Source organism: Heterodontus francisci, chromosome 36, assembly GCF_036365525.1.
Source record: "Heterodontus francisci isolate sHetFra1 chromosome 36, sHetFra1.hap1, whole genome shotgun sequence".
NCBI classification, from domain to species: domain Eukaryota; kingdom Metazoa; phylum Chordata; class Chondrichthyes; order Heterodontiformes; family Heterodontidae; genus Heterodontus; species Heterodontus francisci.
In genome coordinates this window covers 39,039,167-39,111,255 of record NC_090406.1, presented here as the reverse complement: position 1 = coordinate 39,111,255, position 72,089 = coordinate 39,039,167, and positions in this window count along the sequence as shown.

Genomic DNA, 72,089 nt, shown 5'->3' with positions numbered 1-72,089 from the left:
TAATCAAGGGATTTCGATCATAAATGGGGGGGTCATTGGGAGGAGGAAGACGGGATTGATTGGGAGGAAGAGGTTGATCAGGTGGACTGTTGATCCCTTGGGGGAAGGCCAGAGGCCTCATGATGGGCTCAGAGGCCTCGGGGGAAGGTTGCTGGGAGGGGTCCAATTACGGAGGCTTCACAGGTAAGCCCCTTGATCCAAGCGATAGGTGTGAAGGCACTAACCTCTTGAATCCACCAAATCCTGACATTGATAAAGCTGCCGGGCTCCGTGAAGGTTGGGAAATCTGACCAACAGCAGTAAAATTTGAAAACCTGAATGACATGAGGCTCACAGCCTCATTGTAGTTAAATTTCCAACCCACCTCCTACACCCAAACTGGCCCCTTTTTAGATTAAAATCCCACCCAGAGCAACAGAAAAAAGGGACAAATAGAAAAAGTAAGAAAAAATGCATTTAAAATGTTTTTTTTAATATCTCCAACAACCATTAAAATCTGAAGGTGAGACTTCACATTTGTAAAAGTTAATTTTTAGTGCCAGAGAAGTTGTTTAACAGTAATTCAGACTTCTCACACCATTAAAAAGGGTACTTAGGCTGAAATGAGTCAGCACAAATTTCTTGTGGCGAGTTTAGTTCAGATCTACCACGCAAGTACAGGAGCTTAACACCATCGAACCCATTTCGATGCCGAATTAGACAGTGAGACACTGTTTTCGAGAGGTTAACAGCGGAGTGGCGCATCTTAGACAATCACTTCCTTTTTCTTTTGCCCTTGCCAGAATTTGCCATGCAATTTGTGGATAAATGGTGAGCTCTCTAAGCCTCACCATAATTTTGACAGTAAATTATGGACATTGATGTCAACTTCTTGCGGAACACATCCCCTCTCCAGTCGTTGTGTTGCTAACCTCATTACAGCTTATCTTCTCCTTCACAATGCGCTCACATTTTACATTGAAGACAGATGATGAACGAAAACAATACCAGCACATAATTAGCTGGTGACATTATTATTCACATTTCTACTGTACTCTATGGCTTAATGTTGATTGTGATAGTATTAATAATGTTTGACTCTTTCACTCTCAGCATTTGCTGTGGTAAAATTAAGGGTGAGTAAATGTCTCTGAATTGAGAAGATTGTTTTAGGCATTTTCAGTATTGCAGTGTCAATGTATTTGGCTGCTGTTAGTGAGGTCCACGAGGTGATACTCTTCATGCTTGTTTCTTCAATAGCAACAACTTGCATTTATATAGCACCTTAATGTAGTAAAACATTTCAAGGTGCTTCACAAGAGTATAATCAGATAAAATTTGACACTGAGCCACATAAGGGGATATTAAGAGACGGGTGACTGAAAGCTTGTCAAAATGGCAGGTTTTAAAACTTAAAATCTTAAAAGAGGAGAGAGGTGGAGCGATGGAGAGGTTTCGTGAGGAAATTCCAGAGCTTAGGGCCTAGACAGCTGAAGGTACGGCTACCAACCGCGGAGTGATGAAAATCGGGGATGTGCAATACGCCGAATGGAGGAGCGCTGAAACCTCAAGGGGTTACAGGGCTGGAGTTGTTTACTAAGATAGGGAGGCATTTGAAAACAAATTGAGACATTACTGGACTGGGTGCCAGTGTAGGTCAGCGAGCGCATTGTTTATCAGTGTGTTTGTAATTAAGTGAAATATTGTAGCTGTTATCAATTTTATGTAGATGGAACACAATAAAGTATTAACGTAGTGAGGGCCTCTCTAGTAGTCAATGCTGGACTCGGTCACATGATCTAACCATGATCCCTTCTCCCTTCATTTCTAAATTTGGGTGGTTTGCAGGACACAGTTGCTTTTTAATTGACTGCTGACCATTCAAAATATGGGTGAAGCTTCACAATTCTTGTCCAGTTACACATTTGCAGAATTACCAAAACTTGTGACCATTACCAACGATGGGGCTAAAAATTTGATTGGGCCCCTTAACGGTGAGGGGATGGCGATGTGCGATTATTCTGTGCCCGATGGCAGTGATGCAGGCAGCATGCAAATGTTGTGCTGCCTGCTCACTTCCATGATAGTAGCATGCAGCTCAGTGCTAAACACGCGACTGACTGGCTGCATGCTCGCAGGGGACCCGAGTTTGTGCAACACTATAACCACTTAAAGCCAGCCTGCATTTCTTAAAGCCAGCCTGCACCTCTTAAAGGGCAGGTGCATGCTGGCACAAGCAAGTGTTGGAGGTGGCTGGGAAACAATTTAGCAGCAGGAAAAACTCAGAGTAGTAACACAGCAGGCCAGAGAGAGTGCTCTTAAGCACTCTGATGCAGCAGGTTGAAAGGAGGAGAGAAGTAACCTATCTGCAGGGGGCCGAAAGGCCCTCCAGACACACAGTGCAAAGGCAATGGGAGCAGATAACCACGGAAGCCCCTGACAGCAATCTGGCTCTGAGGGTCCGGATGCAGGGTCAGAAGACGTTCAATGAACTCACTGGTGTGGTCAAGGTCAGTAAATGGGATAGATTTCGAACAGATCTAGCAATACAAAACTGGGCATCCATGAGGATCTGCAGGCCATCAGCAGCAGCAGAATTGTACTCAACCACAATCTGTATCCTCATGGCCTGGCATATTCCCCACTTTACTGTTACCATCAAGCCAGGACACCAACACTGGTTGAATGAAGAGTGCAGGAGGGCATGCCAGGAGCAGCACCAGGCATACCTCAAAATGAGGTGTCAACCTGGTAAAACTACAACACAGGACTACTTGTATGCCAAACTGCGTTACCAGCATGTGATAGTCAGAGTTAAGCGATCCCATAACCAATGGATCAGATCTAAGCTCTTCAGTCCTGCCACATCCAGCCGTGAATGGTGGTGGACAATTAAACAACAAACTGGAGGAGGTGGCTCCACAAATATCCCATCCTCAATGATGGGGGAGCCCAGCACATTAATGCTGATCCATCCTGGCCTCCTCCTGAAGTCCCCAGCATCACAGATGCCAGACTTCAGCCAATTTGATTCACTCCGCGTGATATCAAGAAACGACTGAAGGCACTGAATGCTGCAAAGGCTATGGGCCCTGACAATATTCCAGCAACAGTACTGAAGACCTGTGCTCCAGAACTTGCTGCGCCCCTAGCCAAGCTGTTCCAGTACAACTACAACACTGGCATCTACCCGGCAATGTCAAAATTGCCCAAGTATGTCCTGCACACAAAATGCAGGACAAGACCAACCTGGTCAATTGCTGCTCCATCAGTCTACTCTCAATTATCAGTAAAGTGATGGAAGGTGTCATCAAGCGGCACTTGCTTAGCAATGGGCGACACAGTGGCGCAGTGGCTAGCACCGCAGCCTCACAGCTCCAGGGACCCGGGTTCGATTCTAGGTACTGCCTGTGTGGAGTTTGCAAGTTCTCCCTGTGACCACGTGGGTTTTCGCCGGGTGCTCCGGTTTCCTCCCACAGCCAAAGACTTGCAGGTGATAGGTAAATTGGCCATTGTAAATTGCCCCTAGTGTAGGTAGGTGGTAGGGAAATATGGGATTACTGTAGGATTAGTATAAATGCGTGGTTGTTGGTTGGCACAGACTCAGTGGGCCGAAGGGCCTGTTTCAGTGCTGTATCTCTATATAAAATAAAAATAAATAAATAGACCTGCTCAGCTACATTCAGTTTGGGTTCCGCCAGGGCCATTGAGCTCCTGACCTCATTACAGCCTTGGTTCAAACATGGACAAAAGAGGTGAACTCAAGAGGTGAGGTGAGAGTGACTGCCCTTGACATCAAGGCAGCATTTGACCGAATATGGCATCAAGCAGCCCTAGCAAAACTAAAGTCAATGGGAATCAGGGGGAAAACTCTCTGCCGGTTGGAGTCATACCTGGTGCAAAGGAAGTTGGTTGTGGTTGTTGGAGGTCAACCATCTCAGCTCCAGGACATCACTGCAGAGTTCCTCAGGGTTGTGTCCTAGGCCCAACCATCTTCAGTTGGTTCATCAATGACCTTCCTTCAATCATAAGGTCAGAAGGGGGGATGATTGCACAATGTTCAGCATCATTCATGACTCCTCAGACTGAAGCAGTCTGTGTAGAAATGCAGCAAGACCTGTACAATAGCTAGGCTTGGGCTGATAAGTGGCAAGAAACATTCGCACCACACAAGTGCCAGGCAATGACCATATCCAACAACAGAGAATCTAACCATCTCCCCTTGACGTTCAATGTCATTATGATCACTGAATCCCCCACTATCAACATTCTAGGGGTTACCATTGACCTGAAACTGAACTGGAGTTGCCATATAAATACCGTAGCTACAAGAGCAGGTCAGAGGCTGGGAATCCTGCAGTGAGTAACTCACCTCCTGACTCCCCAAAGCCTGTCCACCATCTACAAGGCACAAGTCAGGAGTGTGATGGAATACTCTCCACTTGCCTGGATGGGTGCAGCTCCAACAACACTCAAGAAGTTTGACACCATCCAGGACAAAGCAGCCCGCTTGATTGGTACCCCATCCATAAACATTCACTCCCTCCACCACCAACGCACAGTGGCAGCAGTGTGTACCGTCTACAAGATGCAAAGCACCAAGGCTCCTTAGACAGCACCTTCCAACCCGCAACCTCTACCAACTAGAAGGACAAGGGCAGCAAATACATGGGAACACCACCACCTGCAAGTTCCCCTCCAAGTCACACACCATCCTGACTTGGAACTATATCACTATTCCTTCACTGTCGCTGGGTCAAAATCCTGGAACTCCCTTCCTAACAGCACTGTGGGTCTACCTACCTCACATGGACTGCAGCGGTTCAAGAAGGTGGTTCACCACCAGCTTCTCAAGGTCAATTCGGGATGGGCAATAAATGTTGGACCAGCCAGCGACGCCCACATGCCATGAATAAATAAAAAAAAAATGCATCTTCAAATGTCATATCCCAGTAACTGCACAGCCAGCCTCACTCACTGCTTAATGCACCACACCCCCATCAATAACCCATCAACAATCTCTAGCACTCAGGACTCATGCCTAATATTCATATGCTTCATCTCACCCTCACACACTTACTGCAACTCCTTCAACAACTTCCACTAACTCTGCAGCAGCAAATAGATAGTCAAATACACCTCACTTGAATGTTGGATGGTGATGCCTTTAAATAGCACTGGTTGGGGTTCCCTCATGCAGCTAAACGCTTGTGTGTGTTTACGAGAGAGTGTTAACAGGATCAGTGATGTTGAAAATGGCAAGTTGTGTGTCAAATTAATGTTAGACACTGACTAACAGGTCACTATCTGCCTACTCAGTATACTTCCAGGGCATGCATGGGAAACCTGCGCTATTGCCCTTCAAAACATCGCGATGGGTGGAGGCCATATTGAAAGTCGTCGAGGACAGACCTCCCCTGCCATTTTCTTCCTGAATCGGATCTCATAGTGTCATAATTACAGGCACTATTGAGTCCAATTTTGCAGTCATTGACTTTGAGCTCTTGTTTAATGGAGCAGTTCACCACAACAGAATATTCCTTCTCTCTGTCTTCTATCCATGCACACATTGAAACTATAAACAATTAAAAAATAGGGAGTATTGACGCCACTGGTTTTGAAAGCATTATTTAACATAGTGGGGTTTATTTTCTGAATGTACCTCCTGGCGCGTAGCCTCACAGATGAGCTGCCAGCCATGGCTCAAGGGTAACACTCTTACCTCTGCATTAAAAAGTTATGGGTTTCAAGCCACAATCCAGAGACTTGAGCACAAAATCCAACCTGATACTTCAATACAATAGTGAGGTTCTTTTGGATGCGATGTGAAACTGAGGCCCTGTCTGCCTTCTGAGGTGGATGTAAAAGTTCCCACAGCAGTATTTTGAAGAACAGGGATGTTCTTCCTGGTGTCCTGAATAATACTGATCCCTCACCCAACATCACTGAAACAGATTATCATTGGCAAACTGCCTGCTATGTTTCCTAAATTACAACAATGACTACACTTTACAAAGGATTTCATTGGCTGTAAAGCACTTTGTGTCATCCTGAGGTTGTGAAAGGCGCTACATAAATGCAAGTCTTTCTTTTCTCACTTAGCATGAGATTGTCGATGCACTCCCTGCAATTTTCTGGTCGTTGATTTTAATGTTGTGAAGATCATGGATCGATCACCTGCAATTTTCCAATAGGTACTAGTTGTGGGCGGTGTTCTGCACCTGGACAACATTTCAATTTGGTCTATTGTGTACTGTGGGAGCCAGGAGCTTCCTTACTGCGATCATAATTATAAACTGCAAAACATTCCTAAATCATAAATATTGGTGGCAAATAAGAAAATGCATATATTCAACTCGTTCTGTTGCTCTTTTTCTGAATTCCTTTTGCATTCTATTTTATTTTGCTATGTTACTTTTTTCCAACATAATTTAATTTTAACTTAATCACAGAATCGTTACAGTGCAGAAGGAGGCCATTCAGCCCATCATGTCCGCACCAGCTCTCCGAATGAGCAATTCTTCTGGTAATTTTTCTTCTAACTTTACTTTTCTTTCATGATTTCTTCCTACTTTCTTAGGATTTTTACCTTTCATTTTGAAGTTGGGAGGAACGTTTGATGAAATAGACCCTGGTTGGCTTACATCCATCTCTTAAGGGCTGTTTTCAGTCAGTCAAAAGCCAGAAGAGCAATCAGTGACATGGGCAGGTTTGCACACATCAAAACAGGAAGAGATCTTATTGCTTATCCAGGAGTAAACTCATGCTAGTGCATTAAGCGTTAATGATACACACTGGTAAGAGTGTTATTCTGACTCTGAGTCTGTCTTTTGACTGGTGGGGAATGCATGGTGGAGTCTGACAGTCAGTGTGCTTGATGTAATTCATTTGTCTTGATGTCTGCACTGAAAGATTAACAATTGTGTTTTTTTTAATATATTGACAGTCAAGGTGATGGGCCCAGGCCCGCTGTCTCAGGGAAGAGGAGATAAATTGAGTGTAATGACTAGATGATGCCATACACAGGATTAAAAGCCTGAAGAAGGAAGGAAAGCCTGAAGGAGCAGAAGTGTTGCACATTTAGAGATCCTGGGAAAGAATGATGCTGACATTTACTCGGGCCCAGGACGAAAACAGGGTGGGAGGAGAGCTTCCAGACTGGAAAGTTGGAAGTATGGGCTTCCTGAATGTCCTACAAAGATTAACTGCAGGATGTCTTTTAAATTTTTCAGCAGGATTCCTGCCCAATACGCAGCCAGGCGGGAAAGCAGCCTGGGAGCAGATGTCAGGTAGGTCTGACATTGTGAGTGTGAGCTTGAACATCTCAGGGTGAGGGTCGGCAGGGGTCGCACATCACATGGGGATGGGGGAGCGAATTGAACTTCACAATTGGAGTGGTGTCCATCGATCACGGGGGGTCCAATCGCATGCAGGTAGGTGTGTTGGACGTGGAGGAAACACTCCTGCTCCTCCTGGCCTAAAATCAATGCTGGAAAGACACTTAACTCATGGATTCGATCCTTTCCCCCTTCTTTTACCTGTCAGGAATCCCGAGGCACAAGGAAATCTGGTCTACGTAAGTTCAAAATAAAAATCCTGTTAAAATCGAGCAAGGCAGCCTTAAAGGAATTCAGTGACCGACTGCCTCCTGAGAGAGGATTGGTCGATCAATCTCCAATCCATCTCTATTAAAACCAGAAGGGGATGAGTTGGGGAGATTAGAGTTTTTAAAAGTGTCTATCTTCCAACCTGCACCCAATGCACCAGTCCATGGGGGTTATGAGTCCCCCCAATTAGTTAGCCCAGGAGATTGTGATGAAGTTTGCTTTGAACAAAATTAAGTGTAGGGAGAAGGAATGACATGTAGGATGATACATTTAGAGCTTAGAAGAATCAAGAGAGGAAAGTTCAGAGTTGCACCCGGGATAGTAATATCAATAAAAGAGCCAAAGGAAAGAAAGGTTTGCCCGTTAGAGGTTAGAAACTTGAAATGACAGGTGACAAGCCTATTAGATGACAAGCTTTTTATACATCCTCTCCAAGAGCCGGAAAGCAGTGCTGGATAAAATCCTGCAGATATGGATGCAGTGCTCAAGTCTTAGTCAGGCTTGGGCTTTATACACATTTAATAAATAGTCGTTTGGTAGTACAGAACTTAAGAATTGCTGAAAATAGAGACATGTTGTCGAAGCTTTTCATTAGGACAATCTGCAAGAATAAACATTGTAAGGGAAAACAACAACTTATACTGCATGAGAAGAGAGTGCTGATTGGTTGGCAAGTGAACTCTGATTGGCGGAGGCGTTGCCATGGAAAATGCACCAATTTACGATGACTGACAGTTAACTGACCAGCTTTGTTTGAAGAGCTTTGTTTGCAGTGTGGCGCATTTGCGCATACTGGAAGCTACATATATCACTACACAGGGCCCTGTTCTTTGCAGACAGAAAGAACATAACGTAGCAGACGTAATGTACAACAACGCTCCACTATGGTTGATCAACGTGTACGCCCCGGTACAACGCAGCGAGTGGCTGACCGTCTTCCAGCAGCTCCCATTGCTGCTGGCGACGTCCAGGCCAGTCATCCTAGGCGGTGACTTCAACTGCATCATCGATGCAGCTGGACGATCTGGCAGAGATGACAGTAAACTGGACGCTACGTCCAGATTCCTAATAGAAACAGTTAAAGATGCCAAACTGCACGACATCTTCAGCAAACCTGCAGACGGAGCGCAGCGCCGATACACATGGTCAAGATCGGACAGGTCTGCCTGTTCCAGGATTGACTTCCTGTTTGTGTCCCGTGCTGTCATGGTCGGATCCACCGACGTCAAGCCAGTGTTCTTCTCCGACCACTGCCTCTTACTGGCCAACTGTCACTTACAGGATGACCAGCGGGTTGGCAGGGGGACGTGGAAGCTCAATGCTACACTGCTGACCCCAGAGAACGTTGAGGAACTCAAAAGGGATTACAAAGGTTGGAGGACTGTGAAACCCCTCTTTGAGTCTCCAGTTCACTGGTGGGAAGTGATCAAGGAGAACATCAAGAGGTACTTGATCCACAAAGGGGTTCAGAGGGCAAGAGAGAGACAGAGGGAAATGTCCCAACTCCAGAAAAGTATGCAAAATCTGCTCCGGCTGCAGTCGATGGGGGTCGAGGTCAAGGACGACCTCCAAGAGGTGAAGAGCCAGCAGGCTTCGCTCTTTGCCACAGAGGCCTCCAAGATCATATTCCAGTTCAGAGTCCGCTCCATTGAACAGGATGAGATGTGCTTGCGTTACTTCTTCCAAAAGGTACACACAGAGAGTTCTGTTATCAGCAGCCTGAAGGAATAGGATGGCTCAGTGATGTCTTCGCAATCTGACATGCTAAGGATCAGCAAATACTTTTATGCTGGGCTGTATGACGCGAAGCCCACAGACAGCAGAGCCTCCCAGTCCTTCCTGTCATCTATCACAGAGGTCTTAGATGACAGCATGAGCGAGAGACTGGACAAGCTGCTAACTCTGGACGAGCTGACAACGGCCGTCGAGTCCTTCGAACGAGTAAAACTCCCGGAAGCGATGGCTTACCGGTTGAGTTGTATTCGGCCCTGTGGGACTGGGTTGGCCCGGACCTGCTGGAAGTATACGAGAGTATGCTCCTGGCCGGCAGCATGTCAGAATCCATGAGGAAAAGTATCATCACCCTCATCTACAAGCGGAAGGGGGCGAGGGCAGAAATCAGAAATTGGTGGCCCATCTCACTGCTTCTGTCCAAAGTCATAGCCAGTCGAGTCAAGTCTGCTCTGGAGTCGGTGATCTATCCTGATCAGACCTGCACTGTAACTGGCAGGAAGATCTCTGATAGCCTCGCGCTACTCAGGGATACGATTGCCTATGTACGGGACAGGAGGGTAGATACCTGCCTCATCAGCCTGGACCGGGAGAAGACTTTTGACAGGATATCGAACACCTACATGATGGACGTGCTTTCCAAAATGGGGTTTGGTGAGGGAATCTGCAATTGGATCAAACTGCTCTACACAAACATCAGTAGCGCAGTCTCAATCAATGGGTAGGAATCGGAAAGTTTCCCGATCCAATCTGGAGTCAGACAGGGCTGCCCTCTCTCCCCGGTCTTGTTTGTTTGCTATATTGAACCCTTTGCTGAGTCTATTAGGAAAGATGTGAGCATAAGAGGGGTGACTATCCCAGGCAGTGGAGGCATTCAGGTTAAAACCTCCCTGTACATGGATGTCGTTGCCGTCTTCTGCTCAGATCCGCTGTCTGTGCACAGACTGTTGAGCATCTGCGACCAGTTCGAACTGGACTCGGGAGCCAAAGTTAACCACGGCAAGAGCGAGGCCATGTTCTTTGGGAACTGGGCTGACCGATCCTTTGTCCCCTTCACCGTCAAGGTCAGACTACCTGAAGGTGCTGGGGATATGATTCGGAAGGGCCGGGGCGTGCACCAAAACCTGGGAGGAGCGAGTAGCCAAGGTACAACACAAGCTGAGAATGTGGGGGCAGCTATCTCTCTCCATTGTGGGTAAGAACCTGGTCATCAGGTGCGAGGTGCTCACGTTGTTGCTGTATGTGGTGCAGGTCTGTCCCATACCCCACTCCTGCGCTATGGCGGTCACCCGAGCCATTTTCCGTTTCATTTGGGGATCCAAAATGGACCAGGTCCGGAGGGACACGATGTTCAAACCTCTGGATAAGGGCGGTAAAAACGTATCCAATGTGGCCCTCATCCTGATGACTACTGTCGTGTGCGGCTGCATCAAGCTGTGTGTAGACCTCCAGTACGCAAACTCCAAGTGTCACTACATGCTGAGGTTCTATCTGTCCCCGGTATTGCGAAGGATGGGCCTGGTCACATTGCCGCGGAACGCTCCAACCAGTTGGACCGTGCCATACCACCTTTAGAATTTAGAATTTAGAACATTACAGCGCAGTACAGGCCCTTCGGCCCTCGATGTTGCGCCGCCCTGTGAAACCATCTGACCTACACTATTCCATTTTCATCCATGTGTCTATCCAATGTCCACTTAAATGCCCTTAAAGTTGGCGAATCTACTACTGCTGCAGGCAGGGCGTTCCACGCCCTTACTACTCTCTGAGTAAAGAAACTACCTCTCACATCTGTCCGATATCTATCACCCCTCAACTTGAAGCTATGTCCCCTCGTGTTTGCCATCACCATCCGAGGAAAAAGACGCTCACTATCCACCCTATCTAACCCTCTGATTATCTTATATGTCTCTATTAAGTCACCTCTCCTCCTCCTTCTCTCCAACGAAAACAACCTCAAGTCCCTCAGCCTTTCCTCGTAAGACCTTCCCTCCATACCAGGCAACATCCTAGTAAATCTCCTCTGCACCCTTTCCATAGCTTCCACATCCTTCCTATAATGCGGTGACCAGAACTGCACGCAATACTCCAGGTGCGGTCTCACCAGAGTTTTGTACAGCTGCAGCATGACCTCGTGGCTCCGAAACTCGATCCCCCTACTAATAAAAGCTAACACACCATATGCCTTCTTAACAGCCCTATTAACCTGGTTAGCAACCTTCAGGGATTTATGCACCTGGACACCAAGATCTCTCTGTTCATCTACAGTACCAAGAATCCTCCCATTAGCCCAGTACTCTGCATTCCTGTTACTCCTTCCAAAGTGAATCACCTCACACTTTTCCGCATTAAACTCCATTTGCCATCTCTCAGCCCAGCTCTGCAGCCTATCTATGTCTCTCTGTACCCGACAATATCCTTCGGCACTATCCACAACTCCACCGACCTTAGTGTCATCTGCAAATTTACTAACCCACCCTTCTACACCCTCTTCCAGGTCATTTATAAAAATGACAAACAGCAGTGGCCCCAAAAAGATCCTTGCGGTACACCACTAGTAACTAAACTCCAGGATGAACATTTGCCATCAACCACCACCCTCTGTCTTCTTTCAGCTAGCCAATTTCTGATCCAAAGCTCTAAATCACCTTCAACCCCATACTTGCGTATTTTCTGCAATAGCCTACCGTGGGGAACCTTATCAAATGCCTTACTGAAATCCATATACACCACATCCACTGCTTTACCCTCATCCACCTGTTTGGTCACCTTCTCGAAAAACTCAATAAGGTTTGTGAGGCACGACCTACCCGTCACAAAACCGTGCTGACTATCTCTAATGTACTTATTCTTTTCAAGATGATTATAAATCCTGTCTCTTATAACCTTTTCCAACATTTTACCCACAACCGAAGTAAGGCTCACAGGTCTATAATTACCAGGGCTGTCTCTACTCCCCTTCTTGAACAAGGGGACAACATTTGCAATCCTCCAGTCTTCCGGCACTATTCCTGTCGACAATGACGACATAAAGATCAAGGACAAAGGCTCTGCAATCTCCTCCCTAGCTTCCCAGAGAATCCTAGGATAAATCCCATCTGACCCAGGGGACTTATCTATTTTCACACTTTCCAAAATGGCTAACACCTCCTCCTTGTGAACCTCAATCCCATCTAGCCTCGTAGCCTGAATCTCAGTATCCTTCGTGGAGCAGTTTCTGCGGGAAAACACCTTTGATCACCGATCTATCAGGCAGTGGTCTGCACGGAATGTCCTCAAGGCCCTACAGGAAAAGGAGACGGTGGATCCTGTCGGATGGTTCCCCGAGCAGACTACCAAAGTCATTTGGCAGATTGCCTCATCACCAGAACTTTCAAACAAGCACCAAGATCTAGCTTGGTTGGTGGTGAGAAGAGCCCTCCCCGTCAGATCCTTCCTGCATGCCCGAAGTCTCACCCCCTCCGCACAATGCCCCTGTGGTGGCTGTGGTGGGGAAGAGACGGTTGCCCACCTCCTTCTGGAATGTGTCTTTGCAAAGCAGGTGTGGAAAGAGCTGTAGTGGTTTTTGTCGAGGTTCATCCCAAGCAGCTCTGTAACACAGGAGTCTGTGCTCTATGGGCTGTTCCCAGGGACGCACACTGAAACAAACATCAACTGCTGCTGGAGGACTATCAATTTGGTGAAAGACGCCCTTTGGTCTGCCCGAAACTTGCTGGTCTTCTAGCGCAAAGAGTTGTCCACGACCGAGTGTTGCAGACTGGCACATTCCAAGGTCTAGGACTACGTGCTGAGGGACACACTAAAGCTTGGGGCAGCCGCAGCAAAGGCTCAATGGGGAAAGACCACAGTGTAAGGTCCCCCCACCAAGCTGAACTGAGGGGCTGGATCCATGGGAAACCCCTCGAACTGTATCGGGAAAATTTTTGTCTGCTGTAAAATGTAAAAATGTATCTGGCATGACAATAAAATGGAAGGGTTGTGAGGCAACTCATGATTGTATTGAAAGAAACGGACCTCCTTTGCACTGTTTGTAATTTTTGACTTGGTGCTGTTTGAAACTGTTTGGTAATGTATTTTTTACAGATTTTTATGAATAAAGTATATTTTAGAAATTAAAAAAAGAACATGTACACACATTGCGACTGTTTCGGCTGAACAATTTAAGTGACAGCCATTCGCTGGTTCATTTCTCAGGGCAATGCCTTGACCAATCAAAGACAAGCTGCCTGGTTTAAATTTCAAACAAAGCTTGGCAGGTACTGTCAGTCATCCGTAATCTGATACATTCTCCATAGCAATGCCTCTACCAATCAGAGTTCACTTGCCAACCAATCTACACTTTCTTCTCATGCAGTATAAGTTGTTGTTTTCCCTTACATTGGTTATTCTTGCGTATTGTCCTGATGAGTGCAAGATGAAACGCTTCGACAACTTGTCTATATTTTCAGCAATTCACACATTTAATAGTTGGTGAAGAGAAAAGAAGTAATTGATGTGGAAGAAAATTGAGCTTCTTGTAGGTAGCTGTAGTTCTGGAGGAGACGTGGAACTTTTACTTGCAGTCGGAAAAGATACGGGGGGGGGGAGGTAATTTCGAGTTTCGATGATAATGTACAGGGGCAATATTGGATCAGCTGCCTGCTATACATCATTTTCAAAGATCCTTTCCATTGAAAAGTTAAACCATCAGCAAAAGTTAAAGTTACCCCCCTTCACCATTGAGGTCAAGAATATCAACTGATGAAGAAAGACAAGAGGTGGAGCACTTTGTGAATGGTGAATGGAGGAGCTGTTAATAGTGAGAGCAGGAGCTCTAAACAACAGGGGGTGAGGCTGTTAATGGTGAGCAGAGGAGTTACTAATGGTGTTTGGAGGGCGTTATTTCGGCTTGTAAGAGATAAGAAAAGGGTATAGTCTGGAGTTTTCTCACCTGAGGTGCCTGTGTTTTGTGTGATACCACAGTCCATGGATGAAAATAGTCGATGGAAATCCCTCGCCAACAGCAATGCACTGAGTTTGTGTTCTGTTGCATTTTTTGGAACCATGGTTGGTAGAAATAGTTTCCTTTAATGCCACTTACCACAGTTTTAGTTTGCAGGTAGTCAAATGTTAATTAGGCCCAATTGAAATAGACATTTGGAGCTGACAGATGGCAGTGAGTACTCTGGATAACATAAAAAGGTAATAATTTACAAGTATGTGTTTTTTTAGTCATTTTCTAACCAGGTTTCTTCAGTTTTTCTCTGTTCGCACTTTGCTTCTGATGAATACAGAGTAAAATTTCCAAACTTAGAGGTGTGACAGACAGTGAGGATGATGCCATTTGACTGCAACATGACATACATAGGCTGGTAGAATGGGCACACGTGTGGTAGATGGGATTTAATACAGAGAAGTGTGAGGTGGATGGACTTTGGCAGAAGGGATAGGGAGAGGCAATATAGACTAAATGGCACAGTTATAAACAGTATATGGGGACAGAGGAACCTGGGGTTCATGTGGCTAGATCTTTGAAGGTGGCAGGACATATTGAGAGATTAATTAGCAAAGCATTTTTAAAAAATTCTTTCATGGGATGTCAGTGTCACTGGCAAGGCCAGCATTTGTTGTCCATTCCTAATTGCCCTTAAACTGAGTGGTTTGCGAGACCATTTCAGAGGGCAATTAAGAGTCAACCATATTGCTGTTGGTCTGGAGTCACATGTAGGCCAGACCAGGTAAGGATGGGAGATTTCTTTCCCTAAAGGACATTAGTGAACCAGATGGGTTTTTATGACAATTGATGATAGTTTCATGGTTGCAATTACTGAGACTAACTTTCAATTCCAGATTTTTATTAATTAACTGAATTTAAATTCCACCAGCTGCTGTGGTGGGATTTGAACCCATGCCCCCAGGACATTCGCCCAGGCCTCTGGATTACTAGTCCAGTGACATTACCACTACGAATTGGGATCATGGACTTCATAAATAGAGGCATTGAGTACAAAAGCAGGGAAGTTTTGCTGAACCTTTATAAAGCTCTTGTTGGGCCACAACTAGAGTATTGTGTCTAGTTCTGGTCACTACACTTTAGGAAGGATGTGAAGGTCCTTGAGAGGATGCAGGGGAGATTTTCCAGAATGATTCCAGGAATGAGGGATTTTAGCTGCAAGGTTAAGTTGGAGAAGCTGAGTTTGTTCTCTTTGGTACAAAGGAGATTAAGGGCAGATTTGATAGAGGTGTGCAAGATTATGACAGATTTAGATAAGGAAGACAAAGAAAACCTCTTCCCAATAGCTGATGGTACAAGAACTAGGGGACACAGATTTAAGGTTTTGGGCAAGAGATGCAGAAGGAATGTGAGGAAGAACTTTTAATGCAACGAGTGGTAATGAGCTGCAGTTCGCTGCCTATGAGGATAGTGGAAGCAGAAATGATGAATGATTGGATGGGCACTTGAGGAAAATAGACTTGCAGGGTGACAGGGATAGAGTGGGGGAATGGGATTGATTGGATTGATTTACAGAGAGCTAGCATGGCCTCGATGGGCCGAATGACCTCCTTCTGTGCTGCAATGACTCTTTGACTGTATGATTTTTTGTGCCAAGTGATATAAATTACTATTGCCCCCCCAGTCTGACACCAATGGGTTTCTTAATTGAAATCCTTCTATATAACATAGCTGGAAGAAAAGAAAGGTTTTTGAGGGATGCCAAGCAGGTCAAGCTAACCAAGATTTTCTCTGTGCCCTCCCATTGGTACCATACAACCTCACCTGCAGAGAAAGGTGAACATACCCTCACTTTGACAGACCATTGATGCTGGCAGGGGTTCCTTTTCCCAAAAGAAGCTGGGATGAAAAATTCAATAACTGTAACATTGGTTGTTTTCTTTGAAGCACCCAGCCACAGTATGTCACATCTTCACTGGCATTCCTGCTCTTTCTGGACACACCAAAACAAAATTAATTACAAGGTGGCACATTTCAAAATGACAATAGCAGAGATTCAAAACCAGTCATTTCCTTCAGGTAGCTTCTGACCTGGAGTCTGGAGTTTGCAAGAATCTACCAGCCTGCAAACTTTGTCACCAAATGCAATTTCCCTCAATTGTCAGTTTCTTTGATATTAAAGGTCAGGCCAAGTTAAACACAGCTACACCTATGCAGAAGAATGCATTGTACATTGCATAGTATAATGTTCCTGTGGTTACATATCTTGATGCTGCGACAATTGGAGCTTCTAAAACTAAGCTCAATAGATTATTTTTAGGTAAAGGTACCAAGGGTTAAGGAGCAAAGGCAGATAAATGGAGTTGAGATACAGATCAGCCATGATCTAATTGAATGGTGAAGCAGGTTCAAAGGGTTGCCTTCTCCTGTTCCTATGTTCCTAAATCAGCATGAGCCACATAATGGGAGATTTGCTAGTAAACTTATAAAATACTAATATCGTGCATTATAATAAATTGTTCTTGTTGATGTTGAATGCATTTATACTTCACAAAGTAACACAGTCACTGTCTCAATGAGAATGCTGGCTGGCACTGGATAGATCAAGTGACTGAACTAGGATGAGATATCCAAAAGAATGAGCAGGAATCAGACTAAATACACTTAAGTAGATTATGCATGGAGATAAATTCAATTAAGTGGGTTATATTTATCGGCTATGATGGAAACTAGAACCAAAAGCTCCTTTCCACTGGAGCACGACGCAGTACATAATCCAAAATTCCTTTTGCATTTGGAGTGGGAATTATATGATGGATGGTAATTAGCTGAACCCGTTCACATGGTGAGTGTTTCTCTTACAGTACAAACCTGGGTTATTAAAAGTGGACATAATGACTACAGTTCATCGAGTGTTAAGCAGCCTCCTCTCAGAGAACAGGCTGTCAGATAATTTAATTACCTCTGTTGTCCCACATTTTAAACTAGACTCGAGTGCTCTTGACCTTAGCAGATAAATTATGCCACATTCTTGCATTGATGGCTAGCCATAACAATATCTTGCAGCACTTCAGGAGGGAAGTGACAGTTGTATGCAATTCCCTCAGTCCATAGAGCATGAGAGGTTGCACTGCAGAACAGCGAAGGGACAATTCCTCCCTGATCGTTGGCAGGTGGGCATGCGAGGATTTGCAGAAGTGGTTCGTGGTATCATGGCAGGTGTGGTCAGGCCACCCTGGCTTTCCTCCTTTCATGCAGTGCCGCAGAAATTTGGTGCACTGTGCTTGGGGTGCTCCTGAGATGCCATTCTACATCACAGTAAGTCGGGGGTCCACACATCCAATAGCGGGTAGATTGCATACATCCAACGGTGGGCAGTGTGCTTCAACGAGCACTTGTGGTGAAGCATCCCATGTTCTAATAAGCCTCTGTGTGATTAAAAATTCTTCCACAATTCCCTTCAAATGCAAATTAGGTGGATTTCTTTCAGAAAATAAAATTTTCCAATACAATATATGAGTAACTTGAGGCATGAAATATTAATATGCTTGGGAGGAACAGGTAACTTTGGACCTATGGTTCCCAAAGCTTTCCACCACTCGGGGTTTTCTCTTTCCTGTCTAAGTCTATTCTACCATAATTGAAAGATGGTGATTTCCGTCATTAGTCAATTTTAGTCCATTATCATTGTATTATGCAACTACCAGGATGGTAGAAGACTTCTACCAGGATGGTAGAAGACAAGACTGAGGCTTGTGGCCTCATTATCACAGCCTTGGTTAATTCAACCTGTGTCTAAGCTGTATGCTAAGAACAAAGGAACATAAGTTATAGGAGCAGTAGTAGGCCATACATCCCCTGAAGTCTGCTCCATCATTCAATATGATCATGGCAGAACTTCTAACTCAACTGCACTTTCCTGCCCCATCCCCACATCTCTTGACTCCTTGTGAGGTATCTTACAGGGAGAGAGTGTGTACTCCACATTAGACTAACCGAAACCTAACCTGAAAAGACTTCTCAGTAAAACTAAAACAAAATACTGCGAATGCTGGAAATCTGAAGTAAAAATAGAAAGTGCTGGAAATACTCAGCAGGTCAGGCAGCATCTGTGGAGACAGAAACAGAGTTAACATTTCAGTTTGATGACCTTTCATCAGAAGTGGAAAATGCTACAGATGTAACTGGTTTTAAGCAAGTGCAAAGGCAGGGAAAGGGAGGAGAGAGGAAAGAACAAATGGGAAGGTCTGTGATAGGGCAGAAGGCAGGAGTGATTAAATGACAAAAAAGATGATGAGTCAAGTCAACAGGAGATGAACAAGTAAAGAAACAAAATGGGTCGAGAGGAAGTGTAAATAGAAAGAGCAGAATCATTTACAAGCATGTGCTGTCTAAAAAATGGGAGCAGTGGTTATGATCTGAAATCGTTGAAATCAATGTTGAGTCCAGAAGGCTATAAAGTGCGTAATTGAAAAATGAGGTGTTGTTCTTTGAGTTTCCACTGAGCTCCAGTGTAGGAGGCCAAGGACAGAGAGGTCAGAGTGGGAATGGGATGGAGAAATAAAATGATAAGTGATCAGAAGCTCAGGGTCATACTTAAGGACTGAATAGATGTGTTCAACAAAGCGTCAACCAATCTGTGTTTGGTCTCCCTAGTGCAGAGGAGACAGCAGTGAACAGTGAGTACATTATGCTAAATTGAAAGAAATGCAAGTAAATTGCTGTTTCAACTTGACTCTCAGTAGCTTGATTGGAAGCTCGTATGCATGGCAATGGGATTCTGGATATATTAGACATTCAGTCAACCAAAAACAAAGTACCTCAGATGAACCTCAACCCCAACCCCATTAACCTGCCACCCGCACCTCCACCCCCTGCACTTTTCCACTTCCCACACCAGTTATCCAGCTATGCGGAGAGAGAATTCAAATGTTATATCAACTAAAATTGAATTGGAGGCAGTGTTGTGCTGTGAACAATTGAATTCAGTCTGGCCTCTTGTGCATCCTCCCCTCTATTTTAACTATTCAGCTTCAGCTGCATAGGCCCCATGCTTTGGAATTCCGCCCCTTAAAGCCGACTGCCTCTACACCTCCCTCTCTGAGGGTCAAACCCACCCCTTTGACCAAGCGTTTTTGTTTGCCTCTCCTTAATATCTGCTTCTTGGGCTCAGCATGTACATTTTGATTTTGCCTCTACAAAGTGCTTTGGGATCTTTTGCTACATTAAAGGCACTGTATATACATATGGCAGCTGCTGTTGTTAAGTACTTGGCTGTAAGATTTTAACATGGTAGAAACTAATATAGGTCAAAGCTTTTACTTCTATTGATAAAGACTGAAGGGTTTAATTTACTTTGTGCATTGGAGTTAGCATATAGGCCCAAGTGTGTGTCTGGAGTGGCAATTCAATCTGTTAGCAAACACATAATAGTTACAATCTCTATTTGTTTTATTGGCTTTGGCTAAATGTAAGTTTACTGTTGCACTTCTATTGCCTTTCAGGCTGTATAAGAAAGACCTTAAAGAAGACTACTTTTCACAACCCCAGTATATCCCAAAGCACTTTACAACTGATTACATACTTTTGAAATGTAGTCACTTATAGGACATGCGGAAACCAATTTGCACTCAATAAGGTCCCACAAACAGCAATGGGATGAAGACTAGATAATCTGTTTTAGTGTTGATTGAGGGATAAATATTGTCCAGGACACTGGGGAGAACTCCCCTGCTCTAATTTGAAATGGCACCATTGGATCTTTTACGCCAAGCTGAGAGGGCAGATGGGAGGCTCACTTTAATGCCTATTTGAAAGTCAACAGCTCAGCATGTCCTCACTACTGCATAGGAGTGTCAGTTTAGATTGTGTGCTCAGGTCTTTGGAGTGGGACCTGAACCTTCTGGGACAGAGGCAAGCATGCTACACTGAGCTACGGCAGACACCAGAAGAACTGTTTGTTGGATTCTACTGCTGCTGCATCATGGAGGCATTACTTTTTGGTGTGACACTGTTGCCCATATTATCAGGATTAATTGGGCTGATTTTCCTAGACTCCTTCTATCCTGCCCAAACAGCGCCTGTTCTTGATGCGTTGGGCCATTATCATGGCGCAATTTAACCTAGCCTAGGCCTGCCTCTGCTTGTGCTGGATAATGGGAAAGAAAAAAGGACCATAGCTGCAGGTCTGGGAGGCCTACAACTATATTGTTGGTCACCAGCTGTGGGGCCGTCTGTCTGTTGGAGAACATTAGGCAGAAGGCTCCAGGGAGTAATGTTGAATTTACATATTTCAGCCCTTTTCAGCTCACTGTCCATCTGATTTGAGAGGGATTTCATCGCAAGCCTACTGCTAACTTCTTTGTTAACCAGCTGCCTGTACATTGGACACTCCCAGACCCATGGTCATTCTGGTTGGGAGGGCCTGCATGTCCCTGTGAGGCCTCAGAAAATCTGTTTGATGGTATAGGGACTGACAAGCCTTCTTCGCCCATGATCAGACTCGTCAAACACATTCGTACCTTCAGAAATTTATGTACCTGGGTAGCCACCTGTCTCAAGTGATGTAGCTAACACTGAGTGCTGAGGTGAATGTGAGGCATCGGCTGTACCGGGTTCCTCTTCTCCTGGATTTGTAGCCTTACTGTTATGAGCTCATGGGCATTTTAATTCATATCGTTGCTATGACAGCAGAGCACAAACATCACTGATGACAGTGAACATCATGGTCACAGAGAATGTACGTGATTATCATCACACAAACTAGAATTATTGTCATTACCACAGCCTTTAGTAGCTGCAGATTTCCAAGGGCATCGATAGTAAAATAGGGCTTCCGACAGCTTACTCTCTTCGTAAGTGCTCCAGTTTGCATGCTGCACAGCTGGATTGGGGGACTAAACTTTATATATAGTGCCTACTAAGGGGAGGGTGGTCTAACACATTATTCAGCACCATGTTTGTAACGTGGAGTACTAGTTTGCTGTACGTATGTGGCGTCTGCATTGCCACCACATGTATTTCTTTCTCTCCCTCCTGTGTCTAGGCTGCTGACTTGTTAAACTCTCAGCTCCAGTTCCTGGAAGCTGGGACTAACCAAACTAACCAACTCCGGTTAGTTTAACTAATATTTGGTTCATAAAACATTGATACATAACAAACGAATGGCCTCACCTACTCTATAAAGATGTATCGATTCATAGTGGTAACAATGGTATTGATTGTTTAAAACAACCTTCACTTTTGGTAGACATGTCAATGGCCTGCACAACATAAAAATAGTTACTCGACAATTCAAGATGGCGTGGCTGTGCGTGACACCATCAAAGGCTCCCAACATCCATGACACAAATGCTTCATAAAAGTGGCAGAGATTTGAGCAAGTCTGGAAAAACTATACACTTGCGACGGAGCTCGGCCAGAAGATGGAATGAGTGCAAGTAGTGACACTTCTCACAGTGATCAGGGAAGCAGTGTGTGAAGTCTACTCCGTGTAGTCAACTTGGGCCAAAGTTGGAGACATACAAGCTGGCAATGGTGTTGATCAAGTTCCCTCAGTACTGCCAACCACCCAAGAACATTCACTGTGAGCAATACAAGTTCAACAGTAGAATACAAGAAATTGTTGAAACATACAACTTGCATCATACAGCACCGTGAAAACTCACCACAGGGTGCGATTTCCACTCTATAATCCTAGAAGCGATACTCCAAAACCTACATGGGTATGGGATTACAGATACAAAAGTGCAAGAGAGAAGTGTGAGGTAATGCATTTGGGGAGAGCAAACAAGGCAATGGAATACATAATAAATGGTAGGATGCTGGGAGGTGTAGAGGAGCAGTGCATGCCCATAGATCCTTGTAGGTAGCAGGATGGGTAGATAAGGTTGTTAAGAAGCCATACAAGATACTTTCCTTCAGTGGCCGAGGCATAGACTATGAAAGTATGCAGATTATGCTATAACTGTATGAAACACTAGTTGGGCCACAGCTGGAGTACTCCATACAGTTCTGGTCACTGTGTTACAGGAAGGATGTGATCACACTAGAGAGGATACAGAGGAGATTTAGAGATGATGATGCCAGTAGTGGAGAATTTTAGCTGTGAGGAAAGATTTGATAGGCTGGGGTTGTTTATTTTGGAACAAAGGAGACTGAGGGGAAATTTAATTGAGGTGGATAAAATTATGAGAAGCTTGATAGACTGAATAGGAAGGACCTATTTCCCTTAGAAAGATGTCAATAATCAGGGGGCATAGATTTAAAGTAATCAGTAGAAGGATTAAAGAGGAGTTAAGCAGAAATCTTTTCAACCAAAGGGTGACGGGGGTCTGGAACTCACTGCCTGAAAGGATGGTAGAGGCAGAAGCCCTCACCGCATTTAAAAAATACTTGGATATCCACTTGAAGTGCTGCAACCTACAAGGCTGTGGATCAAGAGTTGGGAAGTTGGATGAGGCTGGATAGCTCTTTTTTGGCCAGCATAGACATGATTGGTCGAATGGCCTACTTCTGTGCCATATATTTTCTATGTTTCTTTCTTTGAGAGACCTTCCTAACTGTTGAAGTTAAATCATGCACCTGAAAACATAATGGTGCAATTCAATGTTAGGGGATTTTGAGTGGACAGATCGTAAGTGCCATACAGAAAGCCAAAAAGTCCTCAAGGCATGACAGTGACAAGTTTTGGGATAATGCTACAGGCTCCTCAAAGACTTGTCAGTTCTGGAACCATGAGAAGAGACATGAATTCCACAGAAGAGAGCTGTGCCCTGCCTTTAGAAAAATGTGCAGTAAATATGGCAAAACAACCATTTGAGAGCAGAGTCTCCTGCACATCAAAATACAGCTAAAACAATACATGATGAACCAAGGACAGAAGAATTTTTCATTATCAAATGGATGGCTCATAGGTTGCTAAACTTAAACATGTGTCAGGCAACCAGTCAGATTGCAAATAGACTCTGGTGCACAATGCTCTGCGATTCTGCTTCACCTATCTCAAAAGGCTAACTGAGATTTTGAGCTATTAAAGGTTGAACCACTTAAGATCAAGATTGTAGCTTACGGTGGGTGTTTCAAGGCTCCCTGTTCCAGGCCCAGTACGAATCATGTCCAACATGGTGATTTTAGGTGTAAGATAGGCTCATCAACAACACCCTTTGTTGGGCATTAAAGGCCTGCCTGAGCATCAACATCATTAAGTATACAAATCATGATCAAATTAATTGAACGCCTTTTACTTGTGTACGAGTATACATGTTCGACAGCTATAAACCACTGACCATGGAATGCTTAATATGGAAACATCCTCAAGTCTTCTGGGATGGTGCAGGACATGTTGATGGAGGGTACCAAATCAGCCTCAACAATGTAGCAGATCCAGTCCAACATGCCTCACATTGAGTACCAGTGGTTTCAAAGGATAATCAGTAGAAAACCTGGATGATCTGGTCAGACAGGACATCATTGGTCCTGTATCAATGCCAACCTCATGGATTGGCTTGATGGTATTCTTATCCAAGGAAGAATGGTACACTATGCATCTGCTTAGATTACAATAACACAAACAAAGCCATCTTAACTGCTCTCTGAAATGGCCTAGCAAGCCATTCAGTTGTATGAAACCACTACAGAAAAGTCACAAAAGAATAAACCCAGATGGACCACCCAGCCGCGACCTAGGCACCAGAAATAACAAAGGCACACCCTGCCCAATCGACCCTGCAAAAGTTCTCCTCACTAACATCTGAGGGCTTGTGCCAGTCAAGCAACAGCCTAATATAGTCATATTCACCAAATCATATCTTGCAGACAATGTCCCAGACTCCTCCATCACCATCCCTGGGTATGTCCTATCCCACCTGCAGGACAGGTCCACCAGAGGTAGCGGCACAGTGGTATACAAAGAGTGGGAGTGGCCCTGGGAGTCCTCAATATTGATTCAGGACCCAATGAAGTGTCACGATATCAGGTCAAACACGGGCAAGGAAACCTCCTGCATATTACTACCTACCGCCCCCCTCATCTGATGAATCAGTTCTCTATGTTGAACACCATGTGGAAGAAGCACTGAGGGTAGCAAGGGCACAGAATGTACTCTGGGTGGGGGGACTTTAAAGCCCATCACCAAGACTGGCTTGGTAGCACCAGTACTGGCTGACTCCTAAAGGACATAGCTGCTAGACTAGGTCTGCAACAGGTGGTGAGGGAACCAATCTGACCTCATCCTCACCAGTCCACCTGTCGCAGATGCATCTGTCCATGACAGCATTGATAGAAGTGACCACTGCACAGTCCGGTTGAGAAAAATTCTCCTCTTCACACTGAGGATACCCTTGTGTTGTGTGGCATGACTGCTTTGCTAAATGGGATAGATTCAGAACAGATCTAGCAGTTCAAAACTGGACATCCATGAGGTGCTGTGGGCCATCAGTAGCAGCAGAACTGTATTCAACCACAATCTGTAATCTCATAGTTCAACATATTCCTGAATCTACCATTACCACCAAGTCAGGTGATCAAGTCTGGTTCAATGAGGAGTGCAGGAAGAATATGCCAGGAGCAGCACCAGGTATACCTACAAATGAGGTGCTAACCTGGTAAAGCTACAACACAGGACTGCAAGCATGCTAAACAGCAGAAGCAGCATATGATAGGCAGAACAACAGATCAGATCAAAGCTCCGCAGTCCTGCCACGTCCAATTGTGAATGGTGGTGGACAATTAAACAACTAACCAGAGGAGGAGGTTCCACAACCATCCCCATTCTCAATGATGGTGGAGCCCAGCACATCAGTGCAAAAGACATTCACAACCATCTTCAGCCAGAAGTGCCAAGTGGTCCCCACTATCACAGACACCAGTCTTCAGCCACTTCCATTCACTCCATATAATATCAAGAAATGGCTGAAGGCACTATATACAGCAAAGGCTATGGACCCTGAGCAGGGCTAGGGACCAACATGTTGCGCCACAGTCATTTGACAAAATTATTGACTCGGCCATGGACATGGGGCAATTAATCTGTATATAAAGTGTTAGCCAACCCAATACCATCAAAACGCAGTCTGATTTAAATTGCATTTCTCCCTATTTAGTGAGATACCTGGCATTGATTTTGCTTGCACAAGTAGTCAATGTCTGCCCGCATACTTGATGTAGCGATGCAGAGAATTCGGACAAATGTCCATCTGTCAGGAGTGATCTTCATCTCTTTGTCTCCCTTCTCTTCCTCCCTCCCTGTCTCTCCCCTCTCTCCCCGCTCCCTGTCTCTCTCACCTACCTGTTTCTCTCTCTCTCCCTGCCATTGTCCATCTCTTTCCCTGTGTCCCTCCCTCTAACCCCTTGCTCTCCTCCTCTTTGTGCCCATCTCTCTCCCTGTGTCCCTCTCTCTACTCAACTCTCTCTCCCTCATCTCTGTCCATCTCTCTCTCTCTGTCCCTGTCTCTCTCCCCTTCTCTCCCTCTACTCTCTGGGCCGGTGCTTGTTTAAAGGGCTGCCTGACTTTCAGCGTGCTCCCTCCGCTCCAAGCATGCCTCTGACTGTGAGCTGGCCCATTTCCTGCTCTGCCCTCGGCCTGTCTATCCCTCTCTCCCACAGCAGCCATTCCCACTCACTCCCTAAACCATGCGAGAACAGCAGGGGCAGCCGATCCCAGTGCACCTGCGCTGCGAACTGCCAATCAGCGCTCATCCCACCCAGGCAGCCTGCTGTCAGACATTGACCAATCACAGACAGGCATCTGCTGCCCGTCAGACACAGGTTCTGCCTCTGCCTGACATACACTTTTAATAGGAAAGCTGTCAATCAATGCTGAGCCACAGGCAGCCCACTGTCAGTCAGAGGATTGGCAGGCCGGATTGAAACCACAGACCTCAAATTTTTTTTACCACAGACGGTGGTGTCCACATATGGACACGTTGCCAACTGCTGGTCCTGACAACATCCTGGCTATAGTACTGAAGACTTGTGCTTCAGAACTAGCTGCACCCCTAGCCAAGCTGTTTCAGGACAGCTACAACACTGGCATTTACCCAACAATGTGGAAAATTGCCTATGTATGTCCTATCCATAAAAAAGCAGGATAAATCCAATCTAGCCAAATATCGCCCCATCAGTCTACTCTTAATCATCAGCAAAGTGATGCAAGGTGTCATTGACAGTGCTATCAAGTGGCACTTATTCACCAATAACCAGCTCACTGATGCTTAGTTTGGGTTCCACCATAGTACTCGGCTCCGGACCTCATTACAGCCTTCGCCCAAACAAGGACAAAAGAGCTGAACTCCAGAGATGAGGTGAGATTGATAGCCTTTGACATCAAGACGGCATTTTACAGAGTGTAGTATCAAGGAGCCTTAGCAAAATTGAAGTCAGTGGGAATCGGGGGAACACTCTCCACTGGTTGGAGTCACATCTAGCACAAAGGAAGATGATTGTAGTCATTGGAGGCCAAACATCTCAGCTCCAAGACATCGCTGCAGGAGTTCCTCGGGATAGTGTCCTAGGCCCGACCATCTTCAGCTGCCTCATCAATGACCTTACCTCCATCATAAGGTCAGAAGTGGGGATGTTTGCTGATGATTGTAGAGTGTTCAGTACCATTCACAACTCCTCAGATACTCAAACAGTTTGTGCCCGCAGGCAGTAAGACCTGGACGACATTCAGGCTTGGGCTTATAAGTTGGCAAGTAACATTCGCGCCACATAAGTGTCAAGAAATGACCATATCAAACAAGAGAGAATCTAGTCATATTCCCTTGACATTCAATGGCATTATCATCACTGAATCCCCCGCCGTCAACATCTTGGGGGTTATTATTGACTGGACTGGACTTAACTGGACCAGCCATATAAATACTGTGGCTACAAGAGCAGGTCAAACGCTGGGAATTCTGCAGAGAGTAACTCACCTCCTCACTCTCCAAAACCTGTCTACCATCTACAAGGCACAATTCAGGAGTGTGATGGAATACTTTCCACTTTCCTGGATGAGTGCAGCTCCAACAATGCTCAAATAGCTCATCGCCATCCAGGACGAAGCAATCCGCTTGATTGGCACCCCATCCACCACCTTAAAAATTCACTCCCTCTATCAACGAGTGGCAGTAGTGTGTACAATCTACAAGTTGCACTGCAGCAACTCACCAAGTCTCCTTCAACAGCACCTTCCAAACCTACGATCTCTGCCACCTAGAAGGACAAGGGCAGCGGATGCATGGGAACACCATCACCTACAAGTTCCCCTGCTAGTCACTCACCATCCTGACTTGGAACCATATCGCCATTGCTTCACTGTCACTGGGTCAAAATCCTGGAACTCCCTCCCTAACAGCACTGTTGGTGTACCTACACCACATGGACTACAGTGGTTGAAGGAGGTAGCTCACCACCACCTTCTGAAGGACAATTAGAGATGGGCAACAGATGCTGGCCTTGCCAGCTATGCTCACATCTCATGAACGAATAAAAAAAAAATCAAGCCAGAGTATTATCACTGCTGACTTTATAAGATATAGCTTAATACGTACCTTCTGCTAAAGTCTTCACAATTCTCGACTTTCGCAATGGGTATTGGCACATGAGTCTGAATGAACAACCATCATATCGAATCACATTCCAGACACATTTGGTTGAAACTATTGGAAGTATATGCCATTTGGAACCAGCATGAGCTGGTGTAAGGACTGCAAGGGATAGAGGTCATTGCAGATGATTTTGTAACTGTGGTTTAGAGGAGATATTTAAAGAAGCAAATTGAAACCACGACAAACACTTGGAAGTTTTCTTCATCAATGTAATGAACATGGTGTTGTGTTAAATATGGACAAACTGAAACCTCGTAGACAAGAATTATCTTTTATTAGATACAATGCTATGAGAAAGGGATCTTGCCTTGATCGCGACATAGTTTAAGCAATTTTGGAGATGCCATCCCAGATTGATGTAGCAGGCAATGATACTGCTAAGCTGTGTGCATGTGCAGTGGATGTGTCTTCGGGGCCACGGGGACGGCCTTTCCTGTCCAGGGTCCCCTCTTTGGGGCATGGAGCCGCCAGCTCTGATGACCACAGCCCCCCGGAATGCCGCTGGAGGCTGCCTCTATGCGGCCAAGGACCGCTCCGCTGCTGGCAAAATTCCAGTGGCGTGGGAAAATGGCTCTTAATTGGGCCTTTAATTACTCAAATTGGCCACCTGCCATGGGTGAGTATGCAGCCAAGCCACTGCCTCAGCCTGTGATTCTAACTGATTTTGCACAATAACAAAATTTTAAAGGGGAAATTGGTAGCAGGAATCCAGTGACAGCTTAGACTTGCTCAATAGCCAAGTAGGTTTCCCCTTCATCTATCAGCTATTATGAAACCGCTTTGAGATTTCATACAGAAGGCACAGAATGGTTCTGCAGCAAATCACAAGAATTGCATTGCAGCAACTCAATAGTGGTCACCAACATGCCACCCTACAATGTGCCCCATCTGGACTTGGAGCAACAATGATTTAGAATGGATAAGCAGTCACCTATGCATCAAGAGCATTAACACCAGATCGAGAAAAACTTCTAGAGATCATGTTTGCCTGTGATAAATTTGAAGCCATCTTCTTTGGGACGTGGTGACTGTTGAAATGTATCACTGTCCATTGGAATCAATAGTGCTCTAACCACTAAACAATTTGCCAAGATGACTTCCACTGATGCTGGTGAGACTCCAAACATACAGTCTGTGATTTCCATATAAGAAAGGGGAAAAGATGGTCCTAGCTGATGCACTTAGCAGAGCATACCAGCCAGAAGATACTGCCTGTGATTAGACATGTGAGCTGGAAGAAAATTGATCATCGCGAATCGCTTCCAGTTGGAGACTCATGCTGGCAACAACTCAATCATGCTGCAGTGAATGATCCAGTTCAGAAGCAACCACAAGTAATCATTTAGCAAGGTTGGTCTGGGATCACGTCAGAATGCCACCCCAGCTTTGACTTTCGAGATGAACTAATGGTCCAAGGTGAGTTGATATTCAAGGGACAGTGACTTATGGTACATAAGGAACTAATGTAAATCACAGATTCAACATGCAGAGAGTTGTACCCCAGAACTTGCGATGACCTTTATTGGCTCAGGATGCCAACAGAAATTAAACAATACATTGTGAAGTGTGATTTCTGCTTGGCTCATCACAGTTCTTCTTGTAAGGGACCACTACTACAGCACAAGATTGTGACTAGGCTTTGGTTGAAGATTTGTGTTGACCTTCGTGAGCTACATGGCTTGTTGTGTGTGACTTTTCCAGTAACTTTATTGAAATAGCCAGCCTCACTTCATATATGACATACAGTGTTCTGAGAGAGCTCAAATGTTTGCGAGATTTGGATTACCAGATATCCTAGTCTCAGATAATGGTAGACAATTTGCACATGCAGAATTTGCAGTGCTTGCCAAGACATGGGATTTAAACACATGGCGTCATCACCTCACTACCTGCTATCCAATGACAAAGCTGAGAATGCTGTCAAGACCATCAAACAACTCTTCATGAAATGCAAGTAGTTCAGTCACTCAGAGTTCTAGCTCTATTAGATTGGCAAAACACACTTAGTAAAGATGTAGGTACAAGCCCTGCACTGGGATTTATGGGTCATAGGTGCAAGACACTGTTTTCGATAGCAGGAACACTCCAACAACCTCGGTACTCGACTGAGGAAGACACTCGTGCACTTTTTGGCATACAGCAATATCAGCAGCATTACTGCAATGCATGTTAAACCACTTCAAGCATTACACCCATGTGATACAGTGCAGATAAAGTTCTATTGCCAGAATATGTGCAGTGCTGGTACATACAGAAATGTATTGGGTTCTAGATGCTACAATATGCAAGTCAGAGATTCTTCATACTGCAGGAATTGCCATCAGTTGATGTAAGTTGATGAGCCACTTGTAAACAACACTCCTAAAATTGAAGACATTTCTAAAATGCAGGTCCCGTGCAGTTCATCTGAATCGTCTCCACATCAAGCAACAAAAGCTACAGAAACTGGTATTCAGACACCAATCAGCAGTTGCAGCTCTGGAAGACAGTGCAAGCCTCCAGCTCGACTGAAGGACGATGTTTTGTCGCAATGCCTGTATGTTTTGTTTTGGTTAAATTTCAGAGTTCCTCTATGTGAACTCTGAAATGGGGTAGGCAGTATATATTCTGTAAGGGGAAAGATGTGATGTAGAGTGCTCACTTGCTGCATGTGCATAGTGCTTGCGTCTCCATCTCACACATGGCTGTCCCTCTCTCATCTAGGTTAGGCTGCTGAACTGTGGAGCTCACAGCTCTGGCTCCTGCAACTCCTGCTAGGTTAACTTGTATTTGACCAATAAAACATTGGTAATTAACAAATGCATGGCCTCATCTGCTCTATAAAAAAGTATTGGCACAAGTATTGCAGGTTTTCTCTGATTGTCTGTTGACTTGTGCATTAGCCAGCATTCCAGCTCAGAGTAAACCTATTCAAAACTGCAAGCGCACTAAATAAGGGAGGAAAGTTGATTTCCGCTGAGTGCACAGTCAGTGCAATACAGACAAATTAAACTCATGACTGTTGGTGCTGCATCTCATGGCCCTTTTCACCACTTCCCATTTCAGTTCAGCATTATCTAAAAGAAGCTCATTTATATAATTCCTGGCTTTGTGCCCATGTGTTTCTTTGTGGGCAGAAGCCTAAGGCAAAACGCCTGGGTTTGTCCCATAGCCTCCTGTCGGGGAACATTTGCGGCTTTCTGTGTTTTGACTCTGCAATAGGCCTGAAATCGTCACCTTGGAAATGGCAGTGTCATCAATGGTGAGCATGAGGCTGTGTGTTAGGGGGAGAGTAGGTTTTGGTTAATCTACTGGTCCACTTCTTAATTGATCTTGATTGCTGACCTATGATTGACACCACTTTTTGACAGATTGCTTCTGGCTTGTTGCTCTTGACTAATGGCGATGACCCTGGTCATTGACTTTTCATGTGAGAGAATTACAAAGAGAGATTGACACACACACAAACAGAATTAAATCATGGATAGAATCATCGAATGATACAGCAGACGAGGCACATCATTACTTTTTGGTAGAGCTATGTGATTAATCCCACTCCCCTGCTCTCTCCCCATAGCTCGATAACTTTTTTCCTTTCAAGTATTTATCCAATTCTCTTTTGAGAGTTACTGTTGAATCTGCTTGCACCTTCCTTTCTGGCATTGCAGATCCACACAACTTGCTGTGTAAAAAAAAAGTTTCATAATGTTGCCTCCGATTCTTTTTGCCAATCACTTTAAATATGGGCCTCCTCTAGTTCATGATGCTTCTGCCATTGGAAACAGTTTCTCCTTATTTACTTCATCAAAACCATTCATGATTTTGGACACCTTGATCACATCGTCTCTTAATGTTCTATGTTTTAAGGAGAACAAGTCCAGTTTCTATTTCCACATAACTGAAGTCCCTCATCCCTGGTACCATTCTAGTAAATTTCTTCTCTACCCTCCCCAAGGCCTTGACATCCTTCCTAAAATGTGGTGCCCATAATGAACAATACTCTAGTTGAGGCCTAACCAGTATTTTATAAAGGTTTAGCATAGCTTCCTTGGTTTTGTACTGTGTTCCTCTATTTATAAAGCCAAGGATCCCAAAAGCATTTTCACAGCCTCCTCAGCTTGTCCTGCTACCTTCAAAGATTTGTGTACATACGCGCAAGGTCTCTCTGTTCCTGCATGACCTTTAAAATTGTATCATTCATTTCATTTTGCCTCTCCTCATTCTTCCCACCAAAATGCATCACTTCATATTTCTGAATGTTAAACTTCATCTGCCACGTGTCTGCCCATTTCACTGGTCAGTTTATGTCCTCTTGAGGTCAGTTACTCATTGTTTATTACGTTTCTGAGTTTCACATCATCTGCAAACTTTGGAACTGTGCCTTGTCTACCCAAGTACAGGTCATTAATATGTCAAAAAGACCAGTGGAATACCAACCCCTGGGAAATATCACTGTATACCTCCCTTTAGTCTGAAAACAACTGTTCACCACTGTTCTCTGCTTTCTATCCCTTAGTCAATTTTGTATCCATGCAGCCACCACCCCTTTAATCCCATGGGTTTTAATTTTGCTAACAAGTCCATTATGTGATGCACAGCATCAGTCACACTACCCTCATCATTGTAGTGTATTCAGAATTGCATTCTGCATTTTGTCCACTTAAGGCTACCATACACACACATAGCAGCAGAGGGAGGCTGTAAGAGAATAAAAGGAATCCATGTTTTAAAAGCATGTGCAGCAATTCTATAACTCTTACTAGGTTTGGCAGAATCTTACTGTTCTTCCCAAGAACATCACAATGGCAACAAAGATGGTGAAAATAGGAAACATTGCTTTCAGGCACGAAGCTTTTGGAAGATGCTTGCCTACTTTCTGCAGAGAACATTTTAAGTTGGGGATTTAGGGAACACATTGAGACTGTGTTAGACACACACAGGAGACACTCTAGCTTGGGATTAACTTGCACAGTGTACACACAAACGCTGATCTCACCAAAATAATCATCCAATCAAAACAAAATCTTGGATCATTACAGCAAAGTTTTTCTTTAAAATGAACATGATCCCGGATCATTGATCACGCATTATCACTGCGTTTTTGATCATTATGGCATTGTCTATGCCCAATCTACCACCTTTTGATGTGCACTCAGTGCTATCATCTGTATCCCCACGTTGGCAAAACTGGCTGTGACATTTCAAAAGCGCGATGGAAGGTTTCACAATCACAGATGACAAAAGAAAAAAGGCCTTCTTCACTATGGAGGCGAAGAATAAGAAGACATCTTTGAGACACTTATGCCTGGGCAAAATGACTACGACACAGCAAAAAATGCGCTAACAATCTACTTCACACCCAAGAAAAGTACCATATACGAAACAATTATCCCGATGCACTAAGCAAGAAGCAAACGAGACAACTGACTAATATTGCATGCGATTGAGGCAACTAGCAGCCAAATGTGACTTAGGGGATGTTGAACATATTGAACGGGAAATCAAATCACAAATAATCAAAGGTTGTCTCTAGCCAACTACATCGAAAAGCACTCGAGAAAGGCAGAAAGCGATTGGTGCTGTTGAAGTTAGCAAGATCACTATCACCCTCAGAGTCCAGAGTTACTGAAGTTGAGGCTGCTAACAGTAACTACCACATCCCAATTTCAATTCCTGTGAACACTGTTCATCACTCATGTGCCAGGAAACCACCTGCAAAGCAACAACAGCCGTCTCATCAACAGAATTGCGACTTGTCCAGAGAATGGCGGGGATTTTATGCTGGCGATGGGGGTCTTGACATCTGGAAAAGGCGACGCTGAGAACCCTGCGCTTTCTGTGGAAGGCCCACTGAATCTAGTGCCAATCAGGGACTTAAATGGACAGCAGCAGGCCTTCCATGGGATCAAGGACTCCATTGCTGGAAGTCCCACCCTCAGGGAGCTGCCAGCCAATCAGAGGCTGGCAGCTCTTCCACTGAGAAGCACCATTGCGTAGGTGGTGGCTGTAGTATAAGAGTATGAGTATAAGTGTATAAGAACCTCTGTAGTAGATTCAATAAGGTGGCAGCATACAGAATGCAAACATATAACAATGCCTGCTGCTGGAGGAGCACCTACTGGAGGCCCAGGAGCGGCGCTGGACCCAGGCCACAGGTCGGTCAGGGAGGGAGGGGTCTCGCAGGGTGGGGATCATGGGGGAAGGGGGTGCGTAGGGGGGGGGGGTCTGTAGTAAGGTCAGTGGGGCGGCTCTCAGTGGGCCCCCCTTCCCAATGCTGGGTCCCTCATTCAGATATTAAGTGCCTTTAAACGAGGAGACCCACCTCCCCCCCACCCCTCAGAGCCAGGAAGCAGCCCACATGGTTTATCGTGCTGTGCTTCCCATGTGGTGACAGGGCTACCTGCCGCATGGCTAATTGCGGCGGCAGCGGGATGAGGCTCTTAATTGGGCATTGCGCTGCCTGAGAATGTGGTGGAGGCAGGTTCAATTAAAGCATTCAAAAGGGAATTAGACAGTTATATGAAAAGGAAGAATGTGCAGGGTTACGTGGAGTAAAGGCCTGCTCGGGTCTGCAAATGAAACCTGACCCAAGCCAGGCAGAACCCCATCCGACCCCGAGCCCGACCCGGCCCGGGTCCTTCCATTTTTTCCCCCGCCCGACCCTACCCGACTCGACCATCAGTTAACCTACCTTCCGTTTTACACTTTGTTGCTTATCCGCACAAGCTTACAATAACTGTAACAAAACCATCTTTAAAGTCCAAAAAGTAAATTAACATCAGAGTCATTAACCTGAGGTTGTGACAGTGCGTGTCTGATCCGGCCCGACCTGACCCAAGCCCGAATGCCGGACCCGGAAGTGCGACTCGACCCGACCTGAACCTGACACATGTTGTCGGGTGTGGTCAGGTTCGAGCCGGGTAGCAGGCCTTTAACGTGGAGAAGACAGGGGAATGGAATTGAGGGAGTTGCACTTTCAGAGAGCCAGTAAAGACATGATGGGCTGAATGGCCTCATTCTGTACTGTAGCAATTCTGTGATTAATTTCCCATTTAAGGGCTTCAATTGGTGGCTAAATTATGGCAGAGGTGGGATGGTGGCGGGAACTCCTTCCCCCCCAGTCACCATCCCACCCGATTTTATGCTCCCCCCACCTCCAAACCTGCCACAGGGGAGAGCATAAAATTCCACCCAATGTTTTCACTGTAGCAGTGCTTACCCACACTGGACAGAGTGTCCTGCTACTGGTAAACAGTGTAAAGCCTGTGGAAAACCCAATCACTTTGCTCATGTTTGTCACTCATTAGTGGGGCGGCACAGTGGCGCAGTGGTTAGCACCGCAGCCTCACAGCTCCAGCGACCCGGGTTCAATTCTGGGTACTGCCTGTGTGGAGTTTGTGTCTGCGTGGGTTTTCTCCAGGTGCTCTGGTTTCCTCCCACAAGCCAAAAGACTTGCAGGTTGATAGGTAAATTGGCCATTATAAATTGCCCCTAGTATCGGTAGGTGGTTAGGAAATATAGGGACAGGTGGGGATGTGGTAGGGAACATGGGATTAGTGTAGGATTAGTATAAATGGGTGGTTGATGGTCGGCACAGACTCAGTGGGCCGAAGGGCCTGTTTCAGTGCTGTATCTCTAAACTAAACTAAAAATCAGCTACTAAGACCAATACCACCAAAAGGGTGTCACGTATGCATACCACAGCAAAAAGACGAGAGAATGTAGCCAACGTAGAGGCAGATGACCCTGAATGTACTTTTGTGCTCTCTCTCGGACACAGCAACCAGCACATGTGACACTGACCACCGGCTGCTTGGGCACAGGTGCATCTGTCATTGTTATGTGAGACAAAACATGCAACAAATTTCAGGATTGCCCCATTCTCTGCAAACCAGGGAATATGAAAATTTTCCCTTACAACAGTGACAAACTGCTGCAAGTTCTCAGGACTTTTGAAATGTCAGTCTCATTCAAAGAATGAATGCTGTGTTCAGTTTTCACATAGCAACAGATCTGCACATAATTGCAGTCACATGCGCGATTCCTATGCATTCTCGAACTGTATGGAAAGTTGAAATCATTGCAAACGCTGCAGATCTTATAAACGTGCAAGAAGTCCGGAGTCTGCTAGGATTCATCACGTACTGTAGTCGCTTCATTAATGACCTTGCTACTTTATCTGCCCCCCTACGTGATCTGACAAAAGAAACCACAAAGTGGGAGTGGACTAAATCACTCAAACAGGAGGTACATCAGATCAAACGACAGTTGTCAGCAAGTTGCACAAATACCTATTTTGACCCTGAGAAAACCACCCAACTAGACAAGGTGCAAGCTTGGTTGGCTTAGGTGCAGTTCCTGTGCAGAAAGAGAAGACAGGTAACCCATCAATCATTGCAATGGCAAGCAGATCACTAACGCTCGTAGAGCAACATTATTCAGAAACAGAGAGAGAGGCACTCTCAATTACATGGAGTATCTTACACTTTCATCTCTACTTGAATGCAAGCGAGTTTGAAGTAATTAAAACCAATCATAGACCACTAGTGAGCTTGTTCAACAATCCACATTGCAAGCCATCCACTCGAATACACCGTTGAATACTCAAACTACAAGAGTACTGGTTCCATGTTGAGTATCAGCCAGGCAATCTCAACCTAGCAGAATATCTTCGCAACATCCATTGCCAACAGTCAGTCTTACTAGTCGTGAGGAAAAGGTTGCCGAACCGAAAACTTGGTGATGATCCCGCCTCCGCCGAGCCTGGGGATCCAGATTGGACTTTATGGTCCCCAGGCCCTTAATTGGTCTTGGGCGGGACTGCCACCTCATTGAGGCAGGAAGCAGCTCATAGTCCCAGCAATGCCACTGGAAGAGGTGGCCATTACTGGGACTGCAACCCAGCACAAGGATGAAGATGATGGGGGGCACCGGAAAACTGGTAAGTTTTTGGGGCCCTGCTGGTGGCAAATGGTTGGGCCCCAGCAAGGCAAGGGGGAGTCAGTTAGGGGGGCGGGGGGGTTGTTGGGCGTTGGGGTGGCTGGGGCTTTGGGGGCGGCCCTCCATGGGGCAAAGGGTGCCCAATCAGAAGGGCCCCCCCTCAGGCCTTCAGAAGGCTACCTAGTTTTATCAGGTGACTTTTCAAGGCCTCAGTCGCCTGTCAGCCAACTGTAAAATCCCTGTGGTGGCAGGCAGTGGATGTTAAGTGGCCATTAATTGACAACTTAAGGGCATTGATTGGCCTGGGGCAGGTGGGCCATTTCTTGTCACCGCCCCTCCGCATAAATTGGCAGCGAAGGTGGGAGCGGGATGGGAAGGGCCTTCCCAGCCTCCCATTCCATTTTACGCCCCCCCCCACCAGCCCACTCTTCTGGGGCGTGTAAAATTCCGGCCCCTGTTTTAAAAGCACGTGCAGCAGTTCTGTGTCTCTTACTAACTCAGGCTGAACCTTACTGTTCTTCCCAAGAACATCACAATCACCTCCTCTGTTACTTCATCAAAGATCAATTGAGTTAGTCAAACACAATTTGCCTTTAACAATTCTATGCTGGCTTTCATTTTACTAACCCATACTTTACCAAATGCCGAATTTTGTCCTGGATTATTTTCTCAAAGGGCTTGAATTTGATCTCAGTAGCACCCGTTTGGCAACTGTGGGTGCCACTCAAGGACCAAAATGGCATCTGCTGCACATGTGCATACTTCTCCAATGAATCGTACTGGACACCATCTTGGTGTAAGATTGCAGGCAGCCCCACGGTGCAGGATGCCATTGACTGCACACACATTGCTTTGTGGGCACTGCATGCCAACTCTGCCATGTATTGGAACTGAAAGGGATTCCACTCCCTCAATGTCCAGTTGCTGAGTGACTATAGGCAGAGAATCATGCAGGTCAATAGCCAGTGTCCTGGCAGCAGTCATGATACCTTCATTCTGCGGCAGTCCACTGTGCCAGCTGTATTTCAGCCACCACCTGCTCCCTCGACCTTTTTCCCACTAAACTGTTGACCACTCAATTCCCTTCCTGGTGCCCGTGTTAATTGATATTGTTAAGAGTTTCACTCTCTTCAGGTGCTGTCCCTCTCTCCTTTAAATCTGCTTGCATCACCATGTTCCTCAAAAAAAAAACCTTGATCCCCCACCATCCTTGCAAACCACTGTCCCATCTCCAACCTCCCTTTTGTCTCCAAATTCCTTGAATGTGTTTTCACCTTCCAAATCTATGCCCATCTTTTCCGGAACGCTGTGTTTGAATCTCTCCAATCAGGTTTCTGCCCCTGCCACAGTACCAATATTGTTAATATCAAAGTCAAAAATGACAGCCTATGTGACTGTGACAAAAGAAAACTATTTCTCTTCTTCCTTCTCAACCTGTCTGCAGCTTTTAACATGGTTGACCACATCATCCTCCTCCAACCTCTGCGCTGTCATCCAGCTGTGTGGGACTGCACTTAACTGATTCCATTCTCACCATTTTTTAATCATAACCAGCATATCACGTGCAATGGCTTCTCTTTCCACTCCTGCACTGTTACCTTTGGTGTTCTCCAAGGATCCATCCTTGGCCTCCTCCTATTTCTCATCTACATGATGCCCCTCAGCAACATCACCTGAAAACACAGCATTTTTACATGTACACTGACGATACCCAGATTTACCTCACCACCACCTCTCTTGACCCCTTCACTGCCACTAAATTATCAGATTGCTTGTTGACATCCAGTACTGGAGGAGCAGTAATTTTCTCCAATTAAATATTGGGAAGACCAAAGCCATTCTCTTTGGCCCCACTACAAATTCTGTTCCCTAGCTACTGACTCCATCCCTTTCCCTGGCAACTGTCTGAGCTTAAACCAGACTGTTTGCAACCTTGGTGTCATATCTGACCCTGAGATAAGCTTCCGACCACACATCTGCCCCATCACTAAGACCACCTATTTCCACATCTGTAACATCACCTGACTCCACCCCTGCCTCTGTTTATCTGCTGCTGAAACTCTCAGTCATGCTTTGTTACTTCTGGATTTGACTATTTTGGCTGACTTCCCACTTCCTACCCTCTGTAAACTTTAGGTTATCCAAAACTCTGCTACCTGTGTCCTAACTCGCACTAAGTCATGCTCGCTGACCTACATTGGCTCCTGGTTAAGCAACGATTTGATTTTAAAGTTCTCATCCTTGTTTTCAAGTCCTTCCATTGCTTCGCCTCTCCCTATCTCTGTAATCTCCTCCAGCCCCACAACCCTCCAAGGTATCTGCGCTCCCCTAACTCTGCCCTTTTGAGGATCTCCGATTTTAATTGCTCCACCATTGGTGGCCCTACCTTCAGCTGCCTAGTTCATAAGCTCTGGAATTCCCTCCCTAAAACTTTTTTTTAATTCATTCACTGGATGTGAATGACCTCCTCCTGAAATCCCCAGCAATGCAGATGGCAGACTTCAGCCAATTCGATTCACTCCGCGTGATATCAGGAAACGACTGAAGGCCCTGGATACTGCAAAGGCTATGGGCCCTGACAATATTCAGGCAATAGTACTGAAGACCTGTTCTCCAGAACTTGCTGCACCCCTAGCCAAGCTGTTCCAACTACAACACTGGCATCTACCCGGCAATGCGGAAAATTGCCCAGGTATGTCCTGCACACAAAAAGCAGGGCAAATCCAACCTGGCCAATTACCACCCCATCAGTTTTCTCTCAATCATCAGTAAAGTGATGAAAGGTATCATCAACAGTGGCATCAAGAAGCACTTGCTTTGCAATAACCTGCTCAGTGACGCTCAGTTTGGGTTCTGCCAGGGACACTCAGCTCCTGACCTCATTACAGCCTTGGTCCAAACATGGACAAAAGAGCTGAACTCAAGAGGTGAGGTGAGAGTGACTGCCCTTGACATAAAGGCAGGATTTGACTGAGTATGGCATCAAGGAGCCCTAGCAAAACTGGAGTCAATGGGAATTGGGGGAAAACTCTCCGATGGTTGGAGTCATACCTAATGCAAAGGAAGTTGGTTGTGGTTGTTGGAGGTCAATCATCTCAGCTCCAGGGCATCACTGCAAGAGTTCCTCAGGGTAGTGTCCTAGGTCCAACCATCTTCAGCTGCTTCATCAATGACCTTCCTTCAATCATAAGGTCAGAAGGGGAGGATGTTCGCTGATGATTGCACAATATTCAGCACCATTCGTGACTCCTCAGACACTGAAGCAGTCCGTGTAGAAATGCAGCAAGACCTGGACAATATCCAGGCTTGGGCTGATAAGTGGCAAGTAACATTCGCGCCACACAAGAGCCAGGCAATGACCATCTCCAACAAGAGACAATCAAACATCTCCCCTTGACGTTCAATGGCATTACCATCATGGAAACCCCCACTATCAACATCCTAGGGGCTACCATTGACCAGAAACTGAACTGGACTAGCCATATAAATACCATGGCTACAAGAGCAGGTCAGAGGCTAGGAATCCTGTGGCGAGTAACTCATCTCCTGACTCCCCAAAGCCTGTCCACCATCCACAAGCCGCAAGTCAGGAGTGTGATGGAATACTCTCCACTTGCCTGAATGGGTGCAGCTCCAACAACACTCAAGAAGCTCGACACCATCCAGGACAAGGCAACCCACTTGATTGGCTCCCCATCCACAAACATTCACTCCCTCCACCATCGACGCACATTGGCAGCAGTGGGTACCATCTACAAGATTCACTGCAGCAATGCACATAGGCTCCTTAGACAGCACCTTCCAAACCCTTGACCTCTACCAACTAGAAGGACAAGGGCAGCAAATGCATGGGAACACCACCACCTGCAAGTTCCCCTCCAAGTCACACACCATCCTGACTTGGAAGTATATCGCCGTTCCTTCACTGTCACTGGGTCAAAATCCTGGAACTCCCTTCCTAACAGCACTGTGGGTGTACCTACCTCACATGGACTGCAGCGGTTCAAGAAGGCAGCTCACCACCATCTTCTCAAGGGCAATTTGAGATAGAAAATAAATGCTGACGTAGCCAGTGACGCCCACATCCTATGAATGAATTTTTAAAAAATATGAGCATCGCTAGCAAGGCCAGTATTTATTGCCCATCCCGAATTGCACTTGAGAAGGTGGTGGTGAGCCTCTTCCTTGAACTGCTGCCATCTACGTGATGTAGGTATACCCACAGTGCTGTTGGGGAGGGGGTTCCAGGATTTTGGCCCAACAGCAGTAAAGGAATGGTGATATAGTTCCAACTCAAGATGGTGTGTGACTTAGAAGGGAACTTGCAGGTGGTGGTGTTCCCATGCATCTGCTGTTCTTGTTCTGCAAGGTGGTAAATGTCGTGGGTTTGGAAGGTGCTGTTGAAGGAGGCTTGGCGAGTCCCTACATAGCATCTTGTATATGGTACACACTGCTACCACTGTGCGTTGGTCGGGAGGAAGTGAATGTTGAAGGTGGTGGATGGGATGCCAAACAAGCGGGCTTCTTTGTCATGGATGGTCTGGAGTCTCCTGAGTGTTGTTAGAGCTGCACCCATCCAGGCAAGTGAAGAATATTCCCTCACACTCCTGACTTGTGCCTTGCAGTGGTGGAGTTCGGAGGTGAGTTACTCACTGCAGAATTCTCAACCAACTCTTGTGGTCACAGTATTTATATGGCTGGTCCAGTTAAGTTTCTGTTCAATGGTATTATCCGGGATGTTGATGGTGGGAGATTTAGCATGGTAATGCCGATGAATGTCAACGAGAGATGGTTAGAGTTCCTCTTGTTAGAAATCGTCTTTGCCTGGCACTTGTGTGATGCAAATGTAACTTTCCACTTACCAGCCTAAGCCTGAATGTTGTCCAGGGTTTGCTGCATGGAGACATGGACTGATTCAGGATTGTAGGAGTTATAAATGGAACTGAAGACTTTGTAATCATCTGCAAACATCCTCACTTCTGCCCTTATGATGGAAGGAAGGCCATTGATGAAACAGCTAAAGATGGTTAAACCTAGGACACTACCCTGAGGAACTCTTGCAGTGATATCCTGGTGCTGATATGATTGGTCTCAACAACCACAATCATGTTCCTTTGTGCTAGTGTGACGGAAACCACACCTGCCAAATGGAAACATATTAATTTCAGCCTATGGAACACTATTTGAATGTTTACTGGACATTGAACATAACTTGTTTAAAATGACCACAGAGCAGTGGCTGAAAACATGGCTGTACATTTACATTCTGAGAGACATTTGCCTAGAGAGATAATGGGAGTACTCCCTGATTCAATTAGCCAGATGTGTTTTATCAATAGCGATGAGTAGACATACAATAGACATTGTGAGTCATTGTCTGTGTAAGAGCCAGCACTCCACCCCCCACCCCCCCCCCCCCCCACTGAGTGTGTCTAGTAAGCTTTGAAGAATCAATATTCCTTCGCAGGTGATGCTGTGTCACACAAAGAGCTGGTCACACACATGACTAACCTGCTGGTCAACCTGGGAATTGACTGAAATGTGCCTCACAGAAAGGTTTGGGAAGACTGCAATTTTGAAGCAAGGTCTCTCTCTCTGTCTCTCTCTCTCACACAAAGTTTCAGGGACCCATGGAAGTAACTTAAGTCTCAAGATAGAAGACCCCTTCAACCTTCTAGTACCAGTAAAACAAGTTTGAAAGTGTGCACTGGGCCCCAATGAGAACTGCAAGAATTAATTCCAAACAAAGATTTCACAGCAAGCCTAAAAAACAGTATCTGAATTCCATCTACTACTTCAAACCTTCCCCCTTTAATTTTTTCTCCTCCACTGTATCTATTTGTGTGTGTATTTTAGTTTAGAGATACAACACTGAAACAGGCCCTTCGGCCCACCGAGCCGAAGTGTTGATCATGTATGTATGCTAGCCTGGTTGGGTTGCGTATTTTTTGTAGTTTTAACTGAGGTAGAGTGTTAAGGTTAATAAACTTACACCTTTCTTGTTTAAACCTGAGAAAGCCTGTATGATTGATTCCTTTACAATTACAATTAGAGAGCAGCGAGCAAGGACTCACTGAGGTGAAGCTAAAAACACTGTGTTTTAAAAGTGAAACCTTGTTACAGTCAAACCAGGAAAGGGGAGAGAGGGGAGCCTGAGATCCCTTCCTCACCTGGTTGTAACATAGGTATGACTCTAACCAGTGGAGAGTTTTCCCCCGATTCTCATTGACCTCAATTTTGCTAGGGCTCCTTGATGTTACACTTGGTTAAATACTGTCTTGATGTCAAGGGCAATTACTCTCACCTCACTTCTGGATTTCAGCTCTTTGGTCCATGTTTAGGCCAAGGCTGCAGAGAGGTCTGCAGTTGCGTGGCCCTGGTGGAACCCAAACTGAGCATTGGTGAGCAGGTAATTGTCGAGCAAGTGCTGCTTGATAGCACTGTCGACAATAGGTTCCAGTACATTCCCAATGATTGACAGCAGACTCACTCTGCCTCTCTACTTCTCTCTCCTCCTTTAAGATGCTCCTTAAAACCTACCTCTTTGACCAAGATTTCAGCCATCTGCCCTAATATCGCCTTATGTAGCTCAATGTCAAATGTTGCTTTATCATACTCCTGTAAATTGCCTCAGGACTTGATTTTATTATGTTAAAGGCACTACATAAATACTGCTTGTTGTTATCTTCCTTGTGCCTTGGCTTGTCCTATTTCTCCAATGCAGGGCCATCCTGGTAACTGCATTGGTGCAGAGGTGGTGGCAAGTTGCTGACTTTCAGTGGCAGAGACTGCAGATTGCCTTGGAGGATGACCTTGAGCACCTCTGCGCCTAGAAGACCTGGCTTCAGATTACATCATCTTAACATGGGTGGCAGCAGTCTGGGATGGCTGGCTGACAGGCAACAGCATGGGCACAGGTGGAGTGACAGGAGGGCAAGCATAAATGTTGTCATACAGAGAGAAGGCAGCAGGTTTTTGCTCCTTGGAGCCACTGCCACTCTCCCAGGCCACCCTGTCAGAGGACAGATTGCTGGACACACTGCCAGCCCCTTTGAACACTAGTATCTGCAACCATGATGGCAGAAGTCTGACCTTGCATGGCAGCAGGCTGACCTTGCATGACTTCAGTCTGAGCTTCCACTACAGCACTCAGACTTCTGGTGACTTGTGCTACAATAGAAGCTATGGCATTGGCCATCAGACACTACATCATGCCTGGGTCCACAACAATGCTGATGGAGTTGGCCACCACTTCCATGCTGAAACAGCTGGACTCCAAGTTCTATGCAAAACGCTGTGCCAAGTTGGTGCCAGACTCCTCCATACTCCTTGATATTGAATGTAGGCTTTCTGGCAGGTTTCCCAATGCGGCAAGCAATTGTATATACTCATTAGCCTTCTTCAATAGCCTACCATATCGAAGTCCTTACCTGAGTCCTCTGCAGCAGAACTTGTGTGTGACCTTGCCCTCCAGCAAATCCGCACCTGCGCTATCCTTGCCCTGGTTTAGGCACATTTGTGTCCTGTGTCTCATCACATGCAGATCCCGCCTCTAGTCTATCCTCTGAGATACACGCAGTGTCAGTTTCTGAGCTGATGGCTGCAATGCGAAATCAAGTGACGATGTGTCTTCATCATCACTCTCTTCTTTCTGATCCTTCATTGGCCGGGTTATATTTATTGAGTATCTGAAAGACAACAGGCACAATGGTAAGGTTGTGGTGAGTGGAGGGGAGAAAATGAGAGGTGCATGCTTACACTAGCTCCAGCTTTTAATTCAGAAGAGATTGTGAGATGTGAGGGAAGTGGGATGTGAGAAGGAGGATTAGGTATGAGGATAGTCGTCTTCAATTTCAGACCTGCCGCTGTCCATGGACTCAGCATTGGACATTTCAAAAATGGGCAGCGCTGTCTGCTCATGGGAGAGATAGTTGGGTGCAGCTGTAACAATACTAAAGAAATTCGACATCATCCAGGACAAAGCAACCTGCTTAATCAACAGTGCATCCACCACCTTAAACATCCTCTCTCTCCAGCACTGACACACTGCGACTACAGTACATATTATCTACAAGAGCACTGCAGTGAATTGCCAAGGCTTCTTGGATAGCCCCTCCCCAAACCACTGACCTCCACCACCCAGAAGGACAAGGGCAATTGGTGCATGGGAATATCACCCCCTGCAAGTTCCCTTCTATATCGCCATTCCTCCACTGTGACTGGGCCAAAATGCTGGAAATCCCTCCCTAACAGCACTGTGGGTGTACTTACACCACATAAACTACAGCAGTTCAAGAAAAAGCCTCATCACCACCTCCTTCTCAAGGGCAATTAAGGTTGGGAAATAAATACTGGCCTTGCCAGTGGCACCCACATCTCGAGAATAAATTTTTAAAAATTCATTAGCATTTCGTTAACACAATTGAAAAATGTTTTTTTTCTCCGGTAGATAAATTTCATCCCTTCAGTCTGCATAGTATCAGAGGCTTAAACCACCTAATTACTCCACAATGCTGAACCGTGAATGAAGTACTTTCGAAGTGCAGTCACTGTGGTCAAGTTGGAAATGTAGCAGCCAATTTGCACACAACAAGCTCACACAAACAGCAATGTGGTAATATTGATATTGGGCAGGATATTGGGAATAACTCCCCTACTCTTCTTCAAAATACTGCCATGGGATCTTTTACATCCACCCGAAAAGGCAGACTTGGTTTAATGTCTCATCAGAAAGAGCACACTTCCAACAGTGCAGTACCAGAGTGTCAGCCTTGACTTTTATGCACAAGTCCGAGAGCGAGACCTAAACCCATAACCTTCTGTCACAGAAGTAAGAATGCTACCAACTCAGACACGGCTGACATGCAAAAACACAGCTACCAAGGTTCAGACCCACGCGAGTACACATACAACACCATAACCACTCGGTCACCCTGGTGCTTATTAATAATAATAATAATGTGCCTACATAATTACAGTCACTGCACTTCAATGTAATTAATTCTGGGAAGAGCATTGAGACATTTCAATGTTATGCAGTGCTATAGAATTGCAAGTATTATTTATATTATCACAAAAGTTTAAAAACGAATAGTTGGTCCTGGGAGACGATTAGTTCCCAATAATCTATGGGAAAAATCAAAGAATCATTCCTTTTTACAAATTAATGACTTTAATGAAACCATTCTAGGCCTTCTTCACCAACTTCAGTTAGAACCTTTCTAATATTCCAAATATTTCTCTCGTGTGCTGTCAACTGCATTGAGCAGAGATATGGAGAAAGAGAGGTTAGAGACAACAGGTCTTTTGGGAAGAGCCCTCATTGTCAATACTTCTAAATGACATTTGGTTGTATTGGCAAAACTTAGCCTGCAAAGCAGTGATAAAAATCTTCTGGGATGTTGCCTGCCTGGGGTTTTACCTTTTAACTTTATACTGATTGCCGATTTAATTTCCATTAATTAAATGAGACAATCATTCTCTAAATGTTCATCTGTTTATGTTCGTAAAGAGGTAAAGTCATTTAAAACCATCAGTTAGCAAGTTGCACCTTGGGCTTTACTCTCAGTTGTGCCGCCATTTCAATGTCTTCTTGCTTCTGAGTTAGAAGGTTGTGGGTTCAAACCCCACACCAGGTCTTGAGCACATAATGGTCACTGGGCCAAAATCTGGAACTCCCAGCCTAACAGCACTGTTGGACTACCATCACCACCCTAACAGCAAAGGTTAATGAAAAAGTTTCACCACTTCCTCTTTCTCTAGGACAACTAGAGATAAATAATAAATGTCAGCCTTGCCAGCGACACCTATATCCCGGGGATAAATAAAAAAAATCTCAGTTGATACTTCAATACATATTGAGGGACTGCTGCAATAGATATGCTGCTGTCAGCTATGGCTCAGTTAGTAGCACATCTGAGTCACAAGATTCCAGATTCAAGCCCTACTCCAGGGCTAGAGCACAAAAATCAAGGCTGTCACTTTAGTGCAGGACTGAGGAAGTGCTGCACTGTTGAAGGTGCCGACTTTCCAATGAAATGTTAAACCAAGGCCCCATCTGCCTGCTCAGGTTGATGTAAAAGACCCCTTGACAGTATTTTGAAGAAGACCAGGGTAAGTTATCCCTGGTTTAAAATTAATAAGGAGGAGGTATTGGTTGGGCTATCTGTATTTAAATTTGATAAGGTACCAGGACAAGATGGTGCTGAAGGATGTGAGAGTGGAAATGGTGGAGGGCATTGGCCATAATTTTCCAGTCTTTCTTAGATTCAGGGGTGGTGCCAGAGGACTGGAGAATTGCAAATATTATACCCTTGTTCGAAAAAGGGTGTAGTGATAAGCCCATCAACTACAGGCCAATCAGCTTAACCTCTGTGGTGGGAAAGCTTCTAGAAACGATAATTCAGGACAACATTATTAGTCACTAGGGCAAATGCGAGTTAATTAGGGAAAGCCAGCTCGGATTTGTGTAGGGTTAATCGTGTTTAACTAACTTTCTGGAGTTTTTTGATGAGGAAACAAAGAGGGTTGATGAGGGTAATGCTGTTGATGTGGTGTACTTGGACTTCCAAAAAGCATTTGATAAAAGTGTCGCACAACAGACTTGTGAGCAAAGTTTAGCTTATGGAATAAAAGGGACAGTAGCAACATGGATACGGAATTGGTTGAGTGACAGAAAACAGAAAATTGTGATTAATGGATGTTTTTCGGACTGGAGAAAGGTTTGCAGTGGAGTTCCCCAAGCGTCAGTGTTCGGGCTGTTGCTTTTCCTGATATATATTAATGACCTAGACCTTGGTATAAAGGGCGCAATTTCAAAATTTGCAGATGATATGAAATGTGGAAGCATTGTGAACTGTGAGGATGACATAGACAGGTTGGTGGAATGGCTGGACAAGTGGCAGATGAAATTTAATGCAGAAAAATGTGATGTGATTCATTTTGGTAGGATGAATATGGAGAGTAAATATAAAATAAGGGGTACAATTCTAAAGGGGGTGCAGGAGCAGAGGGACCTGAGTGTGTATGTGCATAAATCATTGAAGGTGGCAGGACAGGTTGACAGAGCAGTTAATAGAGCACACAGCATCCTAGGCTTCATTAATAGGGACGTAGTACAAAAACAAGGAAGTTAATGTTAAACTGGTATAGAACATTGATTCGGCCTTAACTGGAGCATTGTGCCCAATTCTGGGCACCACACTTTCAGAAAAATGTGAAGGCATTAGAGAGAGTGCAGAAAGGATTTACGAGAATGGTTCCAGGGATGGGGAACTTCAGTTACGCAGATAGATTGGAGAAGTTGGGACTGTTTTCCTTGGAGAAGAGAAGGTTACGAGGAGATTTGATGGAGGTGTTCAAAATCATGAGGGGGCTGGACAGAGTAGATAGAGAAAAATTGTTCCCATTGGTGGAAGGATCGAGAACAAGATGGCACAGATTTAAGGTAATTGGCAAAAGAAGCAATGGTGACATGAGTAAAAACATTTTCACGCAGCAAGTGGTTAGGGTCAGGAATGCGCTGCCTGGGAGTGTGGTGGAGGCAGGTTCAATCGAGGCATTCAAGAGGGAATTGGATTGTTATCTGAAAAGGAAGAATATTCAGGGCTATGGGGAGGAGGCAGGGGAGTTAGAGGCCTGCTACTTGACATGAACCTGATGGGACCCGACGACATGTGTCGGGTTCGGATTGGGTCGGGCCCATCTTCAGGGTACGGCGTTCAGGTTCGGGTTGGGTTGGACTGAGTCCAGGTCGAATCGGGTCGGGTCGGGCTGAACACACATGGTAAGTGCTCTGCTGGTAAGTATTGAAAGTAAAAAAACTTACCTGAGCTGGGAGTCCGGGACGAAACTGAGTCTGTGTAGTGAGCGAGTGATGTCACTATGATGTCATCGCGCATGTGCTGCAGCTTCTTGCAGGTTCTGAGTCTGAAGGTAAGAAAAGGGATGGTTGGGTCGGGGTTGAGTCAGGCCGGGTTCGGTCGGGTCGGGCTTGGGGAAAATTTGGAAGGAGCCGGGCCGGGTCAGGCTCGAGTTTGCGGTGGTTTTGTCGGGTTCGGATCGGGTTCTTTTTTCCCGACCTGAGCAGGCCTCTAGGGGGAGTGGCACTAGGTAAATTGCTCTTTCAGAGAGCCACGCAGACACGATGGGCTGAATGGCCTCCTTCTGTGCTGTAACATTTCTGTGATTCTGGTGTCTTGGCCAATGTTTGTCCTTCAAACAACATCACGAAAAGAAAAAACAGCATATCTGGTATCACATTGCTGTTTATGGGAGTTTGTTGTGTGCAAATTGGCTGCTGTGTTTCCTACATTGCAAGTATGACCACATTTCAAAAGTACTTCATTGGCTGTAAAGCGCTTTGGAACGTTCCGTGGTTGTGAAAGCCGCTATATAAATACAAGTCTTTTTTTCTGTCTTTTAAAATGATGCTCTATCTGCTACATTAAGATGATGTAAACAATCCAGTCTTCTTTTCTTTCTTTCTCTTTTGGGCCTCCTTATCTCGAGAGACAATGGATACGCGCCTGGAGGTGGTCAGTGGTTTGTGAAGCAGCGCCTGGAGTGGCTATAAAGGCCAATTCTGGAGTGACAGGCTCTTCCACAGGTGCTGCAGAGAAATTTGTTTGTTGGGGCTGTTGCACAGTTGGCTCTCCCCTTGCGCCTCTGTCTTTTTTCCTGCCAACTACTAAGTCTCTTCGACTCGCCACAATTTAGCCCTGTCTTTATGGCTGCCCGCCAGCTCTGGCGAATGCTGGCAACTGACTCCCACGACTTGTGATCAATGTCACACGATTTCATGTCGCGTTTGCAGACGTCTTTATAACGGAGACATGGACGGCCGGTGGGTCTGATACCAGTGGCGAGCTCGCTGTACAATGTGTCTTTGGGGATCCTGCCATCTTCCATGCGGCTCACATGGCCAAGCCATCTCAAGCGCCGCTGACTCAGTAGTGTGTATAAGCTGGGGGTGTTGGCCGCTTCAAGGACTTCTGTGTTGGAGATATAGTCCTGCCACCTGATGCCAAGTATTCTCCGAAGGCAGCGAAGATGGAATGAATTGAGATGTCGCTCTTGGCTGGCATACGTTGTCCAGGCCTCGCTGCCGTAGAGCAAGGTACTGAGGACACAGGCCTGGTACACTCGGACTTTTGTGTTCCGTGTCAGTGCGCCATTTTCCCACACTCTCTTGGCCAGTCTGGACATAGCAGTGGAAGCCTTACCCATGCGCTTGTTGATTTCTGCATCTAGAGACAGGTTACTGGTGATAGTTGAGCCTAGGTAGGTGAACTCTTGAACCACTTCCAGAGCGTGGTCGCCAATATTGATGGATGGAGCATTTCTGACATCCTGCCCCATGATGTTCGTTTTCTTGAGGCTGATGGTTAGGCCAAATTCATTGCAGGCAGACGCAAACCTGTCGATGAGACTCTGCAGGCATTCTTCAGTGTGAGATGTTAAAGCAGCATCGTCAGCAAAGAGGAGTTCTCTGATGAGGACTTTCCGTACTTTGGACTTCGCTCTTAGACGGGCAAGGTTGAACAACCTGCCCCCTGATCTTGTGTGGAGGAAAATTCCTTCTTCAGAGGATTTGAACGCATGTGAAAGCAGCAGGGAGAAGAAAATCCCAAAAAGTGTGGGTGCGAGAACACAGCCCTGTTTCACACCACTCAGGATAGGAAAGGGCTCTGATGAGGAGCCACCATGTTGAATTGTGCCTTTCATATTGTCATGGAATGAGGTGATGATACTTAGTAGCTTTGGTGGACATCCGATCTTTTCTAGTAGTCTGAAGAGACCACGTCTGCTGACGAGGTCAAAGGCTTTGGTGAGATCAATGAAAGCAATGTAGAGGGGCATCTGTTGTTCACGGCATTTCTCCTGTATCTGACGAAGGGAGAACAGCATGTCAATAGTCGATCTCTCTGCACGAAAGCCACACTGTGCCTCAGGGTAGACGCGCTCGGCCAGCTTCTGGAGCCTGTTCAGAGCGACTCGAGCAAAGACTTTCCCCACTATGCTGAGCAGGGAGATTCCACGGTAGTTGTTGCAGTCACCGCGGTCACCTTTGTTTTTATAGAGGGTGATGATGTTGGCATCGCGCATGTCCTGGGGTACTGCTCCCTCGTCCCAGCACAGACATAGCAGTTCATGTAGTGCTGAGAGTATAGCAGGCTTGGCACTCTTGATTATTTCAGGGGTAATGCTGTCCTTCCCAGGGGCTTTTCCGCTGGCTAGGGAATCAATGGCATCACTGAGTTCCGATTTGGTTGGCTGTATGTCCAGCTCATCCATGACTGGTAGAGGCTGGGCTGCATTGAGGGCAGTCTCAGTGACAGCATTCTCCCTGGAGTACAGTTCTAGGTAGTGCTCAACCCAGCGGTCCATCTGTTTGCGTTGGTCAGTGATTATGTCCCCCGATTTAGATTTGAGGGGGGTGATCTTCTTGATGGTTGGCCCAAGAGCTCTCTTCATGCCATCATACATTCCTCTGATGTTTCCGGTGTCTGAGGCCAGCTGAATATGACTGCATAGGTGTTGCCAGTAGTCGTTTGCGCAACGCCTAGCTGTTCTTTGTGCAGTACTTCTGGCTGCTTTAAGTGCTGCGGATGTTAAATCGCTGGGGGCTTTCTTGTAGTTCAAAAGTGCAATGCGCTTAGCGGCTATGACAGGTTCCAGCTCTTCGTTATGAGATTGAAACCAGTCTGCATTTCTCTTCGCACTTTTGCCGTAGGTGGTCAAAGCTGACTCATAGATGGCGTCTCTGATGTGGGCCCACTTGGTCTCAGCATCCCCTGTGGGAGTGTTTTGAAGGGCTGTTACAAGTGAATTTAGAAATTTTTGTAACAGCTGTGGGTGAGAAATTCTGCTCGTGTTGATGCGCGGGTGGCCCTTCTGCTTGGAATGATGCAACTTCTTTGGTCTGAGTCTAACCTTGCTGCACACCAGGGAGTGGTCGGTGTCGCAGTCCGCACTGTGGAAGCTGCGTGTGATTTGAACACTGTTTAAGGCGGCTCGCCTTGTGACAATGAGGTCTAGCTGGTGCCAACGACGTGATCTTGGGTGCCTCCATGAAACCTGGTGACAGGGTTTAGTGTGAAAGAACGAGTTGGTGATGCAGAGGTTATGATAGGTACACAACTCAAGCAGTCTCTGCCCGTTCTCATTCATCCTTCCAACGCCATAGTGCCCAAGGCAGGAGGGCCATGAGTCATGGTCGGCCCCAACCCTGGCATTAAAGTCCCCCAGCAGGAATAGGTGTTCGGTGTTGGGGATGCTGCTAATGATGTTATGGAGTTGTTCATAGAACTGGTCTTTAGCTTCAGGTGCGGAACAGAGTGTTGGAGCATAGATGCTGAGTAGGTGTACTGGACCAGAGGTGGTGAGCAGTCGGATGGACAGTATGCGTTCCGAGCCATTTGAGGGAGGCTCTATCATGCTGAGCAAGGAGTTTCTGATGGCGAAGCCCACTCCATGCTGTCTTGGTTCTTCAGGATCCCTGCCCTGCCAGAAGAAGGTGTAGTCTTGCTCTGCTAGAGAGCCACTCGCGGGGAGGCGAGTCTCCTGAAGTGCTGCAATGTCCACATTGAATCTACTGAGCTCGTTGTTAATGATGGCGGTCTTCCGAGAATCGTTGATTTGTGTAAGGTCTTCCGACAGGCCAGGACACATAGTTCTGACGTTCCAGCTTGCAAAGCGAAGGGCTGGTACCTTCTTTCCTTTTTTCATGTTGTTTGGTGCGGTGTATCAGTCCACCTTTCGGGCAATGACCCTGAGCTCCAAGCACCCATTGAAGCAGGCAGACTGTGGCGGGACAGAACCTTATTGACCGGGGGCTGCCCGGTTTGAGGCGGGCGGTAGCTGTCCAGTGAGGTGCAATGACCTCTCCCACCGACAAAGGCAACCCGTGGCGCCCAGTTTCTACGCCAATTTATCTGGACTTATAACCCGTAACTGCTGCCTTCCGTGTTGTTTTAGTCGCTGTGAGGCAACTATGGAGTGACCTCTCCATGGCGCATGCCTGGGCAAATTTATGGAGTAAATTTAAACAGTAGCACTGTTTAAAAGAGCCATGAATTTTCCTAGTGTTATAGCTGATGTTCCTTTCTCCAACAACACCTGGAAAAAGAGAACACCACCATCTACAAGCTCCCTTCCAAGCCACACACCATCCTGACCTGGAAATATATCATCGCTCCATCACTGTTGCTGGATCAAAATCCTGGAACTCCCTCCTGTGTACCTACACAGATGGACTGCAGCAGTTCAGGAAGGCAGCTCACCATCACCTTCTCAAGGGCAGTTAGGGATGGGCAACAAATGTTGGCCTTGCCAGCGACGCTCACATCCCATGAAAAGAATTTTTTTTTAAATTTACAGCTATTTATTCATTTATTATATGTGGGATCTTGTTGCAGGATTTGCCTGCATAACCACAGTGAATACACTTCAAAGGTAATCCATTGGTTTGGGTATCCTGAAATAATAAAGTGCTATATAAACACAAGTTCTTTCTTTTTATCCATTTTCCTAAGTAAATTCTACTGGTGATTGAGTGATATAGGGGTTAGCACTTTATCCTTTCAGCTTTGGCTCTTGCATTTGAATCCAGCTCAGGCTAATGCAACAAAAGCCTTCTTTCTCTACTGGCTACAAAAAGATCAACATGAAATGGCTATATGGGTTTTAACTCATTTCCTCGTGTGCTCAGCACAAATCTTGCCATATTATGATGCAAATTGGCACTAGTGTTACCTGTGATGACTGCTGTAGAAAATGAGAGTAGCTGTTGATAGTCAAATCCCCTGTGGAACACAGTGCTTCACATACTGCTGGCAACTGTGGGAACTTAACCTATGTAATATTATAAGTGACGACTGAATAATATAGACCGGAATGTTAGATCGGTATCCTCAAATTAAGTACTATCTTTGGAGGTGAGGGTGAAAGTTTTCAGAAGTCCATTGTTACCTCCCCAAGGAAATTAAATATGTTGGGATAGAATCATAAGATCACATGATAGATTTGAATGAGCAAGACCATTTAGTCCACGCTAGTTCATCCGTCAAGGAATAAACCTCCATCACAGTATCAAAATATTTCTTAAATAATCCCAAAGTTTTCATCTCCACAACCTTACTTGGAAGCCCATTTCATGTGTTGGATACTCTTTTTGTGAACAGCTTCCAGACCTAAATTTCTCCAGCCATGATTTTATTGAGCAGCAGAGCAGACTCAAGGGGTGGAAAGGTCTACTTTTGCTCCTATTTCTTATGTTTTTAATCTCTAGCTTGGCCTTTTCTAGTTTGAACCAAAGGCCCTTCCCCTGTCATGGTTTAATTCCATTTGGAGTAGTGTTCCAGCAAATGATGAGGTAAATTGTTTGTGGTAGGAATTGGCTTGATAAGCAGATGACCCGATCATCTTCCACATTTTCCTGTGTTCTTTGATTATATTTGAATCTGCTGGTTGAATCAACTACCATCTATCATCTGATCCTATTGTCCTGCTCCGATGGTCAGTAGCTTGTGCTGTCTTAATAATCATTAAAGGTTCAGCAGCGTGTTTGCCAAAGAGAACATCTTAAAACTGGTTCAAATCACTTCCATGAGCAACAGTACAATTTGCCAGATTTAATAATTACAACAAATTCTGGATCATTGTCATTGTTGATACAAATAATAATAAGACTAACGCAAGCAGCTGAGTTGACTTATCTGGGGCAGCAACAAGTATACCTGTTCTCTGGCTGCCTCCCACTTATAGAGAGATACAGCACTGAAACAGGCCCTTCAACACACTGAGTCAGTGCCGACCATCAACCGCCCCTTTATATTAATCCTACATTAATCCCATATTCCCTATCACATCCCCACAATTCTCCTAACACCTACCTACACTAGGGGCAATTTACAATGGCCAATTTACCTATCAACCCGCAAGTCTTTGGCTGTGGGAGGAAACCAGAGCACCTGGCGTAAGCCCACACGATCACAGGGAGAACTTGCAAACTCCATATAGGCAGTACCCAGAATCAAACCCAGGTCACTGGATCTGTGAGGCTGCGGTGCTAACCACTGCACCACTCTTGATGAACAAAACCACTGCAGAGATTGACTTATGCATTCTTCACTCTTCTGATATCTCAATTGGATGAAGAGTTGATCTTCAGAGCTGGTTTTAAAATCCATTTTTGTTTGTAGTTTGTCCTGCCTCCAAAATGATGATAACGGAGGAAAAAAAAGGACAATTCAGCTAGATTAGATTTTTTAATAAGTTGAAAAAAAATAGGAAAATGAGAGTGGAAACAGATGGGAGAGGAATGATAAGGTGAGCAGAATCAAAATATTTCATTTATTTTACACAGAATAGTTGTTTATTTTAGGAAGTCAGGGTTAATATTCTAATAATGAATCTGTTCTGATAGGCAAGTAAATTAATTACTGTAATATTAATTGTTTGTTTCAGCGTCACAGTGTATTCAATTAAAACTTTCACTTTATGATGCAATCTGTGGAAGAAACTTTTAGATTTTGCTCTCCTTTTTTGCCCTGTTTTGGATATATATATTCGTACAACTGGCAAAACAATTATAATTCGATAACGAGGTTAACAATCTATTCAATGGCTTCACCTGATGCATTGTGAATGGTTGTGATACCATCAGGAATGGATCTCTCGAGGCAAGGGTTCAATATGTGGGCAATGGTCTGAGTTGGATGGCCACAGTCGCAATTTGAGCTGGTCCTCATGTTCCGTTTGTGGAGCAAGTGGTCACGTCTTCCCTGGCCCATCCTCAAATAGTTGAGAGTTGTCCAGATTTTCAATGGGAGGTTGAAACCTGGGACTTCACCACTTGGGTCATCTACCAGGTTACGGTTGGCAATGTTAGCAGTCAACCAGGAGGTGTGCCATCGAAAGGCGGGGCTATCATCGGTTTGTAGGGTGTGGAGTGTGTTCCAGTAGGGGCTACGAGATTTTAGGTGAGTGTGTGGTGTTTTTTTTTAGGTCCTGTATCAACGGGAGTGCTTGGTTAGCTGTCAGACAGTGGTGTTCTTTGAGGAGAATGTTTTCCCTGCGGGACATCAGGAGGTTCAATGTTTGCTAGCACAGAAATCCACTCAAGTTGTGTTGGTTTCAATGTTCCAGAAGTAATCCTCATGATTTCCCAGAGGTGGATATCCGCCACGTTTGTGTGGCGGCTCCTGAGCCAAGTTGAACAGCAGTAATCTGCTGTTGGGTAGACCAGGGTGAGTGAAGCAATGTGTAGTGTGTTGCCTTCTCGGTAAATCCTGGCCACAAAGTTAAACATTGGTCTATGAGATTGCTCGATATGAGTCAGGCTGAAATTGGTGTTCACAGCTGCAGTGTCACAGTAAACTACTTTAAGCTTGTCCCAGCCCTCTTCTCCACAGCTCCCAATGCTCATACTTTTGTTCTGCAAATGTCAGTTGCTGGAATATATTGAGTTAATCTGATCTATTTACCCTGTTTAACTGATAGACTGGGACAATATTTTTTGTTCAGTTTAATACTAGCTTTCATAGAAAGCACTATAAATGGCAAGTTACCTACAGCTTCTGATATTTAAGGAAGAATTTTAGTACTGGGATGAGTACAGTGGAATCACCACATTTCACCATAGTAGAGGGAGCCTCTAGGGGCATCATGGAAATTTGAAGTAAAAGCAGAAAATGCTGAAAATATACACAGGTCTAAAAAGTTGATGACAAGACAGGTTAACCTTTTCGGTATAGACCCTTCCTCAGAAGTGGAAACTAGAGGATAAGTGAGCTCCTTCTGGAAATGAACAAGACAAAGGAAGCAAAAGGGTGGCACAGTGGTTAGCACCGCAGCCTCACAGCTCCAGGGACCCGGGTTCGATTCCAGGTACTGCCTGTGTGGAGTTTGCAAGTTCTCCCTGTGTCTGCGTGGGTTTTTCTCCGGGTGCTCCGGTTTCCTCCCACAAGCCAAAAGACTTGCAGGTTGATAGGTAAATTGGCCATTATAAATTGTCACGAGTGTAGGTAGGTGGTAGGGAAATATAGGGACAGGTGGGGATGTTTGGTAGGAATATGGGATTAGTGTAGGATAAGTATAAATGGGTGGTTGATGTTCGGCACAGACTCGGTGGGCCGAAGGGCCTGTTTCAGTGCTGTATCTCTAATCTAATCTAAAAAAGAGAGAACAGGCAAAGGGCCAGGAATGCTGACTCCTGCCAGAATCAACCTCTGTGTGTTAGACCCTGGCTCAGTAGTAACATTCTTGCCTCTGAGCCATAAGTTATGGGACAAGCCCTGCTCCAGGATGTGAGCACACATTCGGGGTTAACAATTGAAGAGGGGAAGACGGTGGCTTTTGTGGAACATAAACACTGGCATGGATTAGTTGAATGCAGTGGATTGTTTCTGTGCTGTGAACTTAATGTTCAGCTTACTGTTAAGTATTCACGAGATTCTCAGTAGCTGTTTGTGGATGGCATTAGCAGATTAGCAGGTTATTAGTGACGCATGGAGCACGAACATGTAATTAAAGGAGCTTGATAATAGCTCAAAGAAAAAAGGTAGTTGGAGTTTTAAACTGAATTCAAGAGCAAAAGGAGATGGGTCAAAGAATGACAGATGGATTTGATGTAGATAAATGTAAATGAATGCATACTGGAACAGTAACATTTGCAAAAGAATAAGGGAACGTAATAGAGTACTAGCTTGGTTTAGTTAGTAGCACTCTTTCCTCTGAATCAGATGGTTGTCGGCTCAAGACCCACTCCAGGACTTAAGTACAACATCTATCCCAGTGATCTGCAATCTGTGGCTCAAGAGCTGCATGCGGCTCATTAAGGACTCATGTTGGCTCCTGACCTTAGTTGGTTGAACCATTTTGTCTCATTATCAAATTTGTAAAAACACTAATATTGTTGATAATCAAATTCCCTCTTTCATCAATATTAATATGTGTACGTTTATGAGCTTCAGTAAAAAGCTGTTGCATAGAAATCCATAAATGCGTCTATGTCTGGTTTTTCATTATAATTGGCATTTGACTAACAGCATTGTGGCTTTTGATTAAATTTTTTAAAATGGCTCTATTTATTATTCAGGTTGCTGACCTCTGATCTAGGCTGACATTTTGGTCTGGTACTGGGGGAGTGCTGCACTGCTGTGGTTGGTGTTGTATAGTTAAGACACTAAAGTGAGATCCTGTCTACCTCTTCAGGTGATCTCATGGCCCAGTTGAAAAAGAACAGCCTTTTCCTAATGCCCTGGGCCCAATGGCCTTCCCTCAACCAATAACCACCTTAACAGATTAATCATCTAAAGAGCTGCTTGTGGCATCTTGTGTGCAATTTGGTTGTTGCATCTGTTTTGATAACAGTATTACAAAACAATGCAGTTGGAGGGGAAATGTTTTGATATTTGATGAGGCACTATGTGAATATGCCTTTTTTTCCCCTGTCACTACTTTCACTTACAACCACAACTAATTATAAATTGGCAAGTCTCCATGATGCTTCCCGTGGCTGGGCAAGATGCCACGGGAGGACTTTGAATGTGGGAGAAATGAGGTTTAAATATTAATTCGAACATCCCGCACTGCCAGAAGAGAAGGTGCTTGAAGGGACTGCAGTTAAAGACTGTAGCCCTGGTTCATCAACTTCCTCTAAGTGAGGACGGCTCCTTACTGGGAGCCCTGAATCTCAGAATTGTCCCTTTAATCAAAGGAGCTATTGAATGATGTCTACCAGGTGAAGAATAGCCATTCTGGGACTGCACCACACACCTCCTCACTCAGAAGTTGCTCTGGTAATTTCTTTGCTTAGTGAGCAGGTAACCTTAACTCTAAAGTTGGTCTCAGTCTGCCAACTATTATACAGCTTTTTTGTTTTGCAATAGTTCTCAATTCCAACTTGTTTGTGTTGGCAAATGTACCTCTGCCAGAGCACAGATTTACCTTCATGGCATTACTATGTGTGTGTCGTGGGGTGGGGGAGAGGGGGATGTCGGTGGTGTTGGACGTGAAAGGTTACACAGGGACCAGGCACTTTCTTCATAGTATTGCCTATTGCCTATGCCTGGGTGTATCCCTTGGGATCAATGCAGCCATCATACACTGAGAGGATAGTCTACTATAATAGGTTCTTACAGTGTGCTCACCACCCCTAAACCAAAATGCACACCTATTGAATAGTATAATCTGTGTCCCTGTTCTAGTTGCTAAGTATGGAGAAGGATGGTCTACTGTAAGAATTAATTTGTCAGTGACCAAATCCCAGAACATTTCCCTTATTTTTAATAATGGAGCCATTGTTTGACATGTATGGGTGGATACTGTACTTCGAATTTAAATATCTCATCTCAGACTAGCACAGATTGGTATTATGTCTTCTGAGACCTATTCCAGAATTCTAACAGCTCCACATATAATTTTTGGCAGTTGAGTGTCCTTTTATCCCATCTGTCTGAAGATACTGGTTCATGCTAGGACATGGCCAGGTACTCTGGGACCTCATCCATGCGGCAGTTGACTTTTTGACCAATAGACATCAGAGCTGAGCTCAAACATCTCCTCAGCTAACATCCACATGAGCAGATTTTCCAGTAGGGAGCCACTGAATAGTAGCCCTGATTGAACGTCCTTTTCTCCTCCCCTCTCTAGCCCAAAGGCATTGAAGCCAATTGTAGATCCCTAATTGCTGAGATCCACTAAGTCACCACTCAGAGGAGTGCAGCCAGAGCCAAGTCTGTGGTACCATGGGTGGCTCAGCTGCACAGGAGGGGAAGAAGAAGAATGGAAGAGCAATATCAGTAGAGGATTCAATGCTTAGGGAAACAGACAGGCGTTTCTGTGGCCATAGACATGACTCCAGGATGGTTTGTTGCATCCCTGGTGCCAGGGTCAAGGATGTCACTGTGCGGCTGCGGAACATCCTTATGGGGGAAGGTGAACAGCCAGAGGTCATGGTCTACATCGGTACCAACCACATGGGTAGAAAGAGAGATGAGGTCCTGAAAGCAGATTTTAGAGATTAAAAAGCAGGACTTCAAAGGCATCACTCTCAGGATTACTTCCAGTGCCACATGCTAGTGAGTACAGAAATAGGGGGATAGTGCAAATGAATGTGTGGCTGGAGAAATGGTGCAGGAGGGAGGGCTTTAAATTTCTGAGGCATTGGGACCAGTTCTGGGGAAGATGGGGCCTATACAAGAAGGACGGATTACACCTTAGCAGGACCGGGACCAATATCCTGACAGGGAGATTTGCTAGTGCCTTTGGGGAGGGTTTAAACTAGCTTGACAGGGGGATGGGAACCTGGGAGGTATTTCATATAGGAGAGAAACAAAGCTTGTAATGGTAGGAAGAAAAGTAGTAAGCAAAATTGGAAGGCTGCGGAAACAAATAGGGTCAAAATATGGAAAAATGTTAAAAAGGCAAAATTAAAGGCACTCTATCTGAATGCACGCAGCATTTGCAACATGGTAGATGAATTGATGGCACAAATAGAAGTAAATGGGTAGGATCTAATTGCCGTTACGGAGACGTGACTGCAGGGTGACAAAGGCTGGGAACTGAATATTCAAGGATATTCAACATTTAGGAAGGATAGGGAAAAGGAATAGGAAGCGGGGTAGTGCTGTTAATAAAGGATAAGATCAGTACCCTTAGTGAGAAAGAATCTTAGATCAGAAGTTCAAGATCAGTTTGAGTGGAGCTAAGAAACAGCAAGGGACAGCAAACATTGGTGGGAGTTATTTATAGGCCATCAATCAGTATTGATAATATAGAGCATGGTATAAATCAGGAAATTAGAGGTGCATGTAACAATGGTAATACAGTAATCATGGGGGATTTCAAACAACATATAGACTGGGTAAACCTAATTAACACTAATGCTGTGGAGGACGAATTCCTGGAATGTATACAAGAAGCTTTCCTAGAACAGTATGTTGAGGAACCAACTAGAGAATGGGTTATTTTAGATTTAGTATTGTGCAATGAGAAAAGGGATAATTAATAATGTCGTTGCAAAGTAGTCTTTAGGAAAGAGTGACCATAATGTGATAAAATTTTACATTAAGTTTGAAAGTGAAGTATTTCTAGGCAACTAGGTTCTTAAATCTAAACAAAGGAAACTACTACGGTATGAGGGACAAGTTGGCTGTGGTAGTTTGGGAAACTACATTAAAAGGTATGATGGTAGACAGGCAATGGCTAGCACTTGAAGAATTAATACATGGTTTACAACAAATATACATTCCTTTGAGGCACAAAAACCCAAGAGGAAAAATGATCCTACCGTGGCTAACAAGAGAAGTTAAAGACTGTATTAGATCAAAGGAAGAGGCTTATAAAGTTGGCAAAAAAGTAATAAACCCAAAGATTGGGAGCATTTTATAATTCAGCAAAGGAAGACAAAGAAACTGATAAAGGAAGGGACAATATAATATGAAAGGAAACTAGCGAGAAACATAAAAACTGATTGTCAAATCTTCTCTAGGTATGTGAAAAGGATAAGATTAGTAAAGAAAAATGTGGGCCCATTACAGGCAGAGACAAGAGAATTTATAATGGGGAATGAAGAAATAGCAGAGAAACTAAACAAATACTTTGTGCCTGTTTTCACAGAGGAAGATACAAGAAAACCTCCCAGAAATACTGGATAACCAAGGGACTAGCGAGAATGGGAAACTGAAAGAAATTAGTATTAGTAAAAAGTAGTACTGGAGAAATTAATGGGATTGAAAGTTGGTAAATCACCTGGACCTGATGATTTACATCCCAGAGTGTTGAAAGAGGTGGCTGCAGCGATAGTGGATGCGTTGGTAGTCATCTTCCAAAATTCTATAGATTCTGGAATGGTTCCTGCAGATTGGAAGGTTGCAAATGTAACCCCACTATTTAAGAAAGGAGGGAGAGAGAAAAAAGGGAACTACAGACCTATTAGTCTGATATCAGTGTTAGGGAAAATGCTAGAATCTATTATAAAGTATGTGATAACTGGACATTTAGAAAATAATGGTAGGATTGGGCAGAATTAACATGGATTAATGAAAGGGAAATCATGTTTGACAAACCTGTTGGAATGTTTTGAGGATGTAACCAGCAGAATAGATAAGGGGGATCCAGTGGCTGTGGTGTATTTGGCTTTTCAGAAGGCTTTTGATAAAGTCCCACACAAGAGATCAGTAAATAAAATTAGAGCACATGGGATTGGGGGTGATATACTGGCATGGATTGAGAATTGGTTAATGGACAGAAAACAGGAGGAATAAATGGGTCATTCTCAGGTTTGCAGGCTGTGACTAGTGGGGTACCGCAAGGATCTGTGCCTGGGCCCCAGTTATTCACAATCTATATCAATGGTTTAGATGTAGGGACCAAATGTAATATTTCCAAGTTTTCTGATGACATGAAACTAGGTGAGTTGTGAGGAGGATGCAAAGAGGCTTCAATGGGATTTAGACAGGCTAAGTGAATTTGCAGGAACCTGGCAGATGGAATATAATGTGGAAAAATGTGAAGTTATCCACTTTGGTAGGAAATACAGAAATACAGATTATTTCTTAAATCGTGAGAGATTGGGAAGTGTTTATGTCCAAAGAGAACTGGGCTTGCTTGTTTATAGTCACTGAAAGCAAACAAGCAGGTGCAGCAAGCAATTGGGAAGGCAACTGGTAAGTTGGCCTTTATTGCAAGAGGATTTGAGTACAGGAGTAAAGAAGTCTTGCTGCAATTGTATTGAGCCTTGGTGAGACCGCACCTGGAGTATTGTATACAGTTTTGGTCTCCTTACCTAAGGAAGGATATACTTGCCATAGAGGGGGTGCAATGAAGGTTCACCAGACTAATTCCTGGAATGGCAGGATTGTCCTATGAGGAAAGATTGAGGAGGCTGGCTTTGTATTCTCTAGAGTTTTGAAGAATGAGAGGTGATCTCATTGAAACATACAATATTCTTACAGGGCTCGACAGGGTAGATGCAGGAAGGATATTTCCCCTGGCTGGGTCTAGAACCAGGGGACACGGTATCAGAATAAGGGGTAGGCCATTTAGGACTGAGATGAGGAGAAATTTCTTCACTCAAGAGGATGATGAATCTTTGGAATGCTCTACCCCAGCGGGCGATGGAGGCTCAGTCATTGAGTATGTTCAAGACAGAGATCGATAGATTTCTAAATATTAAAGATATCATGGGAAATGGGGATAGTGCAGGAAAATGGCATTGAGGTAGAAGATCAGCCATGGTCTAGCTGAATGGTGGAGCAGGCTTGAGGGGCCGAATGGCCTATTCCTGCTCCTATTTCCTATGTTCCTATGATCAGAAATTGAATCTGGCCTGAATGGTTCCATTTGTCACTAGAACCATTTGCTAAACCATTGAAAGCCCATCAAGAGCTGAATACTTCGATGCATGTCTTAAGTTTTGTTATCATAATTATACATTCCAGTAACTGATACTATAGGTACCAGAAAAAGGCTGGGTTCAAGTTCAGATTCAGCCCATAGACAACACGGTATAACATCAAGTAACACGATTAAATTAAAGGCCCACATACAGGATCTTAAAGCTTTGTCCATTATATTTTAATTAGTTTTGCATTAGTTGTTAAAATGTCAAAGGTTTGTTGTTAGTATTCAAAGGTAGAGATTTATTTTAACCAAGAATGCAGTTGGTAAATGAAATCTGCAAATTATGACATTAGATTGCATTTTTTCTGAAATTTTCCCAAGGCCACTCCAATAGTGAGAACTGCAGGTAGAGGTTTTTGTGAAGTCTTCCAGATAGTAGGACTGAGGCTGCTGAAGGCTCTGACGCCTCTGTGTGTGTGTGCATGTGTGTGTGTGTGCGTGTGTGTGTATGTGTGCATGCATATAGTGAAGGTAGGGAGGGAATGCAGAGAAGGTTGGAATCAGAGAGTTGGAGCATTTGGAAGGGGACAGATCTTTGAAGGAGATTGCAGAGATCGGGAGAGAAAAGACTAAGGAGGGATATTTAAACTAGGACAACAGTTCCTTCCCTTAAGGAAGAGAAAGTTCAGTCACTGGTCATTGAATAGCAATCAACAGCTGAAACCTTGGCTTGATTTTCCCTCCCCCAGACCAAATGCCCAAAGCCAATTATAAGGCCTCATTGCTACTTTGACGGAGATCAGCCAATTCAGCGTAGACCAGGAATTAAATGTGGGATATTGAGGAATATGGAGCAAAGCAGAGAAATGGAATTGAGGTGCGGATCAACCATGATCTTATTGAATGATGGAATAGGCTTGAGGGACTGAATGGCCTACTTCTGTTCTTATGGCTTGCTAGCACATGATTCACTGATTGAACCACTTGTGATTAACGAGTTTTTCTGAAGTTCAACTGGATATTACAACAGTAAGTTTATATGTTGCCTGTTCATCTCTCAATTGTTAGTTTTAAACCAGCCGCACATGAAGTTCTGATAACTGAAAAGTGAAATGAGTTTTGTCAGACTGAGTTCACAGCAGTAAACGGCTCTCAAGTTAGCCATGTAATGACTGAAGTTGAACTGCCCAGAGATCTCGGCCCAATGGATAGAAAGTTTGAGAAATAGGGAAAAAGTTCCATGGATATAAGAGCATTGTAATTGAGGTATGTTGAAAGAATCACTGCTCCTAACTCCTGTCATAAGATGACACAATACCTTCAGTGACTGTGATGTGGAAACAGACATTCTATTCCCCAGTAATGGTACCTCTCAGGTTGATGAACACGGCTGCACGAATCCGTTCCAAAATAACTACAGATCCATTTATCTCTGCCAAAGGTACGACAGTATTTGAGTCTAAAAATAATGCATCAGCACCCTCATAGACAACAGACAACATTGCTAAGCTGCACCACCCCTCAGCATAACTAGCAATAAGAAATTGTCTACATTGGAATGAAAGTTAAACGCCAGCCTGACAGATGAGGCCTGCTAAAGTAAACAAACTTCATTTGGTTTAAATGCAGGTCACCTACTTTGAAAAGAAGCAAGCAAGGTTTCATGAAATGCGTAGGGTGAGACTGCATGAACAGCAGACAGAAATTCTCCAAAACTGATGTATAAACAGTCATCACATCCCTTTAAGGCACTTCAGCTGACAAGATCAGAATAATGGGTCGGCGCGTGAAATTTGATAAATAAAATTTCTATTAAGTGAAAATGAAAGCATAATGGCTAATAGAAAGATGACAGTGTAATATCTGTGTGAAACAAAAATCCAGAAAAGATTTTTCTTATTAGCAGAATGACTTCTGTGTAAATGGCACCTTTTTTTCAAATATGTATTCAGGGAGCAATACATGATTCAGGCAAGGAATATTTACTGGGAAGCCAGAGAGAAAGAATAACTAGTTTTCATCAAAGATGATAGAACTTTTGAGTTCCAGGCTTATTTAGCAGGGAAAGAAACTCCTATCCTGCAGCTCTAGTGAATTCAGCTGCTGTCCTTGCTATTCTTCATCCATAACACTGGTGATTGATTTGAGTCCTCCACCAGGCCTTGACCATGTGGTCAAGGCCGACACTACAGTGATGCATTGGGGGAAGTGCTGTATTCTTGGAGGTGGACCTTAAATCAGTTGTTTATCAAATGTTGTTGATTAGGGGAAAATGGGGCTATTGCTGCAGAAAATGATTTTTGATTGCAAACAGCAACAGAAATTTAGTGGGCAGCAAGTCAGCAAATGTGGAAAGATGCATCTAGAAATCTGATCTTATGGATGCTGTCGGGCTCAAGGATCTCGATTTTAATACCCATGTGTTAAAGAACCCATGGCACAATTTGAAGAGGAGTTCTGGTGTCCTGGCCAACCTTCCTCCCTCACCCAACACCCCCAACCAAAAACGTAGCATTGCTTCTTGCTGTCTGTGAGAAGGTACTGGTACAGAATGACTGCCACATTTGCCAACATAGCACTTCAAAGTAGATCAGTATGTGAATCACATTGCGATATTTGGTGCAATAAAGGGTACTACATAAATGCATAAATTTATTTCTATGCCCAGGAAATGCAGAGAGAGAGATAGAGAACTCCTCAATCCATTCAACCCATGCAACACAATACCAGTAAGATGGAGGCCGTATCTGCATGCCAAGTGATGAAAGCATTTGCGCAAATCAAAAGTCTTTCTAAAAAGCTTTTAGACAGCATTGATTCCTGACTGGTGTGCAATTACATCTGATGTTCACTTTTTATTGCCTTTGACTCATTTGTTTAAAAAGAAAATCATGCATCCTTAAGCATTGACGATAAAACAGAAATGTGAAATGTGACTCATCGCAAGTTATGAAAGTTGTCATTTCCAACTAAGCCTCAACATCTTCTCACTTCCTGAAATACTGGTCCTAGGTCCTGGTTATATAGGAAGGATAGGACCGATGGAGACCATTGTGGTGCATTGTTATGCAGGTCCCCACCTGCCAAGAATGAGGCACACATTATTTCACCACATGAACATTAAAACTTAAAATTGCTGCTGGGAAGAAAAGAGGGCCTATCACAAGGAATTGCCAGGCCCCTCACAGGAAAGATCTTTTGTGAAAACTAGCAGACAGTATGTAACAAAGGACCCAGTCTCTGTTTCATCAATACACAGCCTTCCCGACCTGCTTCTGCCTCAGCCCTACTTTACGTATGGTGGAGGGGTGTGGAAAATGGGCCGCCGCCCCAAGCCAATCAAAGCCCTTAAGTTGACAATTAACGACCACTTAAGGGCCTTTGCCCACCTCCACGGGGCTTTTGTCCATGTCAAGCGGGCATCCTGGAGCTGGGAAAGGCCGCCTGGTGAAAGCTGCCAGCCTCTCCGTGCCCTGGCTGGGGGCCCTGACAATCGGGCATAGGGTGCCTGATTGAGGGCTGCCCCCGCTTCCCCAACCACCCCCAGAATCCAAGACGCTCCCCCCCCTTCCCCTCAAATGACCACCCTTGCCTTGCCGGGGCATGACCGATTACCCCTGGTGAGACAACCCAAACTTACCTGCAGTCCTGGCTCCATATCCTCGGCTGGACTGCAGTAACAGCAGAGGCCACTGCTCCCATTGGCGCTGCTAGGACTAAGAGCTGGCAGCCTGCTGATTGGCTGACAGCTCAATGAGGCGGGACTTCCTCCCTCAAACGGGTGGAAGTCCCGCCTTGGAACAGTTAAAGCCTGGGGACCCGTAAAATATGGGACGGATCTACTAGGCGGAAGCAGGTTCCCCACCGAATTTTACGTCGGTGGCCAGCTCCCATCCGCTCGACGTAAAATCCAGCCCATAGTCTTTTTATAATTTTGAACACTTCTGTTCAATCTCCACCTAACTTTTTCTGTTCTAATGGAAAGAGCCACAGTCTCTCCTCAAAGTTTCTCAACCTTGGGCTGAATGGCCTACTCCTGCTCCTATGGTCCTATAACTTTTCTGTTGTGTTTTATGTGTGACTATAGTAAATAACCCCTTGGATACTGTTGCTAGCAATAAAAAATGAGCAATTAAACACGACAAAATGTGGGCAATCCTTTATTTTGATCATTGTGGCTTCCCATTTTATGTGTCCTGTCACTCTGCTATTCCATTCATGTTAGTGTTAAAATCGTAATGACCTCAGTAAGATTTCCCTGAGCTAATTGTATGCTATCATAAAAAGTCTCAGCTTCCATAGCTCCCCTCACACCCCACATGCCTAATCCAAGGTATTTATTTAGTTTCCTGTGCTGTATCCTCTGCAGTGCCCTGATGTTTACATTGGAGTACCGCACAGCGTATCTTTGTCTTTTTTCAGTTTTCAGTCAGGAATTTAGGAACTGTGGGCTCAGGCGTCATAGGGCGAAGCCACTGTGGGGTCAGGATATCATGGGTATCATGGGCATAGCTGCCATAGGGTTGAAGTCAACCCATCCCTAAATATTCCAGAGAAAGATGGTTTCATTATCTCTAGTCTTTTTAAGGCAAAGGGTGATAACCAGGGCCATAACTTCCCATCCCCTCCTCACCGGATTGTATTTATGTATATGGGTTTTCTAGCAGTGGAGCAGGAGAAGCTCTGAGGTAATTCATCCATTGTGTTTACAGCAAAGTAGTGCGAGAAATGAGTGTTGTTATAATGAGTTGCTATTTTCACAGTTGCTGCCACTAATGCTGGGTCCAACTCCACATCAATATTTCATATTGCTGTATATGAAATTTCTCCAGCTTTAGACAGAGATTTGATACACCAAGGAATTTGCTGTTGAGAAATTCTTACTGGGGAATTCTCAAATTGGGTACTATTTTCTAAGTGTGAGTTTGTTATGTTTTCTTTTAATTAAATATTTACGAGACAGACTCAGAAAAAGGGAGGGTGAACAGACAATTTAGAGATATGTACTTTACACAGAGAGTGTTGAATATAGATACAAAACTGGAGGGTGACAGTGGAGGCGGGTTGTGTAATGACATAGTGTGAGCATTTATAGCGTTCTTTACTTTAGTTAAGTTCCAACGTTGCGTTTCAGTTTGAGTGTGAAATTCTGGTAACAGCTCTGGCTCAGTGATTGCACCCTCTTAGTCAAAATGTTATGGGGGAGAAATTTGTTTGCGTAGTGCGCAGAGTTATATCGATTCATTGGGGCAGACAGCCTCATGGGCACATGCATTGTGTATGTGGAGCTCTTCAATAATATCGACGCGGATTTCTCCCCCGTTGGGTTCAAGTCCCATTCCAGAGAGTTGGCACAAAATCAAGGATGATATTTCAGTGCAGTACTGAGGGAGTGCTGCACATTCAAAGTTGCCATCTATCAGACAAGACGTTAAACCAAGGCCCCATATGTCCCCACATGTCCCCACAGGTGGACATGCAAGAGCTCATGGCACTTTTGGAAGAAGAGAAGAGAATTCTCAAGGTGTCCTCGTCAAGATTTCTCCCTCAACCAACATCATTAAAATAGCTTATATGGTCATAATCACATAACTCTTCGTGGCAGCTTGTTTGTGTTTACATTGGCAGCTCTATTTCCCTACATTAAAGCAATGACTACATTTCAAAAGTACTTCATTAGTTGCGAAGTGCTTTGGAACGTTCTGAAGTTGTGAAAGGCGTTATATAAAATCAAATTCTTTCTTTCCTTTAACAAGAAGTATCTGATAATATATCATGTAGATCAGAGATGTCCAAACTGGCCCATGGACCACAAACCCGAGTGACCCATTCCTTCCTGCGACTCCGTCCTATTGCCCTTCCAAGGGGCGATTCCAGTTGACCATGTTCCCATTGGAAAGTTTCACCTCCAGGGACAGTGGGACAGAAAATCAAAACTACAATGTTGTCACACAGTCTCTGCCCCCATGCTCCCACTGGACACAGCTTCCCTGCCGAAAGCATAGCCTGGTTCATATATTTATTTGCTCTTGTGCAGTGTTTGAATTTCCCAGGCCCTGGCGGTTTGGAAAGGGCAGTTCCTAGTGTTGTCTCCTCATTAGTGGGTAAGTCCTAACTCTGAAAAACAAGATCTGTTCCGATCAGCAACTTGAGATAAATGCAAATGAAAGAGAATGTACATTTTAATGTATCTTTCGAGACGCATCTTATGACAGGGACTGGCTACAGCATCCCTGAAACAGCCAACTGGTTTGAGGCAGAACTGCACCAGCTGGAGCACTGAAGATGGGAGTTCTCCTAGCAGAGGTTGAATTGCTGATGTATGTAAGGGCAAATTCAGCAGGACTGCAGGCCTGGATCTGAGTGTTGACTATCAGGGCGATTGTGTTATTGTTCCATCTTGGACTCATGCTGCTGTTGAGGAAAGCTCCCTTCTGGGATTTAAATTGCCCCCCCCACAACACTATCCCTAAAGGTGTCCTATGTTTTTTTTTCAATAAACCTTAGTAAAGTTATTCCCTTTTATTTAATTTTGGATTCAAAGGACTGGGGGCCAATGTAGGTCAGTGAGCACAGGACTGTAGATAATGAATATTAGCAGGCTGCTCCTCTGTAGGAGGATATCTGAGCCAAATCTGATCACTCCTTCACCTGACACCCACAAACACACAGGCTGTTTCCAGTATGGGTCACTGGTTAGCAATCAGGAGCTCAAACTCTAGCTCTTTTTGTTGTCCTCCTGCTCTATGGATCACAGGCACTGAGGCCGATTATTCTCCTTCAAGTGCTGTTCTGTCTGAGATCAACTCAAATACTTCAGCTCCGATCGGGAAAAGGACCTGTGGCTTCCTGTTCTCTCATCCAATTCCACAATGGCCAGTGCATTTTGCATCAGATAAACAACGATTTATACAGTTTTCTTTAGAGCCTGGAATCGGACAAAACACAGCTCAAATAGTTCTTTTAAGAAACATTCTTTAAGAACAATACTGTTTTGGAAAAGGGACTTTTCTTCCTCCTCCCTTCTCAGCTCTGACTGTGAAAGAACAACAAAGGTTTATGAAAGTTTGATTACAATTCAAGTTTGAAACACACCTCGCTGGCTGTGATTGACAGCTTGGAATTGCAATTTGGTAGCAAAACTCAGTGACTCTAATGAAATATTGGGATTGAGTTTGGCCAATTTCACACTGCATCTCTCCAGTGCTGTGACCTGTTTCTGAACATTACATTCTTTGGCTAATTAGAACTAATGCCCTGGATGAATTTTGTTCATAGCTTTGGGATTATAAAAAAAGAACCCTGACTTTTTTTCAGCCCGGGGCACTGAGGCCAATTGTAGTTCCTCGACTGCGTTCCACGCAGTTATGAACAGGAAAGAACAGACTGGGAGCACGAAATTATGTCACGCAGCACCACTTCCGGTGGTATGACCGAGGCCCAGTGCTGATAACTATGGGTGTGATGCGCCGCTGGCAACTTCCAGTGCAGCCCACGCAGTGTCACTGCATTGAAATGGTGCACCCAGGTGCGTCCCCTGCTTACCCTCAAGGACCATGTTAACGTCAGTGACCTGAAGGGGCTGATGCAACACCAGGATACCAAATGTGGTCAATGCACATGCAGGCAGCATCGTTGTTAATAATTCCTGAAACAACAAACATTATGAAATGAAATGGACCCTGTTCTTGGTATATTTAAAGGGCAACAAGTTGCAGCTGAGGTGCTTTTGACATACTTTTGCTAGGGTAAATTTTGTGGAAGCACAGTTTTGAGTTACTGGTGGTATTTGGAGATATTTGTTGTGCACAGTAAGGAAGGACAGACCCACTTGCTCTGCAAGGAGGGAGGAGGAGGAGAGAGTCCATGAGTCAGGAGCAGTGCTTGAGGGGGCTACGATTCACAAAGAAGATCATCACGGAGTTGTGCCATCTCCTTCAAACCTGGAACCTCAAAGCAGGGTGAGGATGGCCCTCCCAGTGGCCATGAAGGTCACCATCACCCTTCCATTCTACACCTTCCAAACAGGAGCAGACAACATCAAGTAATATCTCACAGTGCGATATTCAAAGCTGCATCAGGTAGGTGACAGAGGCACTGTATGCGAGGAGAGGGAACTTCATCCTCTTCTCCTGAAGAGGGAACAGTAGAATGAAAGGGCACGAGGATTTGCCAGGATAGCGAGCTTCCTGATGGTACAGGGCACCACTGACTGCACGCACGTGGCTCTGTGGCCCCCCGCCCCACCATGTCAACAGGGAGCAATACCGGAACTGCAAGGGCGACCACTCTGTCAAATTGCAGTGAATGCCCACTGTCCTGGCAGCATTCACGATGCCTTTATTCTGCACCAGTCTGCAATACCTAATGTCTTCAGGTCTCCAGGATAAATTGGAAGATGGCTGCTCAGCAAAAATGCTACCCCTCTCTGCACATGGCTGATGACACCTTTCTACCATCTCACACACAAGGCCAGAAGGCCTTCAATGAGAATCATAGAATGGTCGCAGCACAGAAGGAGGCCATTCAGCCCATCATGTTTGTGCCAGCTCTCTGCAAGAACAGCTCACCTAGTCCCACTGTTCCCCCTTTTCCCCATTGCTGTGCAATTTTTTCTCTTCAGATAATTGTCCAAATCTCTTTTGAAGACCATGCCTTGAATCTGCCTCCACCACACTCTCATGCAGTGCATTTCAGATCATGTCGCAGTTGCTTCTTTTGCCAATCACGTCAAATCAGTGTCCTCTGGTTCTGTATCCTTCCACCAATGGGAACAGTTTGTCCCTATCTGTCCAGACCCCTCATGATTTTGAACAGCTCTATCAAATCTTCTGTTCTTCAAGGAGAATAGCTACAGTTTCTGCAACCTATCCACGTAACTGAAGATCCTCAACCTAGAACCATTCTGAGGAATCTTTTCTGCGCCCTCTCTAATGCCTTAATCTTCTTCCTAAAATGTGGTACCCAGGGCAGGATACA